Below are 64,569 nucleotides of genomic sequence, written 5' to 3' on the forward strand. Positions count from 1 at the left end.
AAAAATAAATTTTTGTTTTATTTAATATTTCCCGCACTTTCTGGCAGACGTTGTCGAGTCACTTTAACGTGCAAAAAATATTTTTTTAATATTATAAAATGTCTAAAGTAACAATAAAAGGTGTAGAAAGAAAATGCATAACAAAAAAACTTTTTTTCTGCCATTTTTATTATTTTATTAGAATTCTTTCTTTAATATTTTCTTATTTTATTTTTATAAAGAAAAAAAAGTTTGAACAAAAAATTTATTCAAATATGAACGTTAAGCAATAATAATGAGAAAAGCTGACTTATCTGCATTAGTTACATGTTATGCAAATACTTTTGAAAAAAGTTGTCTTGTCATCGAGTGCAAGAAATATTTTTTAAAAAAATGACTGAAAACACGCTTGTCGGTCGATTATTCATCTGATTACTTTTACATAAATTTTACAACTTTTTCTATGCATATGTGCGATTTATCCTTTTTTTCGATAAAAATTGCCCAAAACGCCTTTCTCGGATTTTTTTAAGAATTTTTTTCTCAGTCCAGTCCAATGGATTCCAGCTAAAGTTAATATGTAAGATTGTATTAAGACATAAAACAATGTCGAAAGCCGTTATAATTCCATTACTTTCGTCGAGGAACTTTTCACTTTACATTCCTTGCTTCGCTTTTGCAGTTTTCGCTCGAAATATTTTGCACACTCGAAGAGCAAAATAATAAAGAATCACTTAATATAATAATAATTTAGGAAGGCGAAAGAGATGCCTCAACATCACACACAAGAAATTAGAAAAAAATTTCACATGACGAAGAAAATTTCACAGACATGCAAAAAGTTTCTCCTTTGTAAATATAATCTTCTTTGCTTTAAAATAATTTTTTTTGTGTACTGAGCCAAGACTTTAAGTAATAAAAGTTTACAAAAGTTTGTGTAATTAAACTGAACTTTGCTTCATCCATGTTGTTTTTTTCTTTTTTTCTCTCTCTCTCGTTTCTCTGTCGTCGCCTCCTTTGTTACAGCGAAATTCGTGTTTGCGAGCATTTTTCTGATTATTATTGTTGCCGACGCGCACATAGGCATTCGTTAAGTACAAAGAAAAACACAAAGCAGGAAATAATTTTCCACATATATAATTTATATTTTTTCCGAAGCTCGCAACCAGCAGCAGCAGCTGTGTAGGAATGTAAACAAAGGTTACAAACATGACAAAATTTAAATTAAATCGTTGATTATAAAAAGATTAGCAAGCTATTCGTTATGTGTGAGTTGTGTTGTGTTTTGTGTCTGTTGGAACAATGATAATTAAATTAGGGAACAACTGAGACTGGAAAAGTGTCGTGCACAAGTCGAGTTATTAAGGAAGTGTCGGAAGAGGGAGGCTCAGTTGTTGTGTTGCCTGAGAGTAGAAAGCGATAATAATAATAATTTATTTTCATTGTTTTTTCGTTGGTTTGTTTGAAAAAGTTTTCTTTAGAAATTGATAGACGTCATAATAGTTACTGAAAATGTGTTTTTGAAAGCATGACAAGTCACATTTTTTTTGTAGGTTTTTGAAGAAAAAAATTGGATTTTACTCGTTTTAACGTCTATTTATTAAAATAAAAAAAAATAAATAATTTTTAATAAGTTTAATTTTTATTAAAATAAATTCTAAAATAAATGAAATAAAAATAATTATATAAATAAAAATAAATTTTAAGCTTTTATTTTTAATTTAATTCATTTTAATTTTTTTTTAAATTTTAATTTAAAATTTTATTTTAAAAAAATATTTTAAATTAAAAATTTATGTTAATTCTAAATTAAAATTTTTTAAACATGATTGAATTTTTTAAATTATAAAAAAAATATTTTTATAATTTTTTAAATTATTATTTTTGTAGTAATTAATTTATAATTATTTTATAATAATTTTTAAAATATTTTTTATTATTTTTTGAAAAATTTTATAAAAATTTAAAAATTATTTTTTTTGTTAATATTTTTAATTCAATTTATTTAGATTATATATTAAAAAAAATATTAACAAATGAATAATTTTTAAATTTAAATTTTACAAAAAAAAAATATAGATAAATCAATTAAATTAAAAATAAATAAATGAGCTTATTTTGTATTCAATTTTAAAAATGTATAAAAAATAGAAAAATAATTTAAATTGAAACTTTGGATTTTATTTTTAAATATTTATTTTTTTTATAATATTTTTTTCTTAATTTTAAAAATATTTTTCATAATTTCTAATGTTTTTATAGATATTTTTATTTTTTAAATTTTTTATATATTTTTAAAATTAAATTTCATTCAATTTTTTTCATAATTTTAAATAATTAAATTAATTTAAATTTAAAAATATTTTTTTTTAATTCTTAAAATTTTATTTACAAATTTTATTATTTTAATTTTAAATATTTCATAAGATTTAAAACAAAAAAAATAAATTTTAAATAAAAATTTTTTAAAATAATTTTTTTTAAATTTTTAATAAAAATTTTTTAACTCAACAAAATTAAATTATATTAGATATTTTAATTGCAACTTTTTTTTTCTTTATTTAAATTAAGAAAAATTAATTAAAGAACATTTTTTTCCATGGATAAAAATTAATTCAGAATACACGCTTTTGTTCTAACTTCAAACTCATGAAAACAACGCCCTTCAATCATTTCATTCTATTTTTCCATCCCCCGACATCCATTGTTTAACGCACATAAAAAAAAAGTTGTTCACTCAAAATGACACAAAAAAACCCTTTTACATCACAGCACCTGATACTCCTTCCGAAGCACTTTTAAATCCATCTACAAACCTGCCATCGCACAAAAAAAAACTTTATTGTGACACGCTAATGACAATGACACAACCACACGACACCCAGGTGCATCTATAAAAATTCATTTAAATTGCAGTTCATTGTTCAGATAATCCGTGACAGCTTTTTGTTTTTTTTTTTTTGCAACGAAGTGTTCTTCTTCGGGCACGCAAGTGCATCATCACGAATTCCGAAACAAAAGAAACTTGATAATAATTAAAATAAGGAAGAAAAAAAAATACTTTTATGAACTACTTGAAGGATGAGAAATTTTTTCGAGAGTGCTTGTCGGGTGTTCGGCCTAGATAGACATTTTAAAGTGACTTTTAAGCCAAACAACATGCTTCATTCATCCTATTATGAGAGTTTATGATTATTTTTATGCTTTTTTTTCGGTTGTGCATGTGTCTGATGATATCTCCTAATCTCGAAGGCAATCAAGAGAAAAATACACTCAATTATTTTAAGCTTCTAACGTTCGTTATTCATGAAAGGGCGGAGGAACAAGAGTAATTTTTTGATGAACGGTGCACCGCCATGTCTTGTAGGAATAATTTTTTTTCAAAAAAAAAAGAAGGAAGGAGAAGAAGAAGAAAATGGAGAAGCAGTACACTTCATTTCCTTTATGCACATTTTCTAGGATTATTTTCACATCGACAGCATAATAAAAAGATTTAGTCCCGTGTTCCGCTCTTGCAATAATTTAAAAAAATGTACGACGACGACGGCGAACGAAGAAAAATGAAGACAACAAGGTACCAATCTAAGAAGTTTGCTACCTTATTTTTCTCAATTTATTTTTATTATTTTTATGCGAGATGAAAACAATGAGCTACACTATAAAAAAATTATTTCTCGCAAGTTAAAATATCCGCGAGATGTGAATTGAGCTAAAACTTTAAAATGTGCAATGGGAAAAAATTTAAAAATATGCATTGGGACAAAATTTAAAAATATGCATTGGGACAAAATTTAAAAATGTGCATTGGGACAAAATTTAAAAATGTGCATTGGGACAAAATTTAAAAATATGCATTGGGACAAAATTTAAAAATGTGCATTGGGACAAAATTTAAAAATATGCATTGGGACAAAATTTCAAAATTTGCATTGGAACAAAATTTAAAAATGTGCATTGGAACAAAATTTAAAAATATGCATTGGGACAAAATTCAAAAATATGCATTGGGACAAAATTTAAAAATGTGCATTGGGACAAAATTTAAAAATGTACATTGGGACAAAATTTAAAAATATGCATTGGGACAAAATTTAAAAATGTGGATTGGGATATAATTTTAAAATGTATATTGGGGAAGTATTTCAAAATGTGTATTGGGGGTTAAATGTTATATCCCATAGCGCATTCTAAAATTTTGCCCAATGCACATTTCAAAAAATTTTCCCTAATGCACATTTTAGAGCTTTGTCCAAATTTAAATATTTTTTTTTTTTTTTGAAATATTTCAACTTGCGATACATGAATTTTTCACAGTGCACAAGAGCATGATACAGGAAAAGAATGAAAATAAGAAGAAGAAGCAAACTCACTTAATATAATAATAGCAAATAAACCGCATTCGTTTCTCCTTTTTTTTCCTCTAACCTCTCTCTCTTCCTCATTCTACCGTGAGCCAAGCTAAACACGAATGTCGGTCCATACCTTGCCTTTTGCCTTACGTTGTTGCATTAAAATTAATGCTGCATTTTCCGGCACGTAATCACAACAATACTTTTTATTATATTATCTTGATTCCTTAAAAGACTTCATTTTTCCTTCTTTATTTGCGAAATTGTATTGCATTACGAGCAAGAGACAAAAAGGCTTCTTATAGCAACAACACAAAAAGAGAAAACTTCTTTTTGTTCTGCAAAAATAAAAGTAAGTAGAAAACTATTTTATTTTTGCGTCTTAGAGAGAGTTTATTATTGTGCATCGTAAAAACGTTCAAAATGAGAACTTATGTGCGTTGGAATGTTACTCGATGAAATTGAATCGTCGTGATAATTGCTTCTTATCATAAAAGGATATTGTTTGTTGAGAGGGCTGAACAATGAAGGGAAATGTTTCAGATTACAATTTAGAATTGAGTGACACTTTTTCAATTATTTTTTATTGTTTTTTGTTATTTTTGCTTTGTTTTAAATAATTTTTTAGATTTTTTTTTAATTCAACCTATTTTAAACAATTTTTTAAAATTTAAATTAATTTTAATTTTTTTTTTATTTTATTTTTTTAAAAAAATTTTTATACAATTTAGGTCTGAAAGAAAGATTTTTAATTTATTTTATTTTTTCTAAAGAATTTTTAGTCTATTTTTTTATTGAAAAATAAAAAAAAAATATTCACAAAATAATAATTTAAATTAAAAAAAATTTTTGGTTTTTGCTTTATTTCAATTTATTTTTTTTTATTTATAAATTAAAATTTTCAAATTTTTTAAAAATAAAAAAAAAATAAATTTTTAAAAAAAAAAAAATCAAATTAATGAAATACTAAAAAATTAAAAAAATATTTGAAAAATTACAATAAAAACTCAATTAATATGATTTGATTTTTTTTTTAATTTTTTACTTTTAAAAATTTTTTTAAAATAAAAAAAAAAAAAAAATAAAATAAAAATAATTAAATTTAAAAAAATAAATTAATTATCTATTTGAAATATATTTTACAAATAAAATTTGAAATGTCAATAAAAATAATTAAGAATTTTATTTTAATAATTTTTTAATTTTTTTTTTTAAAAAAAAAAATGAATTGAATTAAAAATAAAAATTTGATTAGGTTTTTTTTAGTTCTTCAATAAATTCTTTTTAACATTTTTTCGAAATTTAAACTTCTTTACAATGGAGTCGTCTGGTAAATTACCTTTTTATCTCAAATTCCTTCTGTCAAACAAGAAAACATGGGAAACCCTTTTCTCATTTCATCATCGCATATCGTTTCTTCACACTCCTCGTTCATCTCTCAATAGAATTCAATTATAAAAAATAATTCAAACCGTCATACATCTTCTTTCCATCCATCTTTCCATAACAGATCTCTCTTCCTCATAGCTCTGCGTGCGTATTAAAGGCATTGTGTGTGTTTTAATAAAAAATATATTCAAATATGTGCAAAAAAAAAAAAGTTTCTTGATAAGGCTCCGCATAGCTACCTGTCTTTTTCGCAATAAATTGAAATCATTTTGGTGTTTTGCTTATTACTTACAGACTTCTTTTCACAACTTGAGCGAAAAAAGTTCCTTTTTCTTGAAAAAAAAATTCTTCTTCGTGTTTTCTACCTTTCAAAATTTAACTGGAAATTTGTTCGTCGGTCTTGACATGTGTTTGGGAAAAGGTTGTGTCGGAATGCAGGAATATTTTTAGATAAATTATGTTTTATTAAAAGGATGTGTATTAAGGATATTGGGTTTTTGCATGAAAAGAACTTTTGGATGGACCGAGGCAATGCTTGAAGAATTTTGTTTTTTTTTCAAAAGTAAAATTCTTTTGCATCGAATTATTTTTTTTTTTTTTTTTCAAAACGAACGTGAACTTTTCATTTCCTCGAAGCAAAAGTTTTTCGCAAAAGTATCGCCAGCAAAGCAATAATATTCACAAAAGTCTAAAATAAAACAAAAAGCTGCATCGCAGCATTCCCTTCGGCACAAAATGCGATGCAATAGATATTACCTTCTTGCGTTCAGTTTCTGTCGTCTTTTGGTGCCGTTTGCTAGCCTGCCAGCAAAATTGCAGAAGCTTGTGTTATTTTCATACGATTTTTTTTTTGTTCTTCTCTCTCATTTTCTTCTTATTATTGCGCTTTTATTTCTTGAGTTTTGTTTTCGTTTCGTTGCCGTCGTCGTTGTTGAACTTTGCGAAAAGGTAAGAAATTGTATGCCACATCCGCAATGACGTTGTTTTCCATCCATTTCGATGTTATTGCATTAAAAATGGAAAATATTGATGCAAAAATGGATTTTCATTACTTGGAAAAAGGTATTTTGATTGTTGCTGCAGATGTTTGATGCACGCGAAACAAACAATTTTGCGGAATTGAAAATATTTTTGATGTGAATAGAAATATTTATCGGGTGAGATTTTAACATTATTTTGACAGTTATGATGAGAGATGTTGAAATATTTACAAAATTCGAATTTTTATCAAACTTCGGCTTATTTTTTCAATTTTTGTACGTTTTATTTAAAAAAAAAGTTTAAAATTGACGAATATTTTTTATGTTTTTAAAAATAATTCAAAAAATTTAATTTTAAATAAATTTAAAAATAATTTAAAAAATAATAAAATTTAAATTTATTTAATAAAATTGTTTTTAATAAAAAATTTAATTTATTATTTATTTATAAATTAATTTAATTTATTAAATTAAATTAAATTTTTTAATTAATTTTAATTTTGTAAATAATAAATTTTTTAAAAATTTCAAAATAATAAATTAAATAAATTTATTATTTATTTTATTTTTCACAATATTATTTAAAAAATTAAATTTTTTTAATTTTTTAAAAAACTTAAAAAATTTTAAAAAAAAAATTTAATATTTTTTTATAAAATTTTAATAATTTTTAATATTTTTTTTTCTATAAAATTTCAAAAAATTTTTAAATTAAAAAATATTATTAAAAAATTAAAAAAAAATTCTAAAAATAATTTTTAAGCTTCATTGTATACAAAATAAGTAAAAACTTAAATTAAAAAAAAAACAAATAAAAAAATAAATATAAATTAAATTTTATGTAAAAGAAAAATTTATTGCATACTTTTGTGATGAGCAAATATTTTCCTCAGGTAGAACGAAATTTACGGGTCCATAATTTTTTAATAAATTTAAGATTTTTGACTTAATTTAAACAATTTTGCGTTCCTTTTCTAAAAAAAAATGACTTTTTCAGCTATTTTTCATTAAAAAATCTTATTTTTAGTTAAAAAATTTTCAAAGTCTTTCAAAAAAATTTTCGTTTCCCCTCGAACAATTTTTAATCCTTTAACTTTAACATGCGTGCGTCGCACAAAAAGAGAGATAAGAACGTAAATTATTGTTATTATTTACGTGAGCAAGCGACAGACATCAGCAAGCTCTTCTAAAACAATTTGATTTGTCACGCTTTTGAGTCGTCATTTTTGCTTACATTACGCATTCATACTTTTTCTCTCCGTTCGCAAAAAAAAGAGGAAGGAAGAGTGGCACACATCTCTCATTCTCGAACGTATGTCGCTCCGCATTGAAGGATGGTATATGATGTTAATAATATAAATAAGATGGGAAAAGTTGTCGGAAACTTCAATGATAGGAAATAACATAACAAACGTGATCAACATACTCATGTCTCTGTTTTGCAAAGCACTTTTTTTTTCTTTTGCTGTTATCATCATCGACGACAATGCGTGCCATTTTAAGGACGAATGGAGACGAAGAACGTTATCGAAGTAGCTGCCAAATGAGCGAACGACACTCATGAAGCTTATTTACGGGCACACACTGCTTTCTTTTTAAAAGCAAAACACTGTCGTCGACGGCACAACGTTGATGATAAAATTAATTTTAATCACATGCCATTGTGTGTGTTTGCCTGCTCTCCGTCTAATTTATGTAAATGGGATTTGAGGCAGTGAAAGAGGCGCAATGATAGCTTTAAAAAGCTCAAACATGCCGGAAAAAATTACATTAATTTGCGAAACTGGCAAACACGGAATAACAAAGTAATTCTTGTTCCTCTTTTTGATTCATTTTTCGACGAAATGAACACGCATGACACGAGTGAATGGAGCAAAAGTTTACTCATTAAAAGTCGATGAAAGTAGGACAGTGAGAGATTCAAGTGTTGTTTTTGTACCTTTTTGTCCTGATTTTTCATCTAAAGTTGAAAATATATAAAACTTGTTATGTGACAAAAAAAATGTTTTGATTAAATTTTCTATAAATCGTCAAAAGTTTAATTAAAAATTTACTAAAAATACAAAAGGCTTTTTTGAAAAATTAAATAAAGTTAATGTTTATTAATTTTTTTTAGATTTTTTAATATTTTTAATTTTTATTTTAAATTTTTTAATTAAATTTTTTTAATTTTTTAATTAAAAATTTATTTTTAATATAAAAAAATAATAAAAATTTTTAAATTTTTTTCTTAAAAAAAAGTAAAATTTTTATATAAATTTAATATAATTTAAAATATTTTTTTTTCAAATTAAATTAATAATTTTTTAAATGAAAAAAAAATTGTGAATAAAAAAATATAAAATATTTAATAATATTTGTTTTAATTTTTTTAAATTTTTTAAAATATTTTTTTTAATTTATTAATATAATTTTTAAAAATAATAAAAAAATAATGTTTAAAATTTAACCTCAAATAATTTCATTAAATAATAATTTTTTTCGTTTAACAAAAAAAAAAATTAATATTTTTGCAATTTTATTATTTTTATTATTGTTAATAATAATAATTTTTTAAAAATTTTTTTAAAAAATAATTTTAAAATTAAATATTTTTTTTAAATAAAAATTCTTAATTTTTAAAAATAAAATTTAAATAATGAAATCAAAATTTCCAAAATAAAAATTTTAATTTTTATTAAATTATGAACTCAAAATTTCAAAAATAATTAAATATGACTTTTTTACTATTTCACGTCAAAACTCTTCCCACAAATGATTTTTTTTTCAAAAAATTGAAATTTTCACTCAACTACAAATCTACTATTTTTTTTTTCGTTTCACATGAACAAAATTGTATGCGATGAAAAATTAGGCGTGTTTAATGAAAATTAAATTTTAAATTACACTCGAATCGAGCAAAAAAGTTTTTTTTTGTCATCATTATTCGCATGCTGATTGTTGTTGTTTGCCGAATTATTTCCACGTGACTGACTAAAATTCAAATTGAAAATGAATTCAACTTTATTGCACAGCAGCAAAATAAAATTTGAAATTTTTGTCGCATTGATGATTCAATTACCCAAAAAAAAGTAGGTATATTTTGTTTGTTTTTTTTTTGTTCGGTAAACCCAATAAAATTTACACCATTAGCAAATCGGTATCAAATTAGCAATTTCATTAATTTTTGTGTGTGGATTTGATGGATCGCATTGTTGCTGCTTTTGGTTTAATGTCATCGACACGCAATTTGTATCATATTTTATTAGATTTCGCGGAAAATCTTATCATCTCGTATAATCCCAATCATCGGAAATTAGCTGCAGGTGAATTAGTGAGATAGAGAGAGAAAGTTTTTGTTGCCTGTCAAATTGATTATTTAATAAAGGAAAACCCTATTAAGCATTGATGTTCTACTTCATTGGATCATCATCGTATATTTCAAGTTTATTACATCCCCTAGTTTTACGACTTTTGGGATATGCACGACAGACAGCCCGGCGTCTCCACATAAAAAATTGTATCTCTGTCATATATTAATCGCTGTACAGGTCATAGTTGGTCCCTCGGGCAATTTGATTATTGGTCTCCTTTTCTCTCGCATTTTTGTTTGCTTACTCATGCCGCCAACCCACTCGCACACACAATTTTATTATTTTATTTCATTTCATTTTCAATACCTTATAAATAAGTATGAATTGGATGTATGACAAGCAATTTGTTATTCGCTTACACCATCATCGCTCGACGGAGTGTTCGCCCGAAAGTTTTATGGCTTTCCTTCGGCATCGCAGGCAAGATGATCATCATCATCCCTCCGATAAACGAAATATTATTGTCCTTGTAATACACGTGCCGTAGACGAGTTTTTCTCATCAGTCATTTTATGTCGAGTTATGAATGGCTCTCGTCGTTCGCAGCAAGTTGTCGGCAATAAAATCGAACAAAATCATAAAAAAAAAACGAGAACGATGGTCGAACGATGAAACATGTGAACAGTGTTTGTTTACGATGAGCAAATATTTTCATTAAAATTTGATAAATTAGAAACCAACTCGTAAAAAGTTTATTTTCATTAATTTCGTTAAATGGGCAAAAGCTCTATTAAAACATCAACTGACAAAAAAATAAATAAAAAGCCTTTTTGTCGACATAAAAAGGCAAACAGGAAACATATATGATAAATTGAAATTGAGACATATGCTTTTTATTGAAGTTCATAAAATTTTATTAATTTATAAAAAATAAAAAATTTTAGCGTTTTTAATTTTCATTAATTTAATTTAAATTTAAAAATTTATTACATTTATTTTTTTTTAATAATTTAATTAATTTTTTTATTTATTTAGTTTTTGCGTTTTCATAATATTTTTTAATTTTTTTTTTGAATTATTAAAACTTAATTTTTAATATAAATAATTTTAATAATTAAAAATAATAAAAAAAATAATTTAATTCAAATTCAATTTTAATTTTAAAAAAAATTATCGAAGTATTAAATTTGATAAAAAAAATAAATGAATAAAAATTATTTTTAAAAATAAAAAAAAAATAATTAAAACGATTTAAAATAATTTTAAAAAAAAATAAAATAATTTTTTAAAAGTATTTCTAGATTTTAAATTGTTTCAAAATAAATAAAAAAAAAATCAAAAATATTTTTTTTCCTTTATGTTAAATATTTAAAAAAATATATTATTATTTTATATTTTAAAAATATTTTTTTCTCCGTAATTTTTTTTTCATAAATTTTTTTTTCAACAAAAAATGTGTGACAAATGATTTAAAACAACATAAATTTACCGAGACAAATACAAAATGTTTCACCATATTTATCCGTTTTTTCTTGTCGCTTGCCACGCCATGTTTAGGTTGAATGATAGTTTAGTTGTGTTTCTGATTTTCTTTCAAGATTATGAACAAAAAAAATTTTTTTTATATGTTTATGCGAATAAATGTTATGTAAAAATGTGGAAATTGGAGTGAAAGGTCGACATAAAGGGGCAAATTTTTTTTCATTCTTCAAAAGTCATCCAAAAAATTATTATTTTTTTTTCATTTAATATTTTATTAAAATAAAAAAAAATAAAAGAACGAGTAAAAGGTCAAAATATTCACATATCGATTTATTGTGAAATTTTCAAACAATAAAAATATTTTTCCTTTAAAGAAAAAAAAAATGGATAAAGGCAACAAAAAAAGGGGATTTGTGTTCATTCAGACAAAAAATTATTTCTCTTCCTATCACTCGACTACCACAACCTATTTTTGATTTTCCGTAATTCCCTCTGTGTTGCGTATGTGTGTCAAAATATCGATGTAAAAAAGGAAGATTCTTCGAATTGGAACAGAAAAAAACAACAAGAGCGCATTTACAGTAAATATTTTCAATGAGATGCGAGAAAAAAAAAAGAAAAATTCTTGAAACGTATTTTTATTCACATTCTATTTATTATTATGAATATGATTGAAAATATGCGAGATGATCCGTGTGTAATTTTATTTTCGTTCATTGTTAACTGAAGTGAGAGAATTCTGACACTCCAATATGACTGAATGGAGATGAATTTCCTGATCACTGATTTTATAGCCAAGCGTGTTGTTGTTGTTGTCGCCCTTTCGTGAAATAAAAAAGGGTCCGAAGTTCGAAGTTGAAATGTCGTTGAGTCGTAAAAAGTCGGAAAATTAATGGAAATTCCTTTTAAATTAGATTTATTTTATTTTTTTTTTGCTCTGACCTGAAATCGGACACCGACACGGATAGAAAGGAAATTTATAATTAAATTACGGACATTAATTTGTATTTTATGCAAATAAAATTTAATCCAGTCGAGTTGTGAAGTCTCATGTCGAGCCTCGTATATCTATCTCTTTAATCAGTTGAGCAAATATTCCAAGAATTTTAATAAATAAAATAAACACAGACACAAAATCATCATAAACATGCATGAATGCCTTTTGTTCCGTCTCATTATCGTACACAGAATGTACGTTGGGAACATCATCAGGATATGCGGGTTATTAGCACTGCACTTGCTCTTATTTTTGCTGGACTGCATTTAATAATACAAAAAATGAGAAAAAAACGTGAATAATGAAAATTTATAATGAGTGGAAATGTTTTTTTGGGCGGTTTTGTATAATTAGTTGTTTAATGCATGTTCCATGGCTGGAGGTAAAATTTATTTATATAAATTTATTGTTTATTTTATCCCGGCGTGTGTGAATATGAAAATGTATGTAAAATGGACCACACATCGATTTTTGCTCTGTTTCTTGTTTTTTGTAGAGCATAAATTATCTTTTTTTACATTTTGGACAATTTATTTCGTTATAATCGTTATTTTCGTTACACTGGATTTTTTGTCATTATTGCATCTCATTAACGCTTAAAAGTGATAAATGGGTTTAGAAAATTTAATGAAAATAATTTTTAAAATATTTTTCAATATTAAGTAAAAAAAACATTTTTTTTAAAATATTTTTAGAATTTTTTTAAATATTTTTTTTTAGATTTTTTTTAAAATGGTAAATTAATGAATTTAATTAAATTTAATTTCTTTAAAAAAATTAAAATTTTGAAGTTTAATTAAATTAAATTAATTTTATGAATATAAAAAGTTTAAATAAATTTTTAAAATAGAATAATAAATATTTTTTTTTTAAATTTTAAAAATTAATTTCTTAAAAAAAAATCTAAAATTTTTGAATTTTATAAAATTTTAATATCTAAAAATCTCTCTTTTTGAATTTCATTAAAATAAATTAAATTTTATGAATATAAAATGTTTAAATAAATTATTTTAAATAAATTAAAATTTTATTTTTTTAAACATTAATTTAAAATTAATTTATTAATTATTATTTAATAATTTTTAAACTTTTGAAAAGATTCACGCTTTAATTAAATTTTTATATTTTTTTTGTTAAAATAATTTTAAAATGTAGAAATAAATAATTTAAAAAAAAATCAGCTCTTAGTAAGAAAAAAATTAAAAAATTTTTCTCTCTTTAAAAGAAATTTTTATAATTTTTTGTTAGTTGTCAAGTAGTTTGGAAACAGATTCTTTGCTGCTTTGTAGATGATAACTAAAACGTTAAAACATTTTCTGAGTAGTTCTATTTGCTTCAACATGTCACTTATCCTGCTGTATCTGTTTCTTTGAGTCAAAATTCGTTCTGTATTTTTTGTAATGTTTCAATTTCGTCCTTTTTGTTCAAAAATAGAATTTTTCTATTTTTTTTTAGAAAATTGCTTTTCGTCTGTAAAAAGCCACGCCTTTCATCTCACGCGAGTGAATGTTCCGGATTACAATTATTGATTTACTTTTGAGGAGATGAAGCACGATGATTAACATTATGGTAATTTATCGAACCCATCAAAATCAGCAAATTTTCTATCTTTTTTTTTCTGTGTAACATTCCTTGCGTCACAAGTGATTGTAATCCTCTTTCGAGCGTTCGAACACATTGAAAATCCCTCTAAAAGAATGAACGAACATAGAAAAAAAGTAATTAGATAAAGTTCTATCGTCTCCTATAATTCATAAACTTATTACTTTACTCTGAACATTTATTGAGCATTTGAGAAGAAGAGGAGAAAAATGAACAAAAAGCAGCTAGATAAAGGAAAAGCACACATAGTAAAAAAAAAGATGGCATCGATGGTACTTGTAGCAGTTCACGTAAAAGCTGTTGGCAATTAGAACACATAAATTATAGATTTTTTGTCCGTTTATTTTTTTGTGCGGGGAAGTCATTAATAAACGATAAGAAGACGAATTGTAGCTGAAAGCTACATTTGAGTCACCATTAAATGGGAATTTAGGACTTAACGGTGTGTGATAATGAAGATCTACTTGATTTATCTGAATTTACTGAACTTCTTTTTTTTACATTTCGGGAACAATTGACGCGTTAATAAAGAGATAAGCGAGACTTATTTACTTACCTCCATTGTTTGATTTTCCTCCTTTTTATTCAATTCCTTGCTATTTCTGAAAAGAAAAAAAAATAGAAATTAATTTTCGGATATTTAATTACTATTAAAAAGTATCAGGCGTCTCCATTCGCCAATTAATTTACTTTTTTTGGTTTGTTAAATTTTTAATCCGACATGAAAAGGATTTTTTCAACATAAGGTCAAGAGTCACCATCAAACAAAAGAGATTTAAAATCTCACTGCGAAAAAAAAATTGTTAATTAGCTGAAATTTATGTGAAATTCTCTCGCTTTTTTTTCTCGTCATCAATATCCTTTTTTTTTGTCCTTCGTCATTGTCATCAACAGTTTGTGCGTTCGGTTAATTACGCGTCGTCACAACATTACCAACATCAACCCATAACAACGAACCAACAACGATATCATCAAAAGAGAAGAAAAAATTAGAAAAAAGCACTAACCCCTTTTTTATTATGCTTTTTTTTAATGATAGTCTATTTACATACACTTTCCCTCATCATAAATATTGTAATAAAATAGAGAAGACCTTGGACCAGCAAATAATGACAAGAGCAAAAAAAATCTGCGGAATGAAAACTGAAACTTGATCATCATTAAATACAGCGAACGCAAAAAAAAATTGATGGAAATTATTTGTCGTTCCCATGATGATGCTTCAATTGTTTTTTTTCGCTCTTCTCATCAACGACAACGACACGCGGTCTCCATTTCACTAAATAATTTCATCAATATTTAATAAGCGATTGAGCGAGATGTGCCGTGTAAACAGAGAGAGAGAGATAGCTGAACAAACATTGTGAGTGAATTGGAAAAAAAAGTATTAAAGTAAACACTTTGTTTATATTCATATTATATTATTTGAGCTCGTATACCACAGATGATGATAATAATCGTTTCGAGTGGATCAATAATTAATGGAATACTTTCGCATCTTATCATCTCTCTCGTACGTCCTTGGTTTGCGAAGGAATTGCCGAAATTTATCATCATCGTGTTTGATAAAAGACAACAACGTAACAAACCACATGGCGAAAAAAAAAGGATTAATAGATAGTTAGTTGGTTGTTTGAATCAAGGTCGAGGACGATATCCCGTGTAGGGAGTAATCGGAGAAGATGCCAACAACAACTTTTCCAACGAAATTAATTTAGCACGAAAAGTTTCTTGTCACTTTTGATGAAGAGACGGATTATGTTACGTTTAATAGTTTGAACGTTCATCCTAATGTTTTCGACGAACTTAGATTCAAGTGAATTATTATTAATATGGGAAGAAATTTAATACTTCGTTGAAGCAAATTTGTCTCTCAAAATCTAATTCGTTTTCTCTAATTATTTTTCTGTAACTCTATGAATTTAATTTCTATTTTTCAAGAATTTGATTATTTTCCTTCTATAAATATCAGAGCTGAAAATTGTAATTAAGATAAAAAAAAAGTTTTTAATAATCTTAATTTTTGACTGAAAGAATTGCTGAACCAAAAAAAAGTTTTTTGAAAAAATTACAAAATATTTAAATATTGTCTCTTTCAGTTCATCTAAGTGACAAAGACTGCATAAGTAATTTCAGAACATCCAATAGATTTTCTACAGACGTAGTCTTAACACTTTCTAAACGCGTTTAATGGGTCGTTATCTTGTTGGAATATCCACTGTAGAAGAGTTATTTTTTTCAGTTTATGAGATGTCGACTTTCACAATTTTTTAGAACGTTTTGCGTTATAGAAATATTTTTGTGTTAACGCAAAGAGCTTCAAACCATGACATGCCTCCCACAAAACTTTGTATTCTATGAAACAATAGTATTCTATTAAGCGACACCGGCTTTGTGATTGTACTTGCTTGTTTGTTTCCATAACTTCGTATATTTTTATCAAATTGAACTTTAATTCTATAGAGGATAGTCTTCTGATGTTTTTAATATCTCTTTGATCAATTTCTTTTGTTTTTGTGAATTCTGTGTTATTTCCTTTAGCAATAAGGCGCCATAATATCATTTACACAAAGTAACTAATGGAAATTTTTCCTTCTTGAGAGCAAAAAAAATAAATTTATGAACAAATTAAATTTTTTGTCGTTCTAAAATCAATCTTAATTTAAAGAAAATCTAAAATAAAAAAAAATAAAAATTTTGTCATTTTTGTTAAATAAAATTATCTCACCAAAGTCACTCAGTTCGTCGAAAACATCAGTTCAGGTTCACGTCCTTCAGCAAATTCATAACTATAACTTTTGATGATAAATTACCCCCGAAAATAAAAAGATAATTTCTGCTAAACTTTGTAATTTAATGCTTCCAGACAGCTAGACAAAAGTTATTAATCGTGAAATATGATGCGATTTTATGAGAGCAAGCGATGATAACGCAAGAAAAATTACCTTTTATATATCTGCCCACTCGAAATTACACATCCAACACAAAAAAAAAATCTTGACCAAGCTTCCCTCTTTTTTGCGAAAAATCAGTAACAATTAATGACATTAAATAAATTATTCGCCGCACATTTGAAGTAATTTTTCTGTCGCACGCATCGAACCTCGCAAATTGTTGTGTTTTTGTGACAGCGAATCGATATTTTATTTTTTTTGTGCAGAAAATATTCGCTCATGTATGTCGACGTTGGTTCGTTGGTTGTCGTGGCAGCATTTGTCATGCGAAAGAGTTTCAAAATAATAAATACAGTTTGAGGTCAAAGTTGTTCTGTTTCGTACCAAAACTAAAATTTTATTCCATTTCCGACTATTGTTGCACCTGTTGTTGTTGTTGCTGCTGCTGCTGCATTTCTACGTTTTCGTGGTTTGGTTGCTGCCTCGTTGGATGCAAATTTGTTGCAAAATTACGATTCTGCCTCAATTATTTTGTAAAATTATCATGTTTTCGATCATCATTTGCTAACATGAAAAAATTTTCTTTTGCCGGAAAATACGCAAAATCATGGGTAGCCCAAAAAATTTATGATATACCGAAATTCAGGCGGTGCCTTTTGTTTCCCAAAGCTTGGGCTTTACACGTTCGCTTTGCATTATTATTCGACATGCAATGCAAGCAGCAATCGATAAAGGATAATTCAAATTCTAGTTTTGTTCACCCCGAAAGTTTTGTTTGTTTGTTGAAAACGTTTCGTTTTGTATTTTGTGTGTGTGAATAAATGAACGAACGATCGACCGACGAGCATTGAGGCAGTCATGCAAGCAACCCGAAAGCATTATATGGTCTCTACGTGGTCTGATTCGACTGAAATATATTTTTGTTAAAGCTACCTTGTGCAGCAGATCAGGGTCGAAAATACTTTCAGCCAAAAAAACTAAAAGTTTTGCTTTTAGTAAAAGTCACGATTATTTAAGATCAATTTTGCCTTCAAATTTAAAAATAAAAGCTTCTTTAGTTTATTTACTTTTAATTAAAAAAAATTAAGTCAATTAAATCAAAAATTAAAAACTTTTTTTTCCAATAAATCAAATATTTTTCGAATTTCGAACAATTTTTCGAATTTCAAACAATTTTTCGAATTTCGAAAAATTCTTCGAATTTCGAACAAATTTTCGAATTTCAAACAATTCTTCGAATTTCAAACAAATCTTCGAATTTCAAACAATTTTTCGAATTTCGAATGATTTTTAGAATTTCGAACAATTCTTCGAATTTCGAAAAATTTTTCGAATTTTAAACAATTTTTCGAATTTCGAATAATTTTTCGAATTTCGAACAACAAAATAAAGTTTTTAGTTTTGACTTATTTGACTTAAACTTTTACTTAACGTAAAAGTAAATCAGCTTAATTGGCTTTAATTTTTGACTTTAAAGTCAAAAGTCAACTTAATTGTGACTTTTACTTAAGCAAAAGTTTTTTTTTTGACTGAAAGTTTTTTCAACCCTGCATCAGACACAATACCCAGTAACACAGTTTACCTCTTCTTATGTGTTTAAATGGGAAAATATTCCCTTTATTTGATGCGAAAAGTGATATCGGCTGTGCCAGAGGCAATATAGGGTTTTGCAGTAATCGGATCAGGAATTTTTCGAAAAAGAAATTGAAAATTTTATTACCAGCAGGGGTTGAAGTTCTCGCACTTTCTTTGTCTCCGATGAAGCAGAGAGCGAGGGAAATCTGGCACAAAAGTTTAATCAAAGCGAATATCTTGGAGCGATACGGCAGCAAAAATATAATTCAAAAATTCCTTCTAAAATTAATTTCTATAGACTTTGTTCGACTGTTTGTTTGTTTTATGGCTTTAATTCCGCAGAATATGCCAAAGCTACATATTTTATGACGAAAAGTGCCACAAAGCTCGGGTATTTTCTTACAACATTTATGGCATTTATTTTCGGGCACAAAATGTGTGTCAAACACTATAAATATGTCGGCGTACAGAAAAAGGGCATTATTTTATTGATCTCGTTTTATAAATAAATTTTTCTGTAGCGCGCGTTGCTTCGCATAAATCGGAGAGCTCTTTAGAGGTACAAAAAATGTATTTATTGTTTGCAAAAAAAAAACGTTTGGTACTTTTTGAATAACAAAGCAAACAAGAATAAAAATCTATCGTCGTCACACGAACGAGCGAACACTCACGTGAAAATCGAATGTTGTTGTACATAAGAGTTATTTCATGTTTGAATACCATTTAACAAAGTTTTTCTCTCGTTTATTTTATTTTTATTTTTTTTCACTATTTTTTGATAAATTCGTGTGAGACCATTAGAGAAAAAAAAATTGTTAGAAGAAGATATTGACATGAACAAGCAGATTATGGCATTAAGCCAATCATGGAAATATTTTTCCTTTTGTTTGTTTGATCAACGCCGCCGAGCTCTCACAAGAGAGAAATATCTTTTGCCCAGAATTTATTGCTAACGTAAACTTTATTTTAATTTTGGACAGGATGTAAAATGATATTTTCAAGTTGAGTTGAGAGATCTCGACAGTGTTTGTCTCTGTCGAGAAAAGGAGATGTGAAGCAGCAACAAACAGTGATAAGTTAATAAATCATCAACTTCCGTATGGATTTGAGGAGGAAGATAAATTGGCAATGAACAAATAACATATGGTACCAACCAACGGGTTGTGTGAATTAATATCATTATTAATGATTTTGTGGCGTAATTTTTTTTTTTGTGTGCAAAAATGTCAGAAATATTTAAAATTTTACACATTGAAAAATTATAAATAATTTTTTAAAAATGTATCTTTTTTAAATTTTTAATTATTTTAATTAATTATTAATTATTAATTTTTTTTTATTAATTTTTGTTAATTTTTATTTTAAATAAATTTATTTTCTCTCTTAATTTTTAAATAAAAAAATCAATTTAACAAAAAATATTTTAAAATAAAAATAATTAAATTAATTAATTTTTTAAATAAAATTTTAAATTTTTAAAATTTAAAATTTTTGTTGATTTATAAAAATAAAAATAAATAAAAAAATAAAATAAAATATATAAAAATAAATTTTATTTTTTAGTTTTAATTCTAAAATTTTTATTTTTTTATATTTTAATTTATTTTTTAATTAATTAATTTTTTTTTTTTAATTTTAAATAATAAAATTAATTAAATTGAAATTTATAAAATTAAATAAAATTTTTTTAAAAATAATAAAATAGGTAAAAATAAAAAAAAATAATTAAAAATTCATTTCATTTCACTATTTTTGACTTTTTAATTTTATTCAATTATTTATATTTTTATTTTGATTTATTTATTTTTGTTTTAATTTTATTCTTATTTTTTCATATAAATTAATTAATTTAATTATTTTTTGTTAAGTTGATTTTTTTTCATGTTTAATTTAAAATTAAAATTTTTTCTCATAATTTTATAATTTTTTACATAATATTTTATTAAAATAAATAAAAATTAAAACAAAAAAAAAATAAAAAATACCGAAAATAGCCTAAATGAATAAAATATTCATTTGAAAATATTCAAATACAAAAAAGAGACAAAAATACGACAAATTCCTTGAAAATTTTTCATTCTGCCGTAAAAACTATTCAGACGCAATAAATAATTTTGCAAGCAATATTTAATATTTTACAAACATTTATTAAATAGAACCAAATAAATAAACAGATAAATGCAAAATAAACAAAAATGTTGTCTTTCGCACACACACAAAGCATCCAAAAATCTGCAGTAGTATTTCGGTATCAATTGTTTCTCGCATATAACAAGAAGTAAACAATTGCCATAATAAATTATTTATCTTGCTTCGTAACACTTTCATTTGCATGACAAATTGATGCAGCACAATTATCTTTCGTTCACCCGAGCTTCGAAAAGGAAATTTGTTGTGCGCGTGGTGAATATTAAAACAATTATTAATAATAAATATAAAATGTGTGTGACAGCCATTTTTGGGAGAAAACTATATGAAGTAACGTCAAGAAAATTAAATATTGAAATAAAGCCGAGATAAAATTTATTTTCAGACAGATTTTCCCATTTCAATTTTTTTTTCTTTTCACAAAAACACTCAGTTGAAATTACAAATGTTTAGTTTGAACTTAAATCTAATTTATTTTAAAAAAATCTGTCATTTCAGACTTTGAGTAATGTCGAGATAGTATGCTCCGTGTATATCATGAGGGACATCCAGAACACATTTATTGCTACAAAGATGTGTAAAATGATATGTCACGAAAGGAAAATGAATAGTCTGGTGAAAATTTAACCTTTTTTTTATGTTTCTCCCATTTTCTCTCTTTGGATCACATTATTATTATAAATTTATATTTTAAACTGTCCAGACATTCCGAACGCGCTACAAATTTCCCCATGTTTAACATTTGCCATCATCATTGCTGCTGCACGAACGATGACAGGATAGAAAGTTTAAAATATAAATTAGTTGTGTTAAATAATACTACTGTGTCAGACCAGAATGTGGTCACCACTCAAAATCCGAAAAATTTATACATGACATGACAAGAATCGTAAAATAATGCTGACATGTTACAAAAAAAAAAAAAAAAATGAAAAAAAAAAAATAATTTAGGCTTTGTTGTGAGAGAATGTTACTATCAAAAAATACATTTTAAGCCACAATGTTATACATTTTGTATTTTATGGCAGAGAGGATCAAAGGAGAACCACAATTTTATTAAATTAACTTTTAACATGGTTTTAACATAATCTTCAAATAACTACGATGGACCGAAAACTTTACAAAATTCTCTACAAAAGAAAAATTTCTCATATTTCAAGCTTTTTAAGGAGAAATATCAGTTTTTTCTTGAAACGAAGGATTTTCACCTTTTAGTAATTTAAGAAGATATTTTTTTTTTGCTCTGACATGACAATCACTTTGATTTATGATTTGCCTCTGATTTTCTCCTCGAGATCCGAATTTCATACATTATTAATGCCATTCAGTCCTTTTTTCGGCAGTACTTGAAAATTTATTACCATTTAATATTAATTGCAAGACAATTTGGGAGAAATGATATAATCTTCTTATCACAAGAATGTGTGATGTTCAAGTCCAAAAATAGATTAATTCTGACAGTTTTTTGTCTTTTGTCATTTATCATGCCAATATGGATAGGTGTTTCGATGGAAAAAGAAGCAATTAATGGATGCCTCTTGGATCACAAAGTTTGTAGCTCGAGGGCAAACTTTGCGGTTGTTCACCCTTTATTGAAAAGTATTTTCCTTTATCTACGAGTTACCGATGTGCGGTGTAGCAAAGTTATAAAGTTCAAAAGTATTTTTTTTTATTTTTGAAGTATGAAAGAAATGAAAAAGAAAAGTAGTATGGGAAAAATCTTTTCCTTGTTCGATCTATTTTAACACGAAAGTGTAGCACGTGGATGATGAAAGATACTCTGTGAATCGAAAAGAGATGAATTTTGAACCAAAAGAAAATATTTTTTTTTTGAATACAAAAATTTTCTTTTATGAAGTATCAAATTTAATAAATGGTTTCTTTAAAAAAATTATTTTTAAAAATTTAATAAATTTTAACAAATATTAAATTTAATTAAATTTAAAAAAAATAACAATGTATCTTACAAATGTATGATACTTTATATGTATCATATATGATACAATTTTTTTTATTTTTTAAAACTAAACTTTTCTGATGTTTCAGAAAGCTTTTAATTCTTCATAAAATAACTAAACATAAAATTTAATACTTATGTTTTAAAAAAAATTTGAATTAAAAAAAATTGTATCAAATATGATACATAAAAAGTATCATACATTTGTATGATACTTGATACGAAATTTGTTGTTTTTTTAATTCAAACTTTTTTTTAAAATATCAAATTTAAGTTTTTTTTAAATTAAAGACTTTAGTTTGTGAGTAAATTTTACTTCTTTTCAATCCACAGAGTACTCAACGAAAGAAAAGCAAGACAAAGAATGATTTCATTTTTCTTCTTTTCCAACTTGGGCGGATGAAGGATAAAATTGTCTTTAACAAATATTAATTTGAAATGTAAAGGCAGTTTGTCTTGCACCCCGGTCCGTTATATTGGTTGACAGATCAAATGAAGATTAATGTTTTATTTGCGTGAAGTCATATAAAGTGTACACTGGTCGCTCGTAGCAATTCCATTTTCTTTAATTTACTACCACTTTCATTATTTTCCGTCGTCGTAGGCATGCGATGCGAAAGGATCATATGTTACAGACAGATAAGCTTTGCGGAGGAAGGAAAAATGTCGAAATAGCGATTAGTTACCTTTTTTGCGGACGAAAAACGAAGAAAAAAAGACAACTTTTATCTCTGTCGAAAATTTTTCTGTGAAATGCGTCAAGAAGCCAGACTGTCAATAATAGTGAGATGTGAGGTTACAAGGTTACGTAAAAAAAAATACAACATAATCCCATTAAATACACTATTGAACTTTTTTCTTACCTGTTTATTTTATTTTTTAGAAAAGGCGGAATTTTTTTCGCAGAATTGTTTTGGATCAAAGGCTTTTGATTAGATTGAAGGGATTTTTTCGTGGAATTGAGCAAATAAATTGCCAGCCAGGTACTAATTGGGGACATCGAGATGAAATATCTCATTAATGATCGTTTTAACAACAATTTTCAGCTTTTTTGATACGCTTATCGCTGTGTCGTGCACCATAGAACCGCATGTAATTTCCTCATTTTTTTTCGCTGCTAATGTCTCTCTTTTCTCTTCATCAACTTGAAAGGTTTCACAACTTCCTTGCAAGACGACAAAACGACGCAAGATAAAAGAAAAGCAACAAAAAAAGGTAAAACGAGAAGAAAATAGGATTATAAAATTATCCCAAAGCATAACAGAAAACAGTCTGTGTATGTTGGATAAGTTTCCGAGAAATCATCTTTTTGCTTGTCTATGTCTGTGAGAAAAGGCAAAGTAGAAGGAGGAGGAGAGATTGCCAAAAAACGAAACCTTAGACTATAAAAGATCGATTAATTTACAAATTTATATGCAAATGTCTCTGTTCCTGTTTCGCATATAGTTGTGAGAAGATTGTGTGGTAAATATTCATTTAATGGCACAAAAGGTAAGAAGATACCCTTAAACTACTTTATCAACGATAGACAAGAGTTTAATTTAGGTTCTCACTTCTGGGTTCATCTACAAGAGATATTCCATTAGTTTGCTTCTCATTGTAGTAGCAACATTGGCAACTTGAGTGTCTTGCTCATTGATGCATTTGTTTACGACAGCAGGAACTTGTGTTGTGATTTGAGATGCAAGAGCTTCAATTGTAGTTCCAAAGTTGTTGAGTGCTTCAGTTGACAAGTTCTTGAAAAAAAAAATTTTTTTTTAAGAAACGATTGATAAAAAAAAATGTTTTCGATTTCATAGACTTACTTTAAAGGAAGTGTATCGAATATCAAAAGTAGTTAAAATTTTCTATTGAACTAAAATTAAATTTGAGATATTGAGCAAAAAAAAAATCTACTTTGATAAAAAAGAAGTTAAAATCAAAAGAAACCTTTAAAAGGTTATTTTTGTAATTTTCAAATCGATTTAAATCATTTTAGAGTCGTTTGAAAGGTCATGAGAAGAAAAATTACGAAAAAATGTCCATCAAGTATAGTTTCTCTTTATACTCGACGGATGTTTTTTCGTAGATAAATTGGGTAATAAGACCTTTCAAACGATTCTAAAGTGATTGAAATCGATTTGAAAATTACAAAGATACACAAATTGAAAGGTTTCTTGTAAAAAATTGTTTTTTTAACTTCAAGAACTAAGGTTAAGGTTAATTTTGAGTAATTTTTTTTTAATCAAAGTCGATTTTTTAGCTAAATATCACAAATAAAATTAGCACATAAAATTTTAGTTTAATAGAAAAAATTACAAAATAATTATTTTTTTTTTTTTTTTTTGAATAATTGAAGATTTTGAATATTTTTGTGAAATAATTTTCAAAATAATAAAAATTGTTAGTTAAAATTTAAATTAAAAATAATTCACAAAAATATTCATTTTTTTAATATATAAAAAAATTTTCAAAAAAAAAAAAAATTACTTTTTTTATTGAAAAATTAAACAATTATATAAAAAATAAATTTTCAATTAATTTTTATACTTAAAAAAATTAATTTGAAAATTTAAATTTTTTTTAAATATTTGAAATTTTATCAAAAATTTATATTTGAAGAAATCGAAAACATTTTTAGCTCATTTTAATTTTTTTTTGATCATTTTACGTTACTTACAGCAAAACATTGATTTCTTAAATCTCCTTGATTTTTCAAACAATCCTGAACTTGTTTTTCCATGTAAAGAATCATGCCTCTAACAACAAATTCTGTTGCATTTTTATTTTTCTCGAACATTTTCACACCGAGAGAAGCACATTTAGTTACTTCATTCACGGAATTTGAAGCCAAATTTATCAAGTCTTTAATATGTTGAACAGCTGTGGTTCTTGCTTGATTTCTTGCTGCAACGAGAGCTTGACCAACTTGTTGAATGACTTCTTGAACGGATTTTTTCATGTTTGAAATTCCTTCTCGAATAATTGATTCAATGGGAGCTCTGATGGTTGGAATAGTTTGAGAAATCATCGAGGTTCTATTTTTTATGGCTTCTTGTAACTTGTCGAATACTTCTGAAGTAAAATTCAGAGATGTCAAATTGAATGAAGAACCATTAACTAAACAGTTCATTCTTTCAATTTGACCATCAACTGAACCATTCACAGATTCAAGAGCTTTCTCAACCAAACCTTCAACGGATTTTGAAAGTCCTTTAACTGCCCGATCTAAAGCTTTTGTACTTTTACCATCAATGATGTCGGTAACAAACACAATCCAATCATTAGCTTGAACTTCATCAAGGAACATTTTCGCTGCTTGATTCGAAAGTTTCGCTCCTTCTTTCACAAACTCATTAAGAGCTTCCATGAATTTATCGCCAACAACTTTCACAAGAGACTTCGGGAAAAGTTTGTTCAATCCCGATGAAGCAACTTTTGATGCATTTTTCGCATTGGATAAAATTGAGTTAAGCATAGAGTTCAACTTTTTGAATTCCTCTTCCAAACCTGAAGCTGCTTCAGGTTTAACTTTGACAACTTGATCAATGCCGTTTCGAGTATCAGCCATCATCGCATTCATTGAATTCATCAACATATCGAGACCCGTTTTGGGAGATCTTTCGTACAAAGCGTCGTGAATCTTTGGTCCGATGTTCGTGGGATTCACAAGAGCTTTGTTGAAAGCTTCAAGAGCTGTTTTGATGGTTTCTGAACGTGATTGGAGAACATTAGGTCCCAATTTTTGAATGGCTTGAACTGCGGGCGACACTAAATTTGGGATATTTTGCATGCTGGAGGAAAATGAACTTAAAGCCATCTCAGAAACTTCATCAAAGCGATTCAACACAAAATCTTTGATTTCTTTGATGAATCGTGGTTGGATCCTGGGTTGGATGGATGGATGAAGTTCTCGAAGGTTTCCATGAGAACTTTGAATTGCAAAAAATGCGAAAAAAATTGCGAGAATTTTCTTCATTGTTACCGAGGTTGCTTCACAACTGAATCTAGATCAACTTCGAAAATTTGCTCAAAACACAATTTGGATGAAAAATTAGTTCAACTGTGTTTACTTTATCGAAAATATTTGAACAAAACTAAAAAATTTCAGACGTCAATCAATCGTCTAGCCAATCAGCAGCGAAAACCTCAATTTTTCTAAAAAATATTTACTTTTTCTGTCTTTGCTTTGAACAAAAATCGCAAATCGAAGTTCAAAGTTTGCTATTTGAGGTCACCTTCAAAAAAATATCACAAATTCGCATCGTGATCATCTTGACATTTATTAAGCGAAAATTAATTTACTGAAGGTTCACCTTAAAACAAACAGAAAACTTTGTGGAAAACCAATTTAATATACGCGAAAAGTTTGTTTGCGTAAATTGTTACGCGAAATTAGTTACTGATTTACTATTGGAACAACTGCGAAATTTTCGTCTGAGAGATTAACACGCAGACAGCAGGTGAACAATTAAATAGAAATTTTTTTTTTCAAGGAAAAATTACAACAACAACGTTTAAAACTTTTAATTATGTTTGCGAAAGTTTGCTCTTTCTCTCTGACACACACTCACACAGATGGTGAATTTTTGGTTTACACAGAGATAAATGGCGACAAGCAAAAAGCTTTCACACGCACAAAGAGACATGAAAAAAAAATTTTTTTTTTTTGAAATCGTGAACATGAAAAGTTTGTTGTTCATAAATAAATGGCATTAATATTTAAATGTACGCAAATTCTGCCAGATTAGAAAACACGATGTTTAGCGGTTTTGTTTATTTATTTATTTATCTTACAACACTTTTTACTATAGAATAGATGTTTATTGAAATTTTACGGATTTGAGTCTTATTGAATTTAATATTTTTTTATTAAATATTTTTTTAATTGTGATTTTTTTTAAATTAATTAAAAACTTATTTTTTTATTCAATTAAGTTTTTGGTTAATTTTTCACAATTAATAAAAAAATTTTTAAAAATTTAATTTAATTAAAAAAAAAATAAAAAGTAATTAAATTTTAAATAAATTATATAAAATTAAAATTAAAAATAATTAAAGATAAAATTTAATAAAAATCAAAAAATAATAATTTTAAAAAATTAAATTAATTTAAAGATCAAAGCAAAATTTGTAATATAAAATTAAACTATAAAATATTTAAAAAAAAAATAATTGAAAAAAAAAATAAAAATTAAATATTTAAAAAAAATTGATTAATAACTCAAAAAAATAAATTTTTTTTTAAAATAATAAAAATTTTAATAAAATTAAAAATCAAAACAAATTAAATTAAAAATTCATTAAATATAAAAAAATAAATTAAAAAAAATTAAATTTAATTGAAAAATAATTTTTAAAAAATAAAAAATTAAATAAATAAATAATAATTACAGAATATTAATAAAAAATTAAATTTTAAGATAAAGATCAAAAAATTCTATATTAAAAAATAAAATATTTAAAAAAATCAATTAAAAATTATATTAAAAAATAATTAAAAATTTAATTTTAAAAATTAAATTAAATAAAAATAAATTAAATTAAAAAATAATTTTGTAAAATAAAAAAATAAATTCATTTAAATTAATAATTTATGAAAATAATTTAATTTTTTGATTTTTTTTAATCAGTAGCCAAAGCATTTTAAATATGTAGAATATTCTGTAGCGAATTTTTTTTCGTAAAAAAAAAACAGAAAAAGTAAATATTTTCTTCATTTTATGAATTTGGTTCAATAGGCAGAATCAATTGACGCTCAATCTTGTCCAAATTATAATTAATAAAAATTTATAATCAAAATATTTCATGACAACCTAATATGTTTTTCCCCCGAAAAAAAAAATTCCTCAAAATCTAGGTCTAAAAAACATCATTGACGTCATACAAGAAGCAAATACAGTTGAACAAATTTCGAGAATTTTTACCCCATCAGTATAAAAAGAGTAATTTTTCATCTAATCTTCAGTTGTTTCACAGTCTCTTATCAAAAAACGGCAAAAAAAAAATGAAGTTACTTCTCGCAGTTTTGTGCACTTTAGCACTTCTCCAAGGCTCTTACGCCAAAGTTGTGCCTCAACCAGCTGAACCTGAAGCTCGTGGCTTGATTTCTGGCATTCTTGGACTCGGAGGCGACATTATCGACTTTGGTTTGAACACAATTTCAGCAGTTACGTCGGCAGCTCTTAACGCAATTTCAACCACGGCAAACAATTTGGGCAAATTGGCGGATTCAGCAATTAAGAGAGTCGATGTTGTCGTTCAAGATCTCTTGGATTTGCCAATAGAAATATTGGAACCTGCTGTAAAACTTTTCAGAGGAGCTGTTCAAGTGCCTGTGAATGCTGCCAAATCGCTTGCGGATGCCTTGAAGCTAAGCGATGCGAGAAAGGGAGCTGATGCCATCATGCAAGGTTTGGAAAAAATGATCGCGGCGGCAAATAATACGATTAACGAAGTCGCAAAAGTGAATCCAGCTGAAGCTGCTGCCATGCAACAACGTTTGGCAGAATTGCAAGAGTTGGCAAACCGGATCAGAGCAAATGTTGAGAAGGCGGCGGAAGCTGCTTCTTCTGGTTTGTTCAGAAAATCTCTTGAAAAAGTTTTGGGAGATCAGAATTTGAACAATTTACGAGGAATTATTGAATATGGCGCCGCTTTGATTAACAACGCAACTGTTTCTTATATGGATGCGATTAAAAAAGCGCCTTATTTGCCTCTTCTTAACGAAATCTTGCACGCTACAAGTCCCTCGGTCGTAACAAAAGCCCTTCAAGATGCACGAAATATGATCCGACAAGTAATTCGTAACGCGACAATGGCAGCCAATCAACAAGCAACCAAAGTTATTACTGACATCAACACTTTTTCATCCGAATACGCTAAAAATGTATCTGACGTTCTTGCGAAAATTACTGCTGCCTACATGCTACAATCTCAAGAATTAGGTGAGGAAGCTCGGGCTGAACTCCAAGAAGCTTGGCAGAAACTCACACAAGCCATTCAAGGTGCCCAATCACAAGCTAACATGTTAGCGCAAAATGTTTCAATGCAAGTTTCTGGCGCAATTAGCGAAGCTGCTGCTCGTGTGGATGCGAAAATCGACGAAGTTATGGCGAATTTAGCGACAATGGGACAAAATGGCATCGCAGCAGTGTCAAAACTCGTGAATGTAGCCAAAGAGGGTTCTGCTAAAATTGCTAATTGTACTCTTGATACTGCGATGGCGTCGCGTGATGTTCTTCTTCCGTATATTCCGAAGATTATTGGAGCTATCGTTATTCAAGTAAGATTTTATTAAAATATTTTTTTTAATTTTAATTTTTTTAAAATTAATTTAATTTTTTTTTTTAATATTTAATAATTTTTCTTTTTTTTTTATTTTTAGCCATTGACAGCTGCTTTGATGAGAGATTTAGCAAATGATGCTCCAAAATTCGTCGAAATGGCAGTAGATGTAGCAACTTGTGTTCATGAACAAAGTCAAGCAGTTCAAAATGAAACTTCGAATGTTGCATCGCGTTGAAAAAAATTGAATTAAAAATCGTCAAATATTAAAAAAAAAAATTCAAAAATTAAATAAAATAAAAAAAATTAAAATAAAACGAAATATTTGACGACTCAAAAATTTTTGCATTTTTATTTGTGAATTTTTCATTACATATTTTGAGACTTAGTAACATTTTTCATAATAATTAATTTATTGAAATTATTTTTTGTATGCATACCTTTTGATCATATAAATATTTCAATTTTAAAAAAATATTTTTGAGAAAAATAATATTTTTTCATTTCTTGAAAAAAATTCAACAAAAATTTAAAATTATTTTTAAAAAAAGATTTTTAAAAAAATTACTACAAAAAAATTTTAAAGTTATTTTATATACTCGAATATTTTCTTACATTTTAGATACAAAATTGAATTTTGTTATTAAAATTTCTCAAATAGTCAAAAAAGAGAGAATCAAAATATTTTCAAATATTGTACCTAAAATTCCTCAATTTTTTTATATATTGAAACAAGTTTAATTTATCTTATTTATTTAATGACTCATAGCTGTAAAATTCCGTCTTTCTATAATGATTTGTTGCTAAGTGATTAAATTTCAAGAAAAAGAGACATCTTTTGTAAAAGTGTATAAAATTCTTTTCGAGTTGATATTAATTTTTTTTTAAATTTTGAATTTTTTTCAAAGTAAAATAATTTTTTTTTTATTTGGGTCGCAAAAAATTATAAGATAAATAGGAAATTAATTACAAAAATAATACAGTTGTGTAAATTTTGAATTCTGTTTTATTCTGGAAATTTTTTACAAATAAAAAATCATGTAATTTTTGTAAGCAAAATATTTTTCTAACGGAACTTTAATTTAATTTTTAGTCTTTTTCATTGAAAAAATTTTTTTTTTAATTTTTAAATTATATTTTTTAATATAATTATGTTAAAAAATTTTTTTAAATCGAATTTTTAAATGATATTTTTATTTATATTATTCTTCGGGAATTAAAAAATAATTTATGAATCATAAAAATTAAAGCCAATTCATTAACTCATAATTTTTTCATTTCTTCAATTCATTTTTTCAAAAGTACAAAAAATATCTGAGAGGCGCAATTTTTTTATTAATTGTCTTCTGGTCAGTCACCTCGTTGTGTTTAATTTGCAAGTTTACTTCTCGAAAAAATTCAAATTGTTCAAATAAAAATTATTTGTTTCATATTGTTTTTAATTCGTTATTTTTTTCTTTTTAAGAACAGTCAATTTTCAACCATCAAAATTAAAACAACAAAATAAAAATGAAAAAAATTGTATTAATTTTTTTAACCATTTTTCAATTTCAAAGTTTAAATGGATTTAAAATTGCATCTCAAGACTCCGATGAAAAATTTCATCAAATTTCTACAAGAACTTCAGATAAAATTTACGAGACGATGTCCTTTGTAAGAGATATCTTGAAACTAATTGACGACGTTACTGACGATGTAGCTTTAGAATTTGCAAAATGTGCATATAAAGCTAAAGACGAATATTTCAAAGTTCTTGGAGATGATATGAAAGATGTTTCTGTTCCTTTGTTCCATCCTGTAAGTTTTAAATTTTTATTTTTTTTTTGCTAAATTTTTATCTTTTTGCTTTTTTAGTTTGGATTTAGTGAAACTCTTATAGAATTTTGGAAGAAAAGAAGAGAATCGGGAAAAATATTTGGTTCGCAGATAGTAATTTGTATAGAACAGCTTATAGAAATGGTAGAAAATCATGACAAAGTCGTTGAAGCATTAAAGAAAATATTGAAAAGTGTATTAAAACTTGAGTTGTAGAGAAAAATGCGTTATTTTACTAAAAAAAAATTACTGAAAATCATAAATTACGAAATAAATTTTTTTTCTAAAAAATTTTTCATTAATAAAAAAATATTTTATTTATTTTTATAATAAATAAAAAAAATAAATAAAATTAAAAAATTTAATTAAATAAATTTTATTCAATTAAAATTATTTTTAAAAAATTATTTTAAAAAATTATCAAAAAAAAAATTTTATTAATAAAATTAATTTAATTAAATTATTTTAGAGTTAATTAAATTATTTAATATTATTTTTTTTACACAAGTTCATTTTTATTTTAATTTTTTTTAATTTTTTATAGCTTAATTCCACGAAGTAATTCATCATTTTATTAGCCTCATACATTTTTTTTTGTTCAATTTATTTTTTTTTTTGTCGTTACGAATCAAATTTATATTGATTCCTCGGTTGGTCGAGTTTCAATTAAAACTTATTCAACTGATCAAAATGATGGATTAAGAGCAAAAATAAAAAAAAAGTGTTATGAAATAGTGAAAAGAATCCCATGAACAACAAAAAGTGATAACAGAATTTTCTGATGAATTTTTGATTCTTTGCATGCCCATTTATCCGTGAATAATTCCACTTTTATTCGCGTCGAATTTTAAATGAAAAACCAACCGCACTGACAAATGTCGATAATAAAGAACAGAAAAAAATTCTTCGGTCACTTTTTTTTTTGGTTCTACTGTAAATCAACGAAACCTTGATGATAATGTCATCAAAAAAAATTTTTCCCATGGAAATTTATCATTTTTCGCTTTTTCTATGTTTTTTTTTCGGGAAGACGAAGACACACAGGTCATAAATGTGTCAACTCATCTTAAATTTTTATTTGGTCATTCTCTTGTTTTTTTTGCTTCGCATCTTCTGGCGATGCCATTAAAATTGCGGCGCACATTAAAATGATAGATAGAAAAAAATTTCGTGTATGACCGGAAAAAAATATGATGATTCAGCTGTAAGTACGGCACAAAAAAAAAGTTTTTTCTCGACTCAACTCAAATTAAGTTGTTCGCTGATGTAATAAAAATGACAAAAATTTTGATATTAATTTTGTTTGACAGTTTTCGGATGAAAGTCACGACGGCGTATGGAGACTTTTATTGGAAATTACTCAAATTGTGCGTGAATTTGTCGGAACATATTCTCATGTGACTCGGAGCGAATTTTGCCAAACACCGAAAAAAAAAATGTTATGAATTTTTTTTATTGAAGTTTTTAAAATTTTTTTACTGACTTCGATGAAATTCAAAGCCTGAAGACAAAAACCACAAACTTTTTAATGATTCGTTTTTCAAAAAAAAAAAAAAAATGTTTGCAGTAGTTTTACATTTTAAACTCATATGCATTTCAATCATTTCATTGGAGACTTTTTAATAAAATTTTTGTTTGAACAAGATAACGCTTTGTCAGTCTTTTGAAGCGTAAAACTTTCGTAAATATATTGAAAAAAAATATCTGGGACTGATTTCTCTTTTATAAAACCACATAAACACACAACTTTTCATCGGGAAAAAGTTTAAACGAAGGAAAAACGTTCTTTTAATTAAATTATGTTCATTTACTAACTAACAAACACGAGTAAGATGCATCTTCGTGTTTTTTTTAAGGAAAAATGTTTGAATAACGTTTCACACAAATAAATAAATAAAGTGTGTTTGTTATTTTACTGCTTGCAGCGATGACTTTGTATCCAGATCCTGTCGTTGTCATCGTCGTTTACGTTTTGCTTTGATGTTTAATGAATTTATGTGTTTATTTTACATCCACATCCGTAATTTTCTCTTTTCAACTGTCATGCCGACTTACTTGGCATCGGCAATCAAATTAAGTGCAAAGCGTTGTAAATGTGGTTTTATCCTTTTATTTATTTATTTTTGAACAATGTTTGAAAAAATATAATATAAAATTTTTTTTTTTTTTTAAATTAATTTATTTTTTTATTTTATTTGATAATTTATTATTTATTTAAATTTATTTTATTTTTTTTATTTTAATTTTTTATTTTAATTAATTAATTTTTTAACTTTTAATTTATTAAAATTATTTATTTATTTAAAAGAGGATATTTTTATTTTTTTTTATCTTGAACATTATGTTGAAAATTAAAAATATTAAAAATTTTTGAAATATTTGATCAATTAAGTAATATTTTATTTCTCAATTAATAAATTAAAAAATTTTTAAGTGTTTTTAAATTTTTCATAAAATTAAATTTTAGTTTGCAAAAAAATCAATTTTCTGAAATTTTTTTTGTTAATTAAATTTTTCAATTTTAATTTAAATAAAATTATTATTTATTTTTTTATTTATTAATAAATTAATTATTAAAAAAAATATTATTAATGATTTAAAAAATTTTTATAATTTTAAAAAAAAAGATTAAATTGTTAAAACAATAAATTTTTTCTTAAAATAAATTTTTTTAATATTTTATAATTTTTATTATTTTTTTTAATTATTTTTAAAACTTTAATATTTTTAATTTTTTCTATATTTTAATATTATTAAAATATTTTTTAATACTTTTAAAAATTTAACATTTTTTTACAACTAATTAAATAAATGTTAACGAAATTAAATAAAATTATTATTAAAAAAATATTTTATTTTTGTGAATTTTTTTAATTTCTTTAAAATCATATGAATAAAAAAATAAATAAAATAAAATAAAATAAAAAAAAAATAAATAAATAAATACAAAAAGAGAATTTTTTTTATTAAAATTCAATAATTATTTACGAATACTTCAAATTTTGCAATAAATAAAATTTTTGAGTCAAAATTTTAAATTATTAGCTATTTTTTTAAATTAATTAAATTAAATTTTTCGTAATTTTAGAAAAAAAAATATAATAAATTTAAAAAAAATAACGAAAAATCTAAACTCCCTTCAATTTTCCATTTCACACATATAACATCACACATTTGTCAATAAAAACTGCAAACACGGAAAACCTTTTGTGCAGTCATGAGTTTAACGGATGTCGTTATAAAATAAGAAAACACACAAAACTACCCATTATTAAATCAAATCCAGCAAAATTTCGAAAGATGTGTGAGGAGTTGAAGCACTGAAAACAAATTGAATAAGCAGGTAAGTAAACAACAAGGGACGACATAAACAAGTGAAAACGCCTCGTATTTATTCATTTATCCGTTTAACATCAAGAAATTCAATTTCACTCAAGTATGTAACGAAAGTACTCGGCAGAAGAATCTTTTGTTCAATTTTTTAATAAAATGTCATCCGTAAGCCTTATTACTTCTCCATCGTTCTTCCGTAATTTTTTTTTACTTCAAGACGAACGTATGTTTGCATCATCATGACTAAAAATAGGACATTGTCTGAGCTTTTAACGGTCAAAGATCATTTTTTCTCCATTTCTTAAAGTAATCACACAAAAAAAGAATTTTTAGTAATCCAATATCAGACATTTAAAACTAAAATCCTCCATTGGACAATTGTTTTGCAACAATGGACCAGAAATTCTATGAACATTAATCAAACGTTATGCCCGTAGAAACACGCACGGAAGCAGGAAACGCAAAGAAAAAACCCAAAAGTGGAACAATGGAAGCAGATAAAAGATTGAAATAAGAATAGCCGAGAGAAAGAAAGACGAAGAAAAAAAAAAGTTTTCCGAATTGGCAAAGAAATTGTATTATTTTTCTTTTTTGCTTCGCAAGTGAACTGTGCGGACCTATACACGGCGCTGTTGAGTTGACAAATGACAAATTCAAATAGGTTAGTAGTCCTTGAGACATGCGGGCTTGGAATTCAGCAGGAAAATTTATTGCCGTGCGGGAAGGAGTCTATTTTTTTTTTCGAGAAACAAGAAAAAAACTGAAATAATTTTTTTCGGTCAACTTACCATTTGTCTGATGCTGACATTGAACATTAAAGATGGGATCAACAACAATTTTTTTTTTGCTAAATAAATATTTCTGTTATTTATTGAGGTATTTTTGCCACTCACAACACATTTTCACCGAACAATTTTTTTTCTAATATTTTTTTTATATTTTTTTTTTCTATGAATGAATGTCGAAACGCATCAATCAATTATGTTGATCGTTTGATTTTATTTCTGAATATTTTTTTTTGTTAATATTATATCATCATTGATATTTATTTATTTTTTTTATTCATCACTAAACTTTTTTGATTGATTTAGATTAATTTTGCTTCGTTATCGAGTTCATTATCCGAATATTTTATTTTTTTATTTATTTTTTATATTAAATTGTATTTTTTTTATTTATTATTAATTTTTATCAAAAAAAAAAAAAATTTTTTTCTCATTATCCGAATTTTTAATTTTTTTATTTATTTTTTTTTTTAATAAATTGTATTTTTTTATTTATTAATAATTTTTTTTAATATTAAAAAAATTTTTTCCTCATTTTATTTATTTATTTTTTGTTTTCAATTTCACTTCCTCATCCTCGGAGAGTCCAAAATATTCATAATAAATATTATCATAATAATAACAATTGAATATGTATGTCAAGTAACATGCTGCGTAGGACTCACAGCTGCTGGCTCATAATTTTCCATTTGCGAAAAAATACACACACGGAGGAAAAAAAATTATTTCAGTAAAATATTAGCATGAGTAAATAATATTATTATATATTTTTTCCAATTTCCTCTTTATTCGTTTTATTATTTTTTTTATATTTTCGTGTGTTCGGCACGCAGCATTCCTCGTGACGTAGTAGATCTTTATTAGCGAGCAACATATTTTGGCATGGGGACAGTAACTTTCTTATTTATTTATCTTTTCATTTTTTTTTTCGTTTTATTTACACACAGGATGTATTTATTTCAATTCCAGAAAATTCAATTCCACAAAAAAAAAATTCACATTTTCACAGATTTTTCGTTTTTTTTTAGCGAATACACAAATTGAATAATTTATTCTGTTTTCTCTTCTTCACATCCTTTCTCGAGTGTCACTCATTCGCTCCTTTCGTTCTCGTAGCGCGAGAGAGAAACATATGATTTGACACAAATAATAATAATAAATTGGATTTGTTTGATTAAATTTTCCTTTTTTTCGTGGGTTTTTTCCCGTCGGGCTTGTTTAATGACTTAACCGATTATTTTTGCCCACACAATATTTTTGTTTTTCTGAATTTTTTGAGAGAAATTTATTTCTGTGTCTCAGACAAAAGGAAAAAATCTTAATTTTTTGCGACAAGTTTGGCTGCTGCTGCGACACAACATGCAGGAAGCACGAAAAACCGATGACTAGCGTAAGAGAGTGGCATGAACCCCCTAAAAATCATTAAGGCATGCAAGTGTTTTGACAGTTGGGCGGTGCGCAAACGCGAACGAACGCGGAGACGAAACCTGTCGAATGCGGGGAAGCCGGTCCTTCGGGAAAAATCACCTCAAAAAAGCTTTCGCAGCGTACGAAGCGGGGGTAAGTTAATGCATTTAAACAGACATTTTTCCGTCTTTTATATTTACATATATTATTATTATGCAAGGTCCTTGCGTACGTGGCTGTGGCAACGCATGTAAGAAGCACTCTTTGTTAATGCATTTAGAAAGTAACATTTTTTTGCTTAATAGTATTTACACTTTCCTTTTATTACTTTAAGCACATTACTCTCGGATATGGATTTTTTATGACTTTATTTAAATTGTCACTTCCAAATAAATAAAAAAGTGTTGAAATTTCGTTGAATTGAAATTTTCCACAATTTATCTCTTTTTCTTATTTTAAAAAATTTCTTAAGAAAAAAAATTTCCTCAAATTTATTTTTTTTTCATTTGTGATAATTTTCCAAGAAAAAATTGAATGAAATTATTTTTTTGCGAATTTCTATTTATGACAGACTTTATTTACCGAGAACTCACTTATTTTTGTTTTGTTTGAGGAAAACTCGCATGATGTCTGTTGATTGAAGGAATTTCTCAGAATTTTATTCAGCGTGCCGTAAATTAACTGTTTGTTCGTCTTTTCGTGTAAGCTTTTAATGTATGTTGCAAAATTTTACTTTGATGAGGGAATAAGTCATGTTAATGAGAAGTTCTAATTATTTTGCAACTTGAAAATGTTTTTGAAAGGAAGTGTGATTTTATGAAGAAAATTACCTAAAAATTATTTTTTTAAAATAATTGACGATAGATGGCGTTAAATTTTATATGAGATTTTGATATTCAGGGTTGCCAATTTTTTTTTTTATTATTATTTTAATTAATTTTTCAAATTTTTCTGATAATTTAAATTTTTTAAATTTATTTTTATATAAAAAATTAAATTTTTTCAAAAAAAAAATCATTATTTTTTTTTTCAAATAGATTTTTTTTGCTATTGGCAACCCTGTTATTTTTTAATCAATTAAATTTTTTAATTATTTTTTCATTTAATCAAGAACTTAAAAAGTAAAAATTTATGTTCAAAAACTTATCATTCATATAAAAAAAAAATTATTTTTTTCAAAATATTTTTTTTATATATTATTTTTATTTTTAAAAAAAAATTTTTTAATTAATTAAAATATTTAATATTTTTATATTTAATTTTAATTTTAAATAATATTTTTAAAATTCTATATTATTTAGATTTAAAAAATTAAAATAAAATTATTTTTTAAAATTAAAAAAAATAATAAAAATTAAAATAAATAAAAAAAAAAAATAAATAATATAAAATAAAAAAAAAATAAATAATAAAAAATAAATAAAATGATAATTATTTAATTAATAATTTAAAATTCGTTAAAATTAATTTATTAAACTTAGGTATTATTTACTTTTAAAAAAATTAATTAAAAATTTCAAAAAATGAATTAAATAGTTTTAATGAAAACAAAAATCTTTAAAATTATTTAAAGAAAATTTTTCACGAAATCGCATCTCAAACTCCATTCTTCTCTGTAACTTTCTTAATCTCATTAATTTCACTTAGAGCAACTACGGGATTTACTGTTCACTCGAAAATTTCCTCATAAAGTAAAATTCTCGTCTTCATTATAAACATTATGATAATATTATTTTGCTTTTAAAATAATACCAACTTGAGGCAATGCCAAAATCGGATACGCTTGAACTTAATCTTATGCATGTTTCTCATTTTCATTCCGGGAAACATCCATGTTTATTGTTCGAAACTTCCAAAACATCGTTTCTCCCGTGTTTTATTGTTTTATGTGTCTCTCTCTATATTTGTACGGAAAAACACACAAGTTCCAAAAACCGAGAGGGGACGAAAGGATGGCAATCCCGCAATTATCTATAAAATATGTTTGTACTTCGGGCATTAAATGAGAAGATGAGAGGACCATTAAATGCCACAATTAAATTAAATATTGATATGGTCCTGCTCTATTTCATGCCCAAAGAATGTTTCAGGTACCTACTTGCGAGAAGGGAATGCGGTAAATGTGTGCTAAAACAATTTTATCATTAAATATGTTCTTTTCTCTTCCAACGGATGCGGGAAATTTAAATATAATATAATTTATTTTTTTCTATTTATTTCAATTTTTTTAAAATTATTTATTAAATATTTTTCAATTATTTTTATTTAATTTTTAATTTAATTTTAAAAACTTAATTTTAATTTTTTTAATTTTTTATTTTTATTAATTTTTAAAAAAAATTAAGACTTTTTTTTTTATTTTTTTTATTTAATTAAAAAACTTTAATTATTTTTTTTTTTAAAATTATTAAAAAAAAAATTTTTTTAAATATTTTTTTAAATAAAAAAAAATTAAATTTATTTTTTTTTTTGTTTTTTAAAATTTAATTTTAAATTTTTTTAAAAAATTATTTTTTTTAAAAAAATATTATTAAATTTATAATTAATTTTATTTATTAAAAAAAATTATGGAAAATATTTTTTAGAAGTTTTTTTAAAATTTATTATTAAAAAAAAATATTTTATTCTTTGTAAAAAAATTGTCATAAAATTTTTTTTTAAAATTATTTTATTAAAAAATTTATTTTATTTTTAATTAGTGAAAATTGTCATAATTGAATTTTTTCCATAAATATTCTATAAATAATTTATTTTTTTTTAATTTGTGAGAATTGCAATATTTGAATGTTTCCATAAAAAAAATTATTTTTTGTAAGTATAATTTTTTATTTTTAATTTCCCGCAATTTCCAGAAGGAATGTCTGTGTGTGTAGAAGAAAAACAAATCTGGAGATTTATTATGAATAGTTATTATTTTCCTTTTATCGTGTGGCTCTTTTCATGAATTTCCCTTCCATTCTCCGCCGAGGATACTTTGTCCATGCATTCAATTTTATGATAAATTGATGACATTTAAAGCCAGTGCGAAGACATTTTCAAGTAAGTCTCTGAGGGAGGGAATATTTTATTGGAAAATCAATTCCTTCGTCTTTCGGTTTCATGCAATTTCTGCAAGCAAAAATTTTCCATTTGATTACTTTTGCTTCATTAGATACGTCAAATTTATTCCCTATTTATCTTTCGGTCTCTGGATGAGTGTCAAAAATTGTAACAAAAATGACAGGAAATTGAATATTAATTTAATATTTTGCAACATTTTTCGATTTCAACTGCATTCATCGAGCTCCCAACTCCGATTTTCCCTCTCGTGTGTGATAAATGTACTTTCATTTCGAGCTACTTATTGCACAAAGTGGTTATGTCTCTCTTCTCCAGACTTTAAAATGGATGTTCTCACACACACACGATGAAGAGCGGCTACATGATAAGAGACATTTTATTTCACCTAATGGAATAGAAAATATATGACATTTATTATCTTCGCCTCGGAATGAACACAACTCGAATATGTTACTTTTGCAAGTTCGTTCACCATTTCATGCTCTGTCACACACTCCGATACATGGAGTCACATTGATACAAATTATGAGTGACAGTTATGTGATATTTCTTGTGGGTTTATGTACTTTTTTTTTCGTTGTTGTTGTGTGATTTTTTCCAGATTTCTTTTATTTTTGTTTTTTTAATAAATGCGAAAGTAAATGTTTGTCACGAAAAATTTAAAATTAAAGCTTGCAGCTGTGATGCGCGTCGTTCTTTTCTTTTTGTGAGTGTCAATTCTTGTCATCTTTTATCATAAATTACCCCGGGAGCGTGGCATGCAGTAGTAACTGCAGACTGAAATTATTATTATTTAATTTTGAACGGTGCTCTGTGGAAGGAAAATGAGTAATTTTAAGTTTTTAAGAGATAAATTATGAGATTTAAATGGAAAAGAAGTTTAAAAATCGTTTAAATATAAAAATTAAATTAAAAAATAAATAATAATTAAGAATTATTTATGTTAAATATTATTTTTAAATTATTTCAGTTATATTAATTTTTTTTGAATTTTGATTTATTTTTTAATTTTTTAAATTTTAATTTAAATTTTTTTAATTAAATTTTTAAAAAATAAATTTTAAAAATTAATTAATTATTAATTGAAAATTTAATTTTTTAAGGTAAATAATTTAATAATTCAATAAAATTTATTAAATTAAATTAATAGGTAAATAAAAACTTAATTAAAAATTTAATTTTTTTTTTTTATTTTATAGCTAATAATTATAAAATTAATTACTTATTTTTAATTAAATAAATTATTATTAATTTAATTTTTTATTAATAATAATTTATTTTTAATTAATTAAATTAAAATTAAATAAATTAAATTTAATTTTAATTAATTTAAATTAAAAAGATTAATTAGGTAATAATTTATTTTAAAAAATTTTCAAATGCTTTTTTTTAAATCTATAAAATTATTGAAAAAAAGTTAAAAAAATTAATTTTAATTTAAATTAAAAAAAAAAAAATTTTAAAATAAATAAAAATAAATAAATTTAAATTTTAAATAAATAAAAAAAAGTTAAATTTAATAAATTAAAAATTATTGAATTATTATGAAAATTCAATTTTTTTAAAATAATTATTTTTATTTAAATTTCAATTAAAATTAAATTATTTTAATTTTTTTTTTTTAAAAAAGGTAAAATTATTTAAAAACTCCAAAATTTATCTAATTTTATTTTTTTTTAATTTTTTTTCAGATGAAACCCTTCTATGATGTAAAATTGAGCAAAAAAAAAATTATTCCAATTAATTCAAACCAAGCATTAAAAAAATTAAAATAACCTCAAAAATTATTAAAATGAAACAAAACTCGTACCTTTTCCATCCGCAGTGCACTTGAGCGTATGTCAGGTCAAGTAAAATTGAAAAAGACAAAGTTTTTTTCCTCGTACTTCAACTATTTTATATCATTATTAGTTATCATACGCAGTAGTTGCCACTTTACTCCGGCAATGTCTAAGCGGGACGATAAATCAAGTGCAACATCTGTGCAGGGAGCGAACAAACGCCTTTGTCTCTCAACGATGCGCTTCTCCTTCATTCTGTCTCTCTCTCCGGAGACACAAATGACGATTGAAATACGAGATAAAAGACACAAAAAAAAACTTTACTTGATATTTTTCCAATTTTTTCCGTCAATCCAACTGGATGATAACAAAAGCAGCTCCAACAAACCAATTACGAACAAAAAAAAAGCGGCAAGTTGATGAAAACTATTCACTCAACTTTTGCTTATTTAACACAAAAATTGAGTTATTTAATTTTATCTGATGACTTCATTTTGATTTGATTCGGGCTTTGAAACGCCCATTGTCGGAAAAATTTTTGCAACGTTTACGACTTTTCTCGTGTGTGTAAAACTCAATCTGCCTAATGATATTGAACAAACAACAACTTTCTTTTTGAAAAATTTTTGGCATAGTTTTATCAAAATAATCGTCTTTTGCTCAGAAAAGTTCAACTTTGAAGCAGACGAAAATCCGGCGTAAAAGTTTCTTCTTTTTCTCTCAATAACAATCAGCTTTGTTGTTGATTGTCGGAAATCTTGAATTGAGAAGAGTTTATTTTCGTGAAAAATAAATACAAATGAAGAAATTTTTTTTTGTTCGGATATTTAAAACTTAATTTTTCGTTTTTTTACGGGTTTATTTTGTAAGACTAATAATAACAAAACACTGATGGAGTTTGAGATAAGCAAAGACTTTTACTCCGCTATTTTTTGTGTTTTTCTTCGTTTTCGGGTTTTGCGAAAAATAAATACTTTTGAATGGAAAACTTTTTAATTAGAGTTTGTTTTGTTGCTTTTGTGCTTGTTTGTCGGCTTAAAATGCATTTCTTTGTTGGTTTATTTATTTTTTTTTTTTCTTCAAGAAGAAAATAATAAATTTTCATAAGAAATGCATTAAAGTCTATTTATTTATAGCCACCGTAATTAAAGAAGATTTTAGCGGCAATTTCCGTTTTGTTCAAATAATGCGGAACAAAAGAAGTTATTTAGCAACATTTTATTTTTTTAATGATAAAATGACCTTCGGTATCAGCTGTTTTTTTTTTAACTTGGAAAAATCCTTCAAGAAATTTTTTTTATTAAAATTCAATGATTATTTTAATAAAAAAAAAATAATGAAAGAAGTCAAGTTTAATTCGTTTATTATTATTTTTATATTTTTTTTCTGTGTCCTTTTCTCATTTTCATGACATTTGTATGGAAGAAAAAAAAATAATTTCATTTTAATATTTTTATATTAATTTTTCCATGAATCAGAAATGAGTCAAATGATGCTGTTGTTGTCGCGACGGGCTTCTTTCATAATTTGATTGTTATTTAATGTAAATTTATCATCTGTTCCTTCGAGATTTCACAACTCCTGAGTGTTTATTTGTTTGTTTGTTGCACAGAAGGTTTAATAAAAATTTATCATAATTGAATCTTCATTTGTAATTTTATTTTTTCTTATTATTTTTTTTTAAGGAAAAAATATTGTCCAAGGACATTAAATTAAAATATATCAAAAAATTTAATATTAAATTTTTTTAAAGGAGAAAAATTTGACAGTTTAATATTTTTTTTTAAATAATTAAAAAAATTAAAAATAAATAAATATTTTCAATCAAAAATATGTAATTGACTTAAAAATAAAAAAATTTCAAAAATTTAATAATAATTTGTTTTAAAGGAAAAAAATTGTTGAAATTTTATTTTAAATATTTTTTTCAATAGTAAAACAAAAATAAATTAAAAAAAAATTATAAAAAAATTTAATAAAATAAAAAAAAATTAAAAAAAAAAAATTATTAAAAAAAATAAATAAAAAAAAAAAAATAAAAAAAAAAAAAAAATTTAAAAAAAAAAAAAAATTAAAAAAAATTATAAAAAATTAAAATAATAAAAAAATAAAAATAATAAAAAAAATTAATTTTAAAAAAATTAAATAAAAAATATTTTTATTAAATATATTAAATAAATTAACTCCCTAATAAAAATTTTTAATTTTTTTAAAATTAAAAAAAAATAAATTAAAAAAAATTCATAATAAAAAAATTAAAATAAATAAAAAAAATTCAATCAAAAAAAATTAATTGACTTCTCCGAAAAATGCCATAATATTAAATTTCTTCAAAGGCCTTTGAACCAAAAACAAAGGTCAATGAACGCATAAAAGCACAAGTGAAAAATCATTTCGCAGCACGATACTGAACTTCACAGCCGAACGACGGGTGCTGCGGTATTATAACAAAATTCATTAAAAATTATTAAATTAACAATATTGCTCCGTTCGTTCAAATTAACCTCAATTTATAATTTAACTTTTTTAATAATTTAATTTTTTATTTCATTCATTTTTGCGAATTACGATATTATTTGATATTATATTAAATTAAAATTAAACATGAAAGTAAAAGTAGAAGAAACTTTGAATCTTAAACGACATTCATTAAAAACGTATAAAAAAAGGAGAAAACGAAAATTATTCCCTTTTATTTTTGTTTTTGATCTTCATTTGAGAAGTTTTGTCATTAAAAAAATCCAGAACTTTTCTTTCTTTTATTATTTCGAACAAACCACCGCAGACAAAATCTATTGAATAAACATCTTATTTTTCTCCGTGACAATATAAGGAAGAACAAAAAAAAAACTAATTCACACTTTTATGATTGGAAAAGTTTTCTAATTAAAATATTTTAAATAATTTTTTAAAGTGTTCTTTAAAGAATATTGACAAAGTTTAGAGAATTTTCAAAGTATTTCTGAAGAGATCATATTAACAAAGTTTCATTGTGTGAATTTTTACTCCTTTGCAGCTTCTTCTTCCATTGTGCGACAAATGAAACATTACAAAAGAACAAAAATAAACTTGTTACACACACGAGTGCCTACTTTATTTATTTTTTTTTCTCTCTCTTTCAAAATAAATATTGCTTCCGATCAATGACTCAGACAACAATTCATGTGTTTGCGACACACAGAAAAAATGTAACATTAACGTAGCAATTACGGGAGCACAATCAGACTTTTGTTGTTACCTTTTTGAATGAATTTCAGTACATTTTTTGTTAGTTAAAAAAAAACGCTGTCAATTGAAGGAAAATGTTTGATGAAAAGTGCGCCTTTTTTGTGAATGAAGAAAAATAAATGAAAAAAAAAACGTATTTAAATGAGATAAATGTTTGCTGATTGTAATGAAAAGGGGGGAGTGAACGGCATTGAAATGACAAGCGGCAATAAAAAAAGAAGATTTTTTTATTTTTACATATTTGAAGAAGCTAAGCGTATTTTTTAAATTATTAAAAAATATATAAATAAATTAAAAATTAATTAATTAAATTAATTTTAAAAAATTTCGAATAACTTTTAATATTATCCATTTTATTAAATTATTATTTATTTTTAGTTTTTTTGTATTGATTTTCTTAATTCTTACTTTATTAAAAGAAATAATAATTTTTTTTTCAAGAAGGAATTATTTAAAATTTAAAAAATTAATGTTTTAAAAATTGTTATTAAATTAAATTAAAAATGTTCAATTAATTTTTTTTTTAAATTTAATTTTAAAGTATTTTTGAATTTATTTTTATTTTAAAAAAATATTTTAAAAATTTAAATTTTAAACTTAAATTTAATTTTTTAAATGCTTAATTTATTTATTTAAATAAATTAATTTTTATAAATTTTTTTTTATAATTTAATTTTATTTTTTAATTTTATTAATTTTATTTTTAAATTATTTTTAAAGAATTATTTTTAATAATTTTTTAAAAATAAATAAATTTTATTTAAAATTTTTAATAAAAATTTGACAAGACAGAAAAATTCCTCAAAAACGATTTTTTTCTTCTTTTAGAATGAGAACAAAAAAAAACAAATTTTCATCAAGTAGTGAGCTATGTAAACGAGAAAAATCACACGAAAGACCAAAGAATACGAAATTACTCATGGGAATCATAAAAGGACGTTCCTCTCACAGAAACATGAAACAAAAATTTGTTACACGTTTTCAAAGGAAATTGAGTGAATGAAGACAATTTGAGTAGTTTTTCACACAAAAAATCTCAAATTTAAATTATTTGAATAAAAAAACAACTTGACGTTAATTTACTCAAATTTCCAAAAAAAAAAATACCTAATTTATTTTTTTTTCAAGAAAAATTGTTCATTGATTTTTTTTTTGTTATCAGACACGTAGTACAAGAAATACGACTCAAACTGCCTCACAAATCATCGTTAGTCATCGATGTTATCGCTAATGACGTCATTTAACGCAATAAATGACAAACTAATTGTCTGTATCCAAACACAAAATATCGGCAACGACGAAAAAATAAAGTCATACACAGGAAGAAAGTGTCAACTTAAGTGAAAATTTATAACATATCGACAACATTTTATTGTTAGTATGTCCATTTTGTCGTCGTCACCGCCATAACTGGATTATATATCGCTTTTTAAAGTACTTCCCAAGAAGCTCTTAACTCCCGTCGACCAACCAACGACTGTCAAAAAATGTACTTTTCTTACAAAATAACTGTCTTTCCTTGCAATTGGCAATTTCGAGCCATAAATATTATTAATACACGATGTATCGACATTGCAAGAGAAAAAAAAAAGAAATTTATAAAATAAATGGAGCTTTTAACTTTCAAATATGTGCCAAATGCATACCTGCGATGCTACGGGAAGGTAACTTACTGCATGCAGTGACGAAGCAAGAAAACGAGGATTTATTTCGTGTTTCCCCCTTTACTCGCCCACAACTCGCAGCAGAAGGAAAATGTAAGTCATGATGATCCCCGCACATGGAAGCGGAGTCAACACAAACACCGGGAATATTTTTCAATCAAAAAATGTAATTGAATAAAAAGCAAACTTTCCTCGGGGCGTGTGTGTGATCCGAAATAAATAAGAGAAAAATACTCTCAACATCTCTTTAAATACAAAAATGTCACAGTAGAAAGTTTTCATCAGGAAAAAAGTTTAACGATATTATCGCATTTTGACATTGAAAATCGTTGTCGTTAAAAATAGCCCAATGCACATTTTTAAATTTTTTTTGAAGCTTTTTTTTTAATTTTTTGCCCAATGTGAAACTCAATTTTTAATTTTTTCAAAAATTTTTTTCTTTAAGAAAAATTTCCCAATCCATATTTTGCATTAAATTTAAAATTTAAATTGACCCAATGCACATTTTGAATTTTCTTGTTTTATGTAAAATTGAGTTTCACAATATATAAATTTTCTCATTGCACATTTTTTTTTTATCTAAAAATGAAAATTTTATCAAATTTGTGAAAATTTTAGTTTTTACCCAATCTACATTTTAAGTTTTTTAATTAAGTTTTAATTTAAATTTTAATTTGACCCAATGCAAATTTTATGATTTTTCCTTCTATAAAGAAAATTTTATTCTATGCGCAAAATTTCCGTATTTTTATGATAAAAAAGAAAACATTTTAGATTTTAGCCCCAATGCATATTTAAAATTTTAAACCTAATGCACATTTTACATTTAATTCTTTTATTTTAAATTTTCAGTCAATTTTTAGCCCAATGTACATTTTATTTTTTTCTTTAAGAAAATTTTAAACTCCATATATTGCATAAATTGCCCCAATGCACATTCTTTTTTCTTAAAGTTTAAACTGACCCAATGCAAATTTTAGTTTTTTTTCTTTCTTTTTAAGAAATTTTCTTCCATATTTAAATTTTTTAAATATTAATTTCTTATTTAAATTTAAAAAAAATAATTAAATTTTTTAAAAAATTTTTAAATGTAGATTCAAAATTTTTAACCCAATGCAAATTTTACATTAAATATTTTTATTTTTAAGTTTCAATAAATTTTTAGCCCAATGCACATTATGAAAATTTTAACCAAATGACTCCGATTATTTCATTTTTTTTTGTTTTTTTCTTCGAAATGCGTTAAATAAAAAAAAACGAAGGATAAAAAAGCTTCAACATATTATTTTTAATATATATTTTTTATACGCTTGATACATATAAGGAAAGTTGGTGACATAAAATTGTGCTTTATTGTGTTAATAAATATCGAATTGATAAATTATTTCTTACCGTGATGGCAGGCGACAACATTTTCCACTCCTCTCTACCGACACATGTGTGTGAAATAACGACAAAGAAGTTTCGACTCTTTTTTTTTCTCTGAAATTGAGGATAAATAATGGTTCGTTTATTTTACCGCTACAAACTTTTATATTTCATTATTTTTGGTCCAATGGTATTGTTTTACGACATTTTTGACGATAACTTGCACGAAATGAAATTTTACGACGAAAAAGAGCTCTAAAGTGAAAAAAAGTAGAAGAAAAAATTATATAAAGTAAATAATGAAAAATGTCTCTTTTTTTTCTACTGCGAAAAAAAATTCTTCGTCGTAGATGCCGGCATGCAATTGTACAGCAACTAATTTTTTATTACGATTATTATTATTACATGAGACTTATGGCTTTGTACACATTTTGCACAGATGAATGGAAGAAAATCCAGAAAAAAAGTGAAACAGTTTTACCACAATAAAAACTCTACTTGGACAAATAATTTAATAAAAATTTTCTTTTTTTTATGAATACTTTTCAACTCGCACAATGGCGAACACACAAAAAAAAACTTGTATTTTATTCATATTTTTTTTTACAAACTTGGGGATTATATTTTTTGTGCAATTATGCAACTTAAGCCTTTAAGACTGAGGGAGTAATGCAAAAAAATCGCATTTTTATGCAAAAGAGTCGCCACAAAGCAACCGTTAGTCATAATAACATCACAAATTATCATTTAGTGAAAGAAAAGTTAACAGTTTTTTTTCTGGAGCATTTTTTTCTGTGCAACTTTAAGTTTTGTTGGTATATAAACTAATAAATTTGTGGAACGAAAGTAATGGTTATGATCATATTTCGCTATTATATTATCCTCTTTGTTGTCCGTATCGGGTATTCAACGTGTGTGTGTTGAGAGAATGGAGAGTTGTTATCCTAGATGAGCCAGTTTTTTATTTGTTGAAATATGATGCGGTGTTCGCATAACGAATAAAATTTGCTGTGAAACGAAAAAAAGGTTTCTTGGTTACAAAAATGAAAAGAAAATTTTTTAAGAATGCTTTCAAATTTGATTTTGAGGAGTTTATAATTTTTAAAGGATTTCCATTTATTTCTATGTTTTTATTATTTTTTAAATTTTCAAAAAAAAAAAAAAAATAATATTTTTTTATTTATTTTATTCATTATTATTTTTTATAAAAATAAAAAAAAATATTTAAAATTAAAAAATAAATTATTGATTATTAAAATTAAATTTAAAAATTTGATTAAAAATTTTTGAAAAACAAAATATAAAAAAAAATTAATGCGCAAAGTTTTGTGTTAATTTATTAATTTAAATAATTATATTTATTTCTAATTATTAAAAAAATTATTATTTTGACATTTTCTGTAAAAAATTTTAAAAAATTAAAATTTAAAAAAAATAATTTTTAAATAATTTAAATAAATAAAAAAATTAAATAAAAAAATTTTTTTTAATCAAATAAATAAAAAAATTAAAAGTTGAATAAATTTTTTATTAAAAGTTGAATAAATTTAGATTTAAAAAAATTTTTTTTTTCAAATCGGAGAAAATTCTTACAAAAAAATTTTAACAATAATTAACTAATTAATTAATTTTATTAAATAAATATAAAAAATAAATAAATATAGTCAGTAAATATATTTTTAATTTTTAAAAAATAAATAAAAAAAAATTAAAAAAATATTTTCAAATTTTATTTGAAAAATTTAATTTTAAAACCTAAAAATAAAAAAAAAATATATTTTCAAAATTTTTGTTAAAATTTTTACTTTTAAACATAAAATAAAAAAAAATTGTTAAAAAAAAATTTTTCAGCATAAATTCTTTAAATTTTCATATAAACTTTAAATTTTAAAATTTTAATGCATTTCAGTCTAATTTTATCACAAATCAATCAAATGAATGCAAAATTTAACAAAAGCCCATTTACAAAACAAATTTTACAATTGATTCGCATCACAAAAGCAGCTTTAAATTAAACCTTTATGTCAATAGAGTCCTTCACCTTTATCAATCAAATCACAGTAAAATTCTCTTTGTGCTCAAATTTCACTTTATAAATAGAAAACCATCTAATTTGATAGCATTTGACGGAAGGCATTAACCTACGGCAGTCGCGCCATCAAAATATTTAACTAACGTGATTTTCGAAACATGCTCTAGATTAGTTCGAAATACGATCCATATACCACTTTTCCATTGCTAAAAATTTGATAATTTCCTAATTGTGTGTGTTGTCGACATCTATTTTATTGAACTGAGTCCAACTAAATTTTCGGCTAATTATAATTAAGTATCTCTCGAGTATCACTTTGAATTGTGTGTATTGATAATGATACGGATCTGATTGCTTTTTGCTGTACTGTACGTTGGATATTTATTTGTTTTTGTTGTTTGTTTGACGATAAAGGCATTCAATTATCGTTATTAAATCTACAGAATTCGATGATTCATGCGAAATTTATTGTATGATAATTTTTGACTCACAACTTTTGTCACAAAAATGCTGAAAATTTTTTTCATAAAATTCCTCACATGTTAAAAAAAATATAAAATTACATAAAAAAGAGGTCAGTTACGAACGACGACGACGACGACGATAGAGAGAGAATAGGATATGGAAGATTGGATAAGCGAAACGTGGTACGAATACGAAATTACATACCCATGTCCATTCGTTCTCCAACTCTTTTTTTTCCTTTCGTATTTGATGATGATGATGACCTGCACTGCTCGTTGATAATATCATCGTTAGTTTATGTTAAACATATGAAAATGATACACACAGAACGAAAAAAACGTAGTGATAGACAGAAAAATTATTAGGATAGGGTTTTGATTTAGATCGCAAGAACATCACAGACACATAAAAAGGATGAAAAAAATAGAGAGAGAGAGAAAAAACGAAGGATCAAATGGCATAAAGTTGAAAATTTTTTCCATACACATGCACGATGATTGATGTTTTTTTCTCGGGCAAACGATATGAAACACGAGGAAATTTGTAAAGTAATTATGTAAATACCCGAAAAAGAAACGAGATGCATGACATGAATTGATTTTGTGCTGTTCATGCATGAAAAACGGATTCCGATTATGAGATTCGATTTTATTGAAAAATTTCTCACAATCAGGAAGGGCACGTAATGAATTTGAAATTTGGCGGGAAATTTTTTAAATGGCGTCTTTATAAATTTTCATTTAAATTAAAGTTAAAAAGTACTTTAAAATTATGAAATAAAATATATATTTTATAATTTTTACTTATAAAAAAATTTTGAAAGAAATTTCGAATAATTTCAAAGATATTGAACAATTTGGCGCCATTTTTCAGATCGTCAAAATACGAGATCGGAAAAAATGGAGACGCCTTGTAACTGAAACATTCAAGTTTTAATGAATTTTTTATACTTTTAAGTTTTGGCGGGAAAATTTTGAAGAAAATATACATTTAGAAGAATAACAAAAATTAAAAAAAAATAATTCGAACAAAAAATTCATCGAAAATTTTACTTAATAAATTTAAGCGGGAAATTTTTTAAATGGCGCCATTTATGATTTTAATCAATATTATTTGAATTTCTGAAAATATATTGTTCAAAATTAAGAATAAATTTTAATATTTATTCGTGTGTCAATTTTTTACTAAATTTGGCGCCTTTTTCAAATCTTGACACGTGACGTTAAACAGTTCATAAAATGTCAAAAGGAGACGCCATGTAACTGAATAAATTTAAAACTCGCGACGAACAAAAAAAACATAATATTGAATTTGACTTTATCCGATTTCCGCCAAAAATTTTGTGCCTATCGAATGAGGTCTGAATGCTTTTATATCAATATGAACAAATTTTTTCATGTTCTATGTTTTGTGTTTTTAACATTTGCTCTATTTGTGCGCTACTGTTTCGCTTCTTTTTCCATGCATTAAAAAGGGTGTGAATTTTTTTTTATCATTTTTTTCCATTTCAATAAAATTTCAGTGAATAACATCACAGATGCTACATTTGTCTATTTTCTTCGCTGAAAAACGATGGAATACAGTAGAGCAGTAACAGATTACCTTTATCCCAGCATTCCGCTCTTTTTATGGCAACTGCATGAGGTATGAGGTTGATCAAATAGACATAAATCAAATTTCTGTGTTACGCTCTTTTTTTTTTGTTTATAAAGTTCAGCGAGCGCGAAAAAATGCGCGGGAAAGTTGTCGTTGGCGGGAAATGTTTTAAAGATGAAATACAAAATGGCGGATAGACTGAAGCACTTTTGAAAAAATCTCGTTTCGCGTTAAAGGGATCAAATTTTGACATAAAAGTAACATCATGTTCTGTTCCCTGCTTAAAACAAAATCAATGTGCTGCCATATAATAACCGTGAATGTCACCCTCGTAGTCGCAGACTCTTTTTTATACACATAAAAATATAAATAATGAACGCAGGAAGAAAGCACAAAAAATGTCAAACATAATTTTTTACTACCGCCGCGATGAGGAAAGTAGAAGTTTTTTTTTGTTTCAAGAGACGACGCAAAAAAAAACAACATATACACAAAGAGCGAAAGCGAAATATTTTATCATTATCGTCTATTTTTATATTCACACACGGTTTGTTGTTCGATCGATGTAACCTCAGTGCGAGAGGCGGGCGCGACAGTGGTGACGCTTGACATCCCATAACATTTGCATAAATCATTTGGAAATTGGTTTCATCAACAACATCAACTAACTTTGCTTTTTACGAAATTGACGTCGTCGGTGCCTCGTGTATTTTTTTTTCATTCTGATGAAATTGATTCTGGATAACGGTTAATTTTTTTTTTCATTGGAAATTGGTCGTTTGGAAATTGTTGATGGCTTCGGGGAAGATAAATGATGTTGTGAGCGGAAGTTATTTTCGTTCGATAATAATTTAGGAAAAAGGTTTCACTTCTCGGAAAGCTTAAATCAAATTACTCACAAAAACTGACCGCTATCTGTTGATCTTTATGAGCTTTTAAAACTTAAAAAAATCGGCTCATAGACAAAATTGCAATCTTATCGTTGACCATGAAAGATTCAATCAAAGCAAACAACATCGTATCTAAATTACCCCAATTTGGCATATAAAAAGATTTTTAGCACATGAAAGTTGCATCAATTCTTATTTGAATCAGTAACATGAAGCACTTATTTTCAATTGCATTTCTCGTCGCCGCTTACCTCGTGGTTTTTGGAAGCTCCAACCCTGTAGAAGAAAGGCATTCGGCAATTCCTCAAGATGACGTCGATCAAAACACTCGCATTGTAACGGGAGTTCTCGCGGAATCAGGAGAATTTCCCTTCATGTGTAGTTTGTTAAATTACAAGGAAAATGGAATGTTGACAGTTTGCGGAGGTTCTTTCATCACGCCACATTTTATCCTGACAGCAGCTCATTGCGTCGTTAATACGATTGTTTCGACAGCTGGTTGCGGAACAGTTGACTTTGCCAAGCCTTATGTGAGAATCACAAGTCATAAATTTACGCCTCATCCAGATTACAATCCGGAAAATTTGAATAATAATATTGCACTGTGGGATAGTCCGATTGGGTTGATTTTTAATGGTAAGTAATTTTTTATTTAATTTTTTCAACTCTAAAAAATTAAAAAAATAAATTTGGTAATAAAATTAAAATAAAATATTCAAAAAAAAAAAAACAAATTAAAAAGAAAATCAAAAATATTTAAAAGTTAAAAAAAATAATAAGGAATCTAGATAATTTTAAAAAAAATAAAATATAAAAATAATATTTTAGAAATTATATTAATTTTTTAAATTAAAAAATTTAATAAAAACAATTCTGATTAAAAGAAAAACTAATAAATCTTGCTCCAAATGGATTGAAATTTGTCAGAGGGCTCTAATTTTTTAAAAAAACTAAAACTGCCAAAAAATTGAAACTAAATTTTAAAAATAAATCAAAATTGTGTCAAAAACTGAAAATTTTTTAAATCTTGCTCCAAATGGATTTTCAAAAATTATCAAATCATTTTATAACTCAAAACTGCCAAAAAATTGAAACTGAAAAAAAATTTTTTCTTTGACATAAAAAACTAAATCAAGAGCAAAAAAACTGTGTCAAAGCAAAGCAAATTTTGACAAATCTTGCTCCAAATGGATAAAAATTTGTCAGAGGGCTCTAATTTATCATTTTTAATCATTTTATAACTCAAAACTGCCAAAAAATTGAAACTGAAAAAAAATTTTTTCTTTGACATAGTTTTGTTTTAAAAACTAAATCAAGAGCAAAAAAACTGTGTCAAAGCAATTTTTGTCAAATCTTGCTCCAAATGGATTGAAATTTGTCAGAGGGCTCTAATTTATCATTTTTAATCATTTTATAACTCAAAACTGCCAAAAAATTGAAACTGAAAAAAAATTTTTTCTTTGACATAGTTTTGTTTTAAAAACTAAATCAAGAGCAAAAAAACTGTGTCAAAAACTGTGTCAATTTTTTTGACAAATCTTGCTCCAAATGGATAAAAATTTGTCAGAGGGCTCTAATTTATCATTTTTAATCATTTTATAACTCAAAACTGCCAAAAAATTGAAACTGAAAAAAAATTTTTTCTTTGACATAGTTTTGTTTTAAAAACTAAATCAAGAGCAAAAAAACTGTGTCAAAAACTGTGTCAAAGCAATTTTTGTCAAATCTTGCTCCAAATGGATTGAAATTTGTCAGAGGGCTCTAATTTATCATTTTTAATCATTTTATAACTCAAAACTGCCAAAAAATTGAAACTGAAAAAAAATTTTTTCTTTGACATAGTTTTGTTTTAAAAACTAAATCAAGAGCAAAAAAACTGTGTCAAAAACTGTGTCAAAGCAATTTTTGTCAAATCTTGCTCCAAATGGATTGAAATTTGTCAGAGGGCTCTAATTTATCATTTTTAATCATTTTATAACTCAAAACTGCCAAAAAATTGAAACTGAAAAAAAATTTTTTCTTTGACATAGTTTTGTTTTAAAAACTAAATCAAGAGCAAAAAAACTGTGTCAAAAACTGTGTCAAAGCAATTTTTGTCAAATCTTGCTCCAAATGGATTGAAATTTGTCAGAGGGCTCTAATTTATCATTTTTAATCATTTTATAACTCAAAACTGCCAAAAAATTGAAACTGAAAAAAAATTTTTTCTTTGACATAGTTTTGTTTTAAAAACTAAATCAAGAGCAAAAAAACTGTGTCAAAAACTGTGTCAAAGCAATTTTTGTCAAATCTTGCTCCAAATGGATTGAAATTTGTCAGAGGGCTCTAATTTATCATTTTTAATCATTTTATAACTCAAAACTGCCAAAAAATTGAAACTGAAAAAAAATTTTTTCTTTGACATAGTTTTGTTTTAAAAACTAAATCAAGAGCAAAAAAACTGTGTCAAAAACTGTGTCAAAGCAATTTTTGTCAAATCTTGCTCCAAATGGATTGAAATTTGTCAGAGGGCTCTAATTTATCATTTTTAATCATTTTATAACTCAAAACTGCCAAAAAATTGAAACTGAAAAAAAATTTTTTCTTTGACATAGTTTTGTTTTAAAAACTAAATCAAGAGCAAAAAAACTGTGTCAAAAACTGTGTCAAAGCAATTTTTGTCAAATCTTGCTCCAAATGGATTGAAATTTGTCAGAGGGCTCTAATTTATCATTTTTAATCATTTTATAACTCAAAACTGCCAAAAAATTGAAACTGAAAAAAAAATTTTTCTTTGACATAGTTTTGTTTTAAAAACTAAATCAAGAGCAAAAAAACTGTGTCAAAAACTGTGTCAACATTTTAAATTATTAAAAAATTTTCTGTGTAGAACCTTTTTAAATAAAAAAAAAATTAATTAATTTTTTTTAGTTCAATTTAATTTTTGTTATTTAATTGACTTTAATTTTTACAGAAATGGTAAATCCAATCAACTTACCTTCAATGTCGACTCCAATGTGCCTCAACGGAGAAAAAGTCAGATTGACAGGTTTTGGTCGAAACACTACCGAAGGTAAAAAAATAATTTCCTCATAAACAAAAAAAAATCAAATGTCACTAACATTCGCTCCATCATTAGCTGCCAATTATTCGCGTAGATTGCGCTTCATTGACTTGCGAGTGATTTCCAACACAGAATGCGAGCCTGTTTACGGTTCAGATATCGTTGTGCCCTCGACACTTTGCGCTCTTGGCTTCGAAGCAGAACATCACAGCTCATGCGACGGAGATGGCGGCTCCCCATTGTTTGTCGAGGAAGATGGCGTTCGCACACAAATTGCCGTTGCATCGTTCACACATTCCTCGGGCTGCGGTAAGCTTCACGTGTTTTTTTTTATTAATTGTTATTAAATATTTTCTCATTTTTCTCGATGATTAATTAGAAAGCGGCATGCCGACTGGATATGTCAGAGTTGCTCCGTATCTCGGATGGATTAGCAATGTAACGGATCTTAGCATTCGTCATTAAATTCAATCCTGCTGAAGCCGCCTCGGATGAAAATGAAACGTTTTTATTTTTTAATGAATGCTTGTGAGATTCAGATAAATAAATAAAAATTATAAATAAGCGGCACAAGAACTCATTTTTATTTATAAGGTTTATTTCTCATTTTAGAGCTTTGTTTTTTAGGGTGACTAACGTTTTTTTTTTCTAATTGTAATTGTTTATTGTTTAAATAATTGTTTAAAAAATTAAATAAACAAAATTAATTAATTAAAAAAAAATTCATTGAATTTAAAATAAAATTAATTTTCTTAAATTTTTGACATTTTTAAATTTTTTTATTTAAAATTTAATTATTAAAGCTTAAATCAATAATTTAAAAAATATTAATAATAAAATTATTATTTTTGGGAATTAAAAAATATATAAAAAAATTTTAAATTAAAAAATGAAAAAATAATAATTTTCTTTAAATTTTCAAAAATATTTTAAATTACATATAAATTTTGTCAAAATTAAAATTAATTATTTTCTTAAATTTTTAAAATTTATTTTTTTGGACTGAATTTGTTAATTTTAAAAAATATCATTTATAAAATTAAATAATTTTATTATTTTTGAGAATTTAAAAAATATATTAAAAACATAAGAAAAATAATTTTTTTTTAATTTTCAAAAATTATTAATTTTTTTTCAATTAAATTTAAAAAAAAATTAATTAGTTTTTTTAATTTCTTAAAATATAACTTTTTGATTTTTTTTTAATAATTTTAAAATTATTTTAATTTTTGATATAATAAAAAATTATAATAAATAAAAAAATTGAATCTCTTTAAGTTAATTACAAAAAAAAATATTTTTTTTTAATTTTTAAAAATTAAAATTTTTTTTTTAATTTTTTAAAATAATAAAGTTTAGTCACTCTCGTCTATTCTCTTCATGCGTTGTCTATGAATATTACTGTTACCAAAACAACTGTGTGATTGTAGCTCGCATAAAATAAAAACGACGTGACTTGTTTTTTGAAATCGCAGAACGCAAGCAAGAAAAAAAAGAGTCGAAGAGGATCCCAAAGTAGATGTAACTAACTTGCATGGGAACGAATGAATTGTGTCCGTATAAATTTTTTAGCCTTTTGTTGGGCTCCGTATCTATACTTTCACATATTGTTGCATAAGAAGATAAAGCACAGCAATTTTTTCAGAATTATATGTCTTCATGTTACTTCTCTCTCCGTTTTTTTTTATTTATTTTTGCTCGTAGTTGTTGTGCCTTGCCTCTTCTCTCCATCTTCGTCTTCATGATTTACTGGAATTTTACGTGAATTTTATGTTTTTGTTTTATTAATTTGATGTGCACACATCATAACAAACACACAAAACAAATTTACTTGCATAAAACCCTTGAGACGCGCACTAAATAACAGGATTTCCCGCCGAAATTAGTTCCAAAGCCCAATTTCCGAGCACGAATCGAATGAAAATGGGTCATAATTGTGCAAAACAGCTTAAAAAGAAACTTTGTTGTTGCAGAAAAACCTTCAAATTTATGCCTTGTACTGCGAAATTTTAAACAGAAGGAATTTCTCTAACTGGCAGAAATAACAGTCGACCAAAAATTTAGTTAATTCCCGGCATCTGCCGTACAATTTATTGCTCGTGACAGTGTTTAATAATTGTTCAAAAGTAAGTTGTTATTTTCTTTTTCAGCTCCGTGTTGCCAGTGTTGCGGTAAAATTTATAAATAACGACCCAAAAAGTGTCTTTTAATCGATAAATTTGCTGCTCAAGTCGTTCAAAAGTATCAAATACGAATAAACGCTTTCACAAAAAGTTAAGTACAAATCCATGCCAACAGGTCTCAATCCTCCAATTGTGAAAAATTGCGTTTTTTGAGTCTTCATGAGTAACATTAAGTACATTTTTTGTAATTTCACATCGACCGTATACCAAGAAGTGCCGTAAATTTCGTGATGCAACTTTTCATTTTGAATCGTCGTGAATTCAATTAGCGCCGTATTGAGGAATCCTATTACAATGATCGATATGGCAAATAAGTAGCCCGGATACCAATTGGCAACACGGGCATAATATAAAGCGATGACAGTTACGATACAAAATGGCGTCACGTCTAACAGTACTTGATCTGAAATTTCAGTTTTTAGTTTAAAAATTTAATCAAAAATAAAAAAAAATAAAAAAATATAAATTAATATTGCTAAAAAATATTTTGTTTCAGATAAAAAAAAATTAAAATAAATTAAATTAAATTAATTAAAATATAATTTAAAATTTTAAATAATTAATTTTTTTAAATGATTTAAAATAAATTAATTTAATAAAATTAATAATTAAAAAAATAAAAGATAGATTTTAAAGTTTTTTTTTTTAATTTTTTATAAATTAAATTTTTAATTTTATTTTATTTTAAATTTAAATCAATAACAAAATTAAAATTGATGAATTTAATTAAATTAAAATAATAAAAAAAATAATTTATTTTTTTTATATTGAAGTATAAATAAAACTTGAATTAAATTTAATTTGTTAATAATTTAATTTAAAAAATATATTTAAAAAAAAATTTAAATTAATAAGAAAAATATAAAAAAATTTACCCTTTTTAACATTTATAAATAAATCTTTTTAATTAATTAAATTTTCAATTTTAATATAATTTTTTTTAAATTTATATTTTTTTTTTAATTTTTATTGAAAATACAAAAGAATAATTTTTTAATCGAAAATAAAAAATTGAAAATTTTTTAAAAAAAAAAATAAAAATTTATTAAAATTTTTTTTCCATTTAAAAAATATTATTTTAATAAAATTTAATATTTTTAACTTAAAAAAAAATATAAATAAAAATTAATTTTTATATAAAAAAAAAATTAAAATATTTTTTTTGATCATTAAAAAAAATTAAATAAAATAATTTGGATATAATGTAAAACATTTTTGCTAATTGCCCATCTCTTATCACAAATTAAAGAAAAACGAGAGAAAATATCGTCTCACACTTCATCAAAACTTCCAAGTCCCTGGCGTACGCCAACACTTTATCGTGATTTTCAATTAACGCGATAAATTTCTCCTTTAATATCCGGTAGCGTTGATTCATTAATATGGATTGCTCGATATTGCGTACCGTGGCGCGTAAGATTTCTGTTTGTTCGGCCACTGATGCGTGAAAAACAACAACTAAACTTTGTATGAAGCAGTAGAGGGTGATGCCGATTAGGCAGATGATGACTTGAAAAATGTAGTTAACGATGAAACCGGCGGTAGATGCGACGTCAATCCCGACGAGGTAAAGAGGAAGCGGCGGCTCGAGTTGCTCATTAAAGATGAAAGAAAACAAAAATGGAGAAATTGCGAGAGCAACGCCGAAACTGAGCAAAGAAAAAATTATAAAAGTACAAAGAACATTAATGAAATAATTGAATTTTTCGGTGATTTTTGCCTGTTTTCCGTGAAAATTCGTTTGATCCAAATTACGATGGGATTCGTAAAGTCGCTGAACGATCAAATATTTGCTTGGCCAAAAGTATAATCGAAAAACAGCTCCTTCAAAAAAAAACTCAAATAAAAAAATTTCCATAAAAAAAAATTTCTTACCCATTATCGGAGCATTCAAAATCGTCGAGTAGCAAAGATAGTTGAAGTCATTCCGGAATTTCTGCAAGTTGAAAACGTACAAGAAGAGCACGAAGAATGTCAAGGTTTGCGATAACCGAAGACGAATGTTGTAGTGCCATCCATCAGCGATGATATTCATGCCGATAGAGGAGGCGAGCAACGTTAGACGGTGATGAATGTAATCGCTTTTGCCGATGCCGTCCATGACTTTGAATCAACCGGTGTTAACTGCATGAATGTGAAATTCGCTCGACTTGAGGAAGTGAGGGGATAAAAAATTGAACGGAAAACGTGCAAAATTTCCCAACACGTTTTTGCTCGAAAAACCATAGAGTATGCGGTAAACTATTTCACCATAAAAGATGATTAAACTCTATTTTATTTACAGCGAATATTTTCTCACAAACAGGGCTTCAAATTTGAAGTTTTGAAGAAAAAAAAAATTTTTTTGATTCTTGCTTCATTCCTTCAATTTTTATTTTTTTTAAATAAAAGATGATTTTTTAAAATTTTATTTTTATTTGCTTTTACTTTAGCAAATAAAAATAAAAAGAAATAAAATGCCAAAAAAAATTTTTGTTAACAATTTTTTCTCCAAAAATTAATTCAATAAATATTTTTCATTAATATGAATTTAAAAGTTCCCCAAAATATTTTTCTTGTTCAAAAATATTTTTTTAAAAAAAATTTTTTTTAATTTAATTTTAATTTAAAAAATTAATTTAATTTTTAAACAATATTTTATTTCAAAAAATAAAGAAAAAATAATAATATTTTTTTTTTAATAAATAAATTATTTTATTTTAATTTTATTAAATTAATATTTTTATTTATTTATTTATTTTTTCAATTAATTTTTTTTGATAAATATTAAAAAAAAACATATAAACGTTTTATTAAAAAAAACAATGTTTATCAAAAAAAATATATATTTTAAGAAAACTTTAAATTTATAGAATAAATTTATTAATTTTATTTAAAAAAATAAAATAAATCAAACAAAAAATAAATAAATAAAATAAAATGACAAATAATAAATCAAAAAAAAATTTTTTTCATTAATTTTTAAATTTCATTTAATTTTTTTTTTCAGTAAAATCAAAAGCAGAATAAAAAAAAATATTTATAAAAAATAATTAATTTGAATTTGAAAAAAAATTTAAATAAAAAAAAATTAAATTTAAAATTAAAATAATTAAAAAAAATAAATTTTAAATTTTATAAAATTATTTTGCGTTAATAAATATTTAAGCAAAATTTGATTCTTTTAAGCAAAAGCAAAAATTTTATTTTAACCTGGCGACACAAAGTTACTTTTTGCTTCCGTACTTTATGAGACCCCATCAATAGTCTAATTTTGACTCAGAAAATGCAAAAAAAGTTGCCTTTGCAAAACCTTCCATGTCATGCAACAACTTTGTTTCGGCAAAACATTTGAACGACATGAGATACAATTTGAGGCAACATCTTTTTTATTGTTATGCGGAACTTTGTATTTATTATTTTGTTTTAGAAAAAGAACACACCCTCACATAAACAGAGAGACCGAAACAAAGAGAGAGAGAGAAAATAGCCATAAGTTGTGGTAAAATACACTGAGAACGTTGCTAATGCAAACACATTTTCAGACAATTTTTTGTTTTTCTTTTTTTTTTATTCCGAAAAAAACAAATATTTTTAAAACTATTTGAACAGCAAGACGAAGAATGTTGTGTGATAGTTTAACGGAAGTTTAAACTTTTTTTTGCTGCAAATGTACGTACTTTGGACGCTTGATATCGGTTGGATAAATTGTGCTTCCAAAGTTATGTCTAAATTATATTCTATTTAACTTTCGCAGTGCCACATATTTTCCTTCGCAAGTGCCCTCCGTGCAAAGTTAAATAAAATGTGGTAAAAGTGCGGGTTTTTAACTCACAATTTAGCAATTTTTCCCCGAACAACTTTTAAAAAGTTTCTGCTTTTTTGTTGATGTTTTTCGGACTCTATATTTTGTGTTGTTTGACCATCCGAACGAGAGTTCATAGAAAAGCAGAAAAAAAAATATTATCAATAAAATTTCATCACGCTACATAGTCGACAAAATATTTATAAACTTTCGCATGGAAAAAGAGCGATTTCTCGTAGTTTTTCAGTCATGTTCATAATAACGATAATAATAATTTTCTAAACACAAACAACAAGTTGTGTGATGCGGGCAAGTGTTCATCTCCGACGACGACGATGGCAGCAGAAAACGACGAGGACTCTGCAACAAAAAATAATAATTAACCTAAAAAATATAAAATAACGTGCACACAGAAAGTTTTTTGTTCCCAAATTCCCCACAGGTAAATAAAATAGCAACATCATGGCGTGGTCTGGCATGGGAGGCAATGAGAATGAGCAGTCAAGTCATGGTTCATTTGACACTAAATAACACAATATCCGGGCAATTAAAGGGTAGTTTTTGATGATGTTGGTGTTTATTGTTTTTGTTTTTTAGCGGAAAAACGTTAAATGTGGTCTGTCCTTCATAAGAAAAAAAAAATTAGTTGCTGAAAATTTAGTTATAATTTTTTTTTATTTTTTTTTTTCAGGAAAAACTGAAATGAAGCAAAAATAAAAATGGATTTTTGTGAGGTAAGTACAAAAAAAAATTATTTCAATTAATTCAAACCAAGCAAAAAAAAATTATTTTTAATTTTAAAAAATTTCTTCTACCAATTTATTTTATTATTATTTTTTTTAAATTAAATAAAATTTTAAATAAAATAAAAATAAATATTTAAAATTTTTAAACCAAAAGATTTTATTAAAAAATTAAAATTAGAAAAATAATTAAATATTAAAAATTAGTTTTTTTAAAATTAAAAAATTTAAAAAAAAAAATTTAAAAATTTAAATATTATAAAAAATAAAAAAAAAAAAATTTAAATTTAATTTATTTTTTTTTTAATTATCTGATTATATTTAAAAATTTTAAATAAGTTCTTTGACAGAAATATTTTATTAAAAAATTTAATTTTTAATTTTAATTTTAAAAATTTTAAATTATTTTTTTCGAAATAAAAAAAATATTAAATTAATTAAAATTAAAGAAAAAAAAAATTAATTTAGTTTTTATAATTATATTTTTAAAAAATTAATAATTTCTTCGACCAAAAAAATTAAGAAAAAAAAATTAAATATTAAAATTTTATTTAATTATCTTAACCGAAAAATTTTATTAAAAAATATAAAACTTAAAAAAAGTTTAAAATATTTTTTTATCTTGTTAAAAAGTAATTTAATTTCATTTAAAAAAAGACTCAAAATACACTCAAGTTACTATCCAATTAAACAATTTTTTAAAACTTATCAAATTTTCCACAAAATAATTAAATTGCAACAATACCTATACACACGACACATTGTAACTTTAACATGACAATTAGTTTCGTACATGAGGCCTATAATTCCATAGAACTTAAAAATTTGCAGTTTGAATTCAATTATTTTAGATGAGAATTTAACTCTCATTAAAGTTCATTTTTTTGTTCAATTATCTCAATTTTCTTTTTTATTTTTGCAAAACTTTCACAAGTTTTTCATTCAATTAAATTAAAACCAAATTTTTTATTCACATATTTTCATACTTTGTAACACAAAAAAAGTATAAAAATGTGTAATTTAAATTGCTGTACGTGTATGTTGGTTGAATAGAATGCAATTATATCGTCATTTAAATGTCATATAATGGAGGCGATAATTTGTGCAAGAGGAGCGAATGTAATTTGAAGCGAAATATAAAAAAAAACTATACAATTTTCATAAAATAAAATTTAACATACTTGCCTACGCGGTAATTGCAACATTTTTGAGACATTTCTATTTAGTAGCAGCGAACGAGCAAGCCAGCCAGCGCATATCATCATCAAGTTTCATTGTTCTCAGCATATAACTTGTTTTTCGCTCGTCGAGCTTCACTTTGTAATTCGTAGTTGCAAAGTAGGTATTTTCCTTTTTTTTTCTCGTGTTCACAATAGTTTCATTTGAAAATACTTTTCTCTATTATTATTATTATTATGGCAGCTATTGTTAAACGGTAGTGGTAACAATATGTTCATATCTCTCCATTTTTGCGAAAATAT

The 64,569-nt window shown here is 25.1% G+C and overlaps 2 protein-coding genes across 2 annotated transcripts; one reads left to right on the top strand and one right to left on the bottom strand.

Annotated features, from left to right (window-relative positions):
* Nucleotides 1-53,544: 53,544 nt before the first annotated feature.
* LOC134837845 (brachyurin-like) lies at nucleotides 53,545-56,882 on the top strand. The gene is made up of 4 exons (XM_063853237.1): nucleotides 53,545-53,971; nucleotides 56,289-56,387; nucleotides 56,454-56,687; nucleotides 56,758-56,882. The coding sequence occupies exons 1-4, from the start codon at nucleotides 53,545-53,547 to the stop codon at nucleotides 56,841-56,843; spliced, it is 846 nt and encodes a 281-aa protein (XP_063709307.1). The 3' UTR covers nucleotides 56,844-56,882.
* A 1,702-nt stretch (nucleotides 56,883-58,584) lies between these two features.
* On the bottom strand, nucleotides 58,585-60,662 carry LOC134837846 (odorant receptor 49b-like). Its single transcript, XM_063853239.1, has 3 exons — nucleotides 60,437-60,662; nucleotides 59,837-60,385; nucleotides 58,585-58,964 (listed from the first exon to the last, which is right to left on the bottom strand). Exons 1-3 carry the CDS (start codon nucleotides 60,660-60,662, stop codon nucleotides 58,585-58,587), a joined length of 1,155 nt encoding a protein of 384 aa, XP_063709309.1.
* Nucleotides 60,663-64,569: the final 3,907 nt, after the last annotated feature.

This window comes from Culicoides brevitarsis, chromosome 1, assembly GCF_036172545.1.
Source record: "Culicoides brevitarsis isolate CSIRO-B50_1 chromosome 1, AGI_CSIRO_Cbre_v1, whole genome shotgun sequence".
Classification (NCBI taxonomy): domain Eukaryota; kingdom Metazoa; phylum Arthropoda; class Insecta; order Diptera; family Ceratopogonidae; genus Culicoides; species Culicoides brevitarsis.

Excerpts from the sequence above, each read along its gene's own strand:
- LOC134837845 (XM_063853237.1), top strand. The coding sequence starts at position 53,545 with ATGAAGCACTTATTTTCAATTGCATTTCTCGTCGCCGCTTACCTCGTG. Across the intron at positions 53,972-56,288 it reads GATTGGGTTGATTTTTAATG|AAATGGTAAATCCAATCAAC; the intron begins GTAAGTAATTTT and ends TAATTTTTACAG. Across the intron at positions 56,388-56,453 it reads TGGTCGAAACACTACCGAAG|CTGCCAATTATTCGCGTAGA; the intron begins GTAAAAAAATAA and ends CTCCATCATTAG.
- LOC134837846 (XM_063853239.1), bottom strand. The coding sequence starts at position 60,662 with ATGGACGGCATCGGCAAAAGCGATTACATTCATCACCGTCTAACGTTG. Across the intron at positions 60,386-60,436 it reads TTTGAATGCTCCGATAATGG|GAGCTGTTTTTCGATTATAC; the intron begins GTAAGAAATTTT and ends TTTTTTTTGAAG. Across the intron at positions 58,965-59,836 it reads CTTGGAAGTTTTGATGAAGT|ATCAAGTACTGTTAGACGTG; the intron begins GTGAGACGATAT and ends CTGAAATTTCAG.